The sequence below is a fragment of the Chelmon rostratus genome, chromosome 8, assembly GCF_017976325.1.
Source record: "Chelmon rostratus isolate fCheRos1 chromosome 8, fCheRos1.pri, whole genome shotgun sequence".
Lineage (NCBI taxonomy): Eukaryota > Metazoa > Chordata > Actinopteri > Chaetodontiformes > Chaetodontidae > Chelmon > Chelmon rostratus.
Genome location: NC_055665.1, coordinates 16,900,330 through 16,961,277, shown reverse-complemented (window position 1 = coordinate 16,961,277; position 60,948 = coordinate 16,900,330). Strand labels below are relative to the sequence as shown.

The window sequence follows — 60,948 nt, the reverse complement described above, 5'->3', positions numbered from 1 at the left end:
ACGGAGCAATCATCACTCTGAAAGTGCTTTTCATATGTGAGGTCAAATGTCAACGCAGCTGCTTAAAGACTTCTACAGGTCCTTCTGATTATAAAGCAGGAAGCTTCAGTGTCTCTTATTGTAACACTCGGTCTCAGCACTAATTGTTGCAATGCACGTAAGTATTTTCTGAAATTATAGTCCTCCAACCTACAAGGAAACATGTGCAGGTTGCAGGGAGGTAGTTAGCAGGGAGGGTACCAACATCACTGGTGGGGTTAGGGGGCTCAATGACTTGAAAAATACTTGCTAAATAATTTAAAACTTGGCTTTTTAGGCAAAACTAAAACTGAAATAGATTAAAGGGATGTAGTCTTCTCCACCTGAGATACATAACTGACAGTGTGGAGAGACCTGGAGCTCAGAATTGAAAAACTAAATGAGAAAATAAGCTTTTTTTTTTAAATTATTAATAAGGTCAATGCAAAGGTGCTTGTGGTGTGAAATTTGTTGTGAATACCTTTGTGTTCAGTCTAAAAGGTTAAGTTGTGTTGTGTTGGAGTGAGGTGGGTATGTATAGTAACCAACAGGAAAGGTTACCTGAGAGATAAAACATGAGCACGTCTGGAAAATAAAAAATAAAAATTAAGATATTTCATCATGAGTCAGTGTAAGACATTGACGTTAGACGTTGGCATTGAGCTCTAGAAAATGTTTTGTTTCTTTGCTTGTTTCATCACTTCTATACTTGTCAAATAAAGCATGTTCTGATGTGTTAGATCTCGCATAATGTGCTATTATTTTAAAATCACTGACATTATTTGATGTTATTCCAGAAGAAAGGACTTTCAACCAGCGAAAGTGCAAATGAAATGAAAAATGAAATGGTTAGTAAAGTTTTTAAGGGTCACGTTTGAGGAGATGCATTGGAACTTACAGTATCAGGAAAGGGCAGCACAGCAAGATGTATAACAGCACGCTGTACGAATCAGCTCTTCAGCACACGAAACTGATCTGAGGACCAACACTGACTGTACACACTGAATTAGCCTTTTACACCTGTTGTCATGAACACAATGTTCTGCTTTTCTCCCCACACAGATGAAATCATTTCCCTGGCAAACAAGCAACAGAGCGGATACTGTGACTGGGTTCAGCCTGTTTTTCCCATCTTTCTTCTTAACTTTCATTTGCGCATACCTCTCTCAGTCAAAAGACAAACCTCGATCCCGGGAATGAGAACCTCCCACAGCCATCAATAACATTTACTTTACATGTTGCAGCAAGCGCCAGCGACGACAGATGGCCGACTCATCTAGTCGTGGCTGTGTTCATTTAATGGGCCCATTGAACATGCCTGTAAATCATTTAGGGTCCTGGGATTAAAACCGAGAAACCACATCTATTACAACCACATGACACATCAGGTGCTGTAGCATTTGGTCGTGGATTTGTTGTCCCACAGAAATTCTTGAGCTCCAGTGCAGTGTTTTGGTGCGCCTCCATACTAGAAGACTAATGCGTGATTGCTCTTATCACGTTACACCAAGGACGAGTGATAAGTGGCAGCATTTGCTGCCTTCTCCTCTGCACAGCCACATAGCAGCACTTTCCTCGTCCGGTCATTTTCTACCAAGGATTTGGTGTGTGACGCAGGTGTCTGAGATACAATGTAAACTGTATTATCTCTTTTGTTGGTCTACTGCGATACAACCAGCGCATGCAGATAATTCACTTTCATTATCTGCACTCGCGCTGACATTCAGTGGTGCTCCCACACACTGATGGATACGCACGCCGTCCTTTCCCACAAAAACATGCACGCTAACAATGTCAGGTTGTGCAGTTTACATAGCCTTTAATTACCCCAAACTGAGTGTTGCTGCCATTATAATTCTTGACTATCAGTTGACTATGAAGTAGCAGCACCTATTGAACACGGTGCCTATATCTATGTTTAGTTACATTAGAAAATCACCCTGAGACTACATATAGGCTGGTTTTAACAGCAGTGCAAGAATCACCTTGTAGACTTAAAGACATTTCTTGGAATAAACCATGTAATTTCATACAAAATGTAGGAAAAAACAGTGTTCAGTTGGTACACTTGCAATGATCCATTTCAGATTAACTGCTGAATAACCTGTCTTTTAACCAGTATACAATGCTAATACAGCATACAATTGCAAAACAAATTGAAAAACGTTTCCTATGTAATAAATTCATATCTATTTAGGCTTAAATAGAGCAGGTCTTTCAATGAAATCCAGAGTTTCAGTGTAATTACTACCGAACTCCATCGTTCATTCCGGAAGGCATCTGAAGAAATTATTTTGAATAGTGTTACATGTAATAAAAATTTGATAATATGTATAGATTATACGTGATCAGTATATACATATAGAACTAAAACACGAGCAAATTCTTCCTGCTCATAAAACAGTCCAACAGCTATTCTCATCATATTTAGCTGAGATGAAATTTGCTTCTCAGTTATAAAGTGTAGCATACTGTCGTCTTATTCATCCAGATAATACAATGCAGTCCACTGCTGTGAAATTGAAGCTTTTTGTTTTGAACTTCACAAAAAACTAGATCATTTCATGTTATCCTGGCATGGGAGAGAATGTTTTTGCCAGAAACCTGTAGCCAGCTCCTCAAGGAGAAAACAACATGGTGCCAGTAGTGAAGCGACTGGCTGCGAGGGACGTATCTCATCACACAGATCCAGAGATTTTACAATCCTGATTCCAAAAAAGTTGTGATGCAGTGCAAAGCATAAATAAAACAGAATGTGATAACTTGCTAATCCTTTCTGACATATACTCAATTGAAAACAGAACAAACACAAAACAATGTAACAGCACAAAGACAATTTAATGTTTTACCTCATCAGCTATTTTTGTAAATATCTGCTTATTCTGAATGTGATGCAGCAACACGTTTCAAACAAGTGATGCACTGTTTGTATTTACATTTTACACACAGCATCTCACCTTTTTTTAGAATCAGGTTGTAGCTGTGTTCTTCATCAGTCCGTACTGACAACAAACAGGACAAATGTGAATGCGACTGACAAAGTAAGACACAAACACTTTATTGTGTTACAAACGGTAAAATGTGATAAAGATAAAATATGTACATTTATAAAGCCATAAAATTATTAGTGTTTGGAAACAAAAAGTGGGAAAGGATTTAAAATCTCATTTGAAAGTAGTTACAAAGAAAAGACGGCTGAAACCTGAAGCCAACATGAAGCCCTCGTGGCCTCTCAGTGACTGCAGCCAGAGCAGAGTGTACTCGCTGCAGGGCTCTGGAGCAGCGGGAGGGTATCAGAATAGACACAAAGTCCAAAAAATAAAAACATAATACATGTGAAAAAATGATGTTGTTTTGTGATCGCCTTAGTGAAAGAATTGGAAAAAATAAATAAAGGATTAAGTTCATTAAAACAGGCTTAATGTAACAGTTTAAAACTAATCAGGACGGCTTAAAAAGAAAAACAATTGTGTGGAAATGTGATGCAAGGCCTTGCTGTGTTTTTTTTAAGGTGGAACCCTCCCTATGAAACGAAATCACATATCATGGAGATGTTTTTTACGCTTATTCTTCAAGATCGTCTTTACTTCTTTGAGGTCTTCTCCAGCACCCAGTCAATGACCTACAACGACAGAAAATAACCTTTAGCAGGTTCAGGTTGAGGAGACTTAGAACCAAGTGGAGAACCACTGGCTTTACCTGTTTGACATTGCTGGTGGCCGCCTTCTTCATCTCATCATGGAGCCCCCGAGACGTCTTTAGATCCTGGGATCAAGCAGCAGAAGAGGAGGATCACAGCAAGATATAATAATGTGAGCTTTGCATCATATGAATTGAACATTTTAGGTCACAGCTGAACACAAAAAAAGTGGACAGTGTGTATGAAGCATTACCAGCGAACAGTGGTGAAAAGTAACTGTACTTGAGCACAATTTCGAGACACTTGACTTGAATTTCTGCTCATTTATCGTTCCTCCTCCTCTACATTTCAGCGGGAAATATTTCACTTTGTACTCCACTAAACTTGTTTGATGGTTGCTGCAGTTGACGAGTAAGCAAAAAGTATACAGAGAAATTATGGCTTGTTGTGCTCATGTCAAAAAACCTCGGACCCGCCCAGGTTCAGCTGGTCCTATATAAAGCTGAGGAGCCTGCAGTGCTGCTCATTTCTTATAAAACAAATAATTAGCTAAACGAAATAAAGAAAGCTTCAAAAGAAATTACATATTGCCGCTACACTACCCAACAGACCATAAAGTAGATACAATTATCCTCTCCTCAATCAGCTAAAACATCAAAATATAGACTAATGCATCAGTAATAGCCATTCTGCATAGTGAGTGCTTTAACTTTGGATATTTTGAGTTAATTTTGCTGATAACACTCATGCACTGTCACTTTAAAGCAAAACATCTGAACACTTCTGCTGGCAAACAGGCAGCTTTTCCTCATTGTTTATATTCTATCAAAAACACCTGATTACCATTTACAAGGCAGCACAGGAGAAAATAGATGAAACTGGGGGTATTGGCAGAGATAGCAAAACAGACAAAGGTGTTCCCATTCTTGTGCTAATTCATTGTGAGGCTCTATGACAAAACACAACATATGGTCAAACATTTGCAGTACAAGTCCTGGATGCACAGAAGCATACACAAATAAAGAAAGAGAGGACGGCGCTGAGTGTGTGTGGGCAGCAAAAAGACGAACCTTGAGATAGAATTTCGAGATATCAAACAGTCTTTTGCTGCAGGCCTCAAAGCACTCGTGCTCGGCAGTGATCCCGTGCTGTTTGAGTGTTTTAGCTACAACCTCCAGCAGCATCTGAGCACACAAGACAGACACATGCACGATTTCATATTAGCACAATCGTCAAAACATTAAATGGAGTTGTGTTTATTCCCTAACCACCAGACGTGGTGCAGGAAAGCTAATTTTAGCACAACTCCCTTTTTAAAGTAAGGGATGTCAAAATATCTTGACTTTGGGGGACGTCCTTGCACAGAATGGACAGCCTTTACATTCACAGCATCAGCAGGTAGAAGCATGCAAATATCTCGCTGGTAGCGCTGAAAGGGAAAACGACGTTCCTGAAATAAATAGATCTGCTTTTAATCTTGTCACATCGACTGCTCTGATGAAACACCATAAATTATTGTGAGGAATCATCTGTGCCACTCAGTCTCACCAGGAGGAGAAAGGCAGCTTTTAATCTCTGTCCCGAATAAACTGCTATCATTATTTCTGAAGAGGACCAACTGTTCTTTCCTATACTTGGGTTTGGATGATAAGGCTGTTTGCATAGTAATCACAAATCAGAACAAGTCAAGGTTGGGATGCAGATTGTGAGCCGTACGTGGGACAGAGGAAACGGTGTGCAGGTGTGTGTGTGTGTGTGTGTGTGTGTGCGCGCATGTATCCACGCATGTGTTTCTGTCATTGCACACACTGTACAAATACGTCAAAGACGAGAGTGAAAAGTGTGTTTGTCTGTGGAGGCTGGCAGCAGGTCATGTGATAATGGTATAGTTATAATAAAGTGGTTTTGTGGTGACATTATGATGCAGCCCACACATTCAAAGTGATCACATGCAAAACGCTGATCTTCGCTGGAGCTGTTCTGCAACTTGGTGTGTGTCTGCCAATGTGTCTGAGTGTATGAACTTTGTGGTGAGTGGGGGAATTAAACAAGTCCGTTTTCAGATTTTAGTTGGAAAAGTAAAAGATTTCTTTTTTAAATTCATTGCTGAACAGGTGAATATTAAAGGAAGGCCTCCAGCCATCACTTCTATCGATTATGACAACATTTCAGCCATTTCTGTTACTGTTATTACCATTGTTTTCAGATGGCAATGTGAACACAACACAGGGCTCCTGCTGTCATTAGCAGTTTTTGTAAGGGCCTCTTTTCCTATCAAACAGAGGCAGAGTGACTGTTTTTTAGGTTTGAAATTGAAGGCAAGCATGGTGTGAGGTACTTTCACTACATTTCAGCTCTAATATCGGTTTCTGAGGACATACTGATGAATATTGTTTTTATGCTGTGTACACTATTTTTTGGGCATGAAAATTTTATACCTGCACAATCCTAATCATAATAGATAGAACCAACAATCAGAGTTACAAAAATAATAAAACCTAAGGCATAATGAATGACAGTTTTCTTTTAAGAATACTTAGCTAACATGGTGAAAAATTATTGTACATTACACTGGAAATTTAAGGTAAATTGCCAACTACTTGATATGAGACGTGAAGTATTTTGTCCTCGTGGTCAATGTCTGCTGCCAAAATGCCGCTCTGTGTGAATGGCAGCCTGCTAGAAATGCTCAAAGAAGTGAGCTTGACATGCTATGATGATGGTGATGAGGACTTAGTAATGCAACAGTTATTTTACTCATTTGAGCATGAATGTGTTTATAAAAAGAAAATCAGTGAATGTTAGTTAATAACAATTGCAAAAAGTATCAATCACAATGATACACACTCGCATGCAAACACTCACTCTGTTGTGTTTCTGGGAGCGGGACTCTTTGGCAGTTTTGTCCTCTGTTTGTCCATGTTGTGTCTTCTGCTGCTGAGGTTTAGGTTTGTCTGCAGAGGGAAGAGTCACCAAACCTGCGCAGTAATGTCAGGAAAATGAACAATAAACATTACGATTAAGAAGAATAGGAAAATAACAAATAAAAATCATCATAATATCAATATGAATAAGTAAGTTTATATAATTTAAACAACTCAAACGTGGTCTCAGGATCTCCTGTTAAGAGTCACAGCAGTTTATTTATTTGTACAGTCTTAAGCCTTTTAAGTCATCAGAAGGGTGCAGTAAAATTGGAACAAGTGAAAAAAATATCCATAAACCCATTCTTTAAAAAAAAAAAAAAGGATCTATCTAAAGCATGCTGTTCCAAAATGATGTGGAATAAAGACTAAAATAAGGAGATCATTTGCAAATCCTCCCTGATATGAGAGGATTTGTAAGAGATAATTGGATAGCTTAGCTGGTAGCTTTCTGATGCTATAATCACATTTCAGAAGGAATTTTAGGCCTCTAACTTTATTAAATAAATATTCTATGAAAATATCCCACAAAATACAGTTTATTATTGTATATGATGACATACATTGGTTGTCTTGCTTCCACTCCATACATCCAAAGAAATTAAGGAGGAGGATTTACTGACCCTGACTATGTCGACACTGCTCTGTTGGTCATACAGGATAGGTTATTTCACACAGTGATTTTGCAGTTCCCTAAATTGAGTTTTGAAATTGCTGCTCTATATGTAATTTGGTATTGTCTTACCAGTGGCATGCCTGGGATGACACTGGCCCAAAACAATTAAGCTCATGATGTTATTTAACGTTGTAAGTAATGGTGGGTTGTTTTCATTTCATTACATTAGTGTCTGGAAAACGACCTACTTTAAAGCAGGATCACTGCATTGTTTTACCTGAGGATGTATGTCTTCCTGCTGAAGTGGAAGACGGACTATTGGTCGAGGAGGTGGACTGGGATCTGCTCGGCTGTTGTCGTAGAGACCTAAGGGCAGGGTGTGTCCCACTGCTGCCGCTGCTCTGAGAACAGAGGGAGTCACTGCTCTCTGACTTCACCAGCCTGGATCATTCAGACAAACACACAAACAAAGTAAACATTACCAACATTCCACAAGCACCACCTCAAGATCCAAACAGCCATCCATCCATCCATCTTCTTGCTGCTGACCAAAAGCAACATAGACCATCGCCGTACCTCTTGCGAGGATAACCTCCAATAATGTCTGTGTCCCACGACCTGCGCTTGAGTCGCGCCACATCAGCGTTCTGCAGAGTCTCTCCGTCAGGCACACTTCCTGGTTCTGACATCACGGCAGGGGAGGGGGCGGGGCTGAGGGCAAAAGGGAGGGCACAGGGCTCTTTGGAGCAGGTGGTTTGGGTCTCGTACCGAATCAGACGGGACTGGAGTTTTACAAAGGCCTGGTCCCGGTCCAAGGACCGCTGATTGTCCAGGCAGAACCTAGATGAACAAATTGAACTAATCAAAATTACTGTCTGTGCTGCTACTGATGATAAATTTTTCATAGCTGCCTGGAGCTTATAATACCAGTCCCTGCAGCTGAATAGTTGCTGAATAGTTGAAAGAAACTTACTCTATGCCATGGTAATGTGATGCTGAGGCTTTGTTGAAGGGCATCTGGCTGACTTTCCTGGGAGAGAGGTCTGGTGACAACTGAAACACATTATTACTGAACAGCAAGAGAGGAGGGTGGAGGGAAGGGGGAGAAACAAATAAACAGTTTGTCAAAGAAAATTCATCTGCTACTTCAATAAACAACAAACACAAATTTCACTGATTAAAACACACACGAACAGAATTATTAGCACTAATGGATGACTTCTCTGCTCCCGTATAATGTTTTGTTCAACCCAGCTCAATAGTTTTCCTGGAAAGTTCACTGTGGCCGGCTAATGTTCCTGATCAAATCCTCATTGTGGCCCAATCAACTGCTTGTCATTCAGACCCATACTACAACATCAGATACTGTATAAAGGACTACAGTATGTGCATGTAGTCACAGTACGTGTATACAAGCTTCAGTCAGTGCTCACTTTGGAAAACCAGACAAGTGAAAACTAAAGTTTCACATCAAGGTGCTACTCACGACTCATGACTGAACCTACCCTCTGTTGATAGCCAGTGGCTGTAGCTCCCCAGTGGGCAGGCCATCAGATGTGAAGTGTTTTAGAAATTCTCTGGCATCCAGTAAAGCAGACGAGCCCTTCTGACTGTCTTTAGGACCCAGCAGACCATCACTGGAGCCTGGACCTAAAAGACCAAATCTAAGACACACAAAATATACTGTAGATCATATAGAGTAGATGAAGAACACATAGTAGTCAGGTGTCGATTTAAAGGCGATTTACCTCCTCTTCTGTCGTCTCCTCTGCAGGTTCTCTATGTTGTGGAGGACACTCCTCTCAGGCCAGTCAGCCTGCAGCTGGGAAACCGTCTGAAAACCTACAAACCGACAAAACAACAAGCATCTCACAATGCAAGTCTCCCAGGAAACACATCTGTTTGACTGCATGGCAATGGTTGAAAATATGACCAGTCACTAAAAAAAACTGACTAATTGTTTCCCTTTTCTTCAAAGCAGACTGAAGAACAATCAGTTGATTTTCACTGAAAATGCAGTCAGACGGTGCTTCACATTAAACAGAGACAAAGGTACAGTGAGCCTTCAAGTCTGAATAGAAAAGACATTTTGCTGTGTATACAAGGCTTTAGTCGTCTGATATGGACATGTCCTGAAATACTAAGCAACTGCTCAGCTTTTATGCTGCTTGACACTGCTTCACCTGTACAACTGGAGCTTGCAGTAGTTTTAAAATGCTGATGGATGTGCATTTACAGCACCTTACAGGACATAGAGTTTAAACACTGTTGAGAAAAATCAGTATGATATTATATGGGTGGGATTAATTATATTTCAGAAAGTGGAGAAACTACCCAGTACTTAGGCACAGGCAACATGAGGACCATGTACTGTATAATGGATTACAGTGGTGGACTGTAGCTAAGTACATTCACTCAAGGACTGTACTGAAGTACAAATTTGAGGTACTTGTATATCATATCTAATAGTAAAACACTAACAGGGACCATTTCACTGCAGAATGAGTACTTTCAAGTTAGATACATTCAGTAAATTGATACTTGACTGATAATATTTAAATAGTTTTACTTAAGTAATGCTTGAGTGCAGGACTCTTACTTGTAGTGGACTATTTTCACAGTGTGGTATTGCTACTTTTACTTAAGGAAAGGATCTGAACACTTCTCCCACCACTGGTGGAGTTATCCCTACTTTCACTTGAGCCAGGACACTGAACTCTTGACAGACAGAAACCTGAACAGATAAAATCTCAGCATCCAAAATATCATCACTCTGCAGTCTGCACTTTTCCTGTGTTTGGACAGGAAGATTGCATGTTATCTCAAGGAGGACAGAAATGTGATGAAACTGTGTACAGCAGGTTCACTGCCTCAGTGGCCTGAGGTGGTATGTGTGTGATATGAAAAGACTGAAGCGCTCCCACACAAAGTCATTCACAGCTTAAGGCGATGCAGACACTGGATTTCAGGAGCTGTTTATTGCTGTCAACGACATTCCCATCTCCAGAGTAGAGGGTGGGCAAGGATTAAGGAAAAAATATTACTTGTACCGCAGAATGTATGTTTCTACATGTTTACACCCATCATCACTTCTAACTGACTCACCTCTTGCAAAACTCAAGCATATCCTCTGTGCGAGGTCCTGGAGAGCTAAATACATGTAATTGGCACAGAACATGAAATCGGGAGGATGCACACAAACACAAAGCCATTATGTGGCATGTGTTAGACAATTAGACAAGTGCTGCTTTTGCTGGTAAAGATGTTGGTCTGTTCCTGTCTATTCTAACACAATAACACGATAAACATTATGGCAACGTTGTGCAGAAATTCCAAAAATAATTGGCAAATAATGTCACAGCATTTATGACATGAAAACTGCTTGACATGCAGGTCTATTAGCTCCATAGCTACATTTTTAATAACAGCAGCACCCACACTGTGCACATTTAGCTCTGGCTGCAGGCTGGGACTCCTTTCATCGCTTCCAATTTTATTTGTGTATTAGCTGCCGTTGTTTCCTAAAACTCTCATCCTGTGAATTTATGTGCCATGAATACTGAAGCACTCCTGTGTGACAATTCATGTCAGAATATGCATTTTGATGAAAAGGTGAACAGACATCATTTTCCTTGGAAGCATATGTGGATTTTTGCACACAGTACTATGAGATTTCTATTGTACTGTTCATTCCATGTATATCTTTAGATAACATTTGTGAATCCTATAATTTGAGAACAATGTCAGCCTATTAGGCATGATTCCAAGATATCAGGACAACAATGACATTTCCCTTTTGAAATAAAGAACTACAGAAGTGTCAACAAAAATGTGGTGAAATGCCTTTAAAAGCCACAATCACTTGCAATTACATCAATGTAAATAATGTTGAAAGTTGTCCTCTTCAACTTGAAATCTGACACATACAACACAGCTCTTAATATCACAGGATGATGTAAGAAAAGGTGGTCTGTGGGTGGTCTATGTGAGACCACCAGCATATTGACAAATTTCCACTGTGTTTGTATCTACTATAGCTGTGGATGGACGTGAAAATACTGTTGGCTTGTTTTTGGTCTCTTTCTTACCAGAGTTCTTGGCAGCCGTGCTCTCCTGCCTGTCTGTCAGACAGGTGGCAGCAGAGGGCAGAGGGGAGTCAATCATTTTCAGATACTGCTCCCTGGCCACACTCAGAATGACCATCAAGTCATTTACAGGTATCGAGGTCGATGCTTCTTGTTTCCGTCCTGGACACACAAACAGAGGCTTGTTTTCATTTTGGCAACATCTCAGATTTAGTTTTTGGCTCACTGGTAAACTTGTTAAACCTGGTGGAGGACTTTGGCTTCTGTATGCTTGTTGCTTAATGAGTGGGTTGTTGATTCTCCTCCAAAACAGGAGTCTATTCCTTTAATTAGTTTTATTTCAAAGCAGCACTGGGTAATTATACATGCTGGTAGTCCCAAATAACAGCAATGCATATGGCTGGGCAATAAACCAACTAAACCACACATCCTAAACCTCTCTCTGATGGGGCAATTAAAAAAAGTTTCACATTACATTAGAAATGGTTGAGAGTTTGACATCCAGTGAAACTGAAAATGAGAAAAATAATTAATGAAAACATTGGCATACACATACATCAGCTTGAATACTTACCACAGAGTGGTAGCAGCCTATAAGACAGCGCACACACACGCAGGCACGGACGGACTCAGTCCACACACACATACGCACACACTTCATATAATCAAAAAAACTTCCAACAGTACTTCCAACTTTTGCAACTTATAAGGACATGCTTTTTCCCAATTTAATGCCAAGTAAGAATATATTGCAATGAATTTCATTAAGGCCTCTGGTCAGTCAGGGCTCTTCATTCTGCTCACAGCCCTTTCAAAGAACAGCCCTATTGCTTTTCCTCAAGTTTGAGGAATTTCACTCCACTTCCTTTAATCTGGCTCCATTCCACCGCTGTTACACTATCTTCGCCTGCCAAGGGGACAATGTGTGTGTCTGTAAAATAATGATATTTCAACAGTCTTTCAATGGAGCAGCCAGTGCTGAGGGCTGCTGAGGGCTGGAGAGAGCTGAGAGCTCGCACTGACGACAGTTCAGGAAGCTCAGTGGACCCGACAGCTGATGCGTCTTTTCTGTCCATTTGGCTTTGTCTCGGGTATGAATACATATATTACAGACTAACATTTAATCTCAATTGAATTTCGACCCTGGAGACTCGTCAAACTTCTTCTTCTTTTTTTTTTTAAACCAGTGGTGACTGAACAGAAGCTGACACATACAGTACAGCAGCACACTGTTGGTCTGGCTTTACTAGTTTCAAAGGAATTATTTAAAATTTCTATATCACTACGTACCAGCACTATATCACATTATAAATGTAAATGTACTTATTTTCATTGATTAATCTGCCAATTATTTAACAATTAATGAATTGTTTTGTCTACAAAAATGTGAGAAGATGTTGAAAAAGGCCAAGTGCAATTTCCACTTCCTGAATGATGCATTCAAATGTTTTGTTTTATCTGACCAACATAACAAAAAACAAATATTTTCAATTTATTATAACATATACACAGAAAAGCAGCATATATTTACATTTGAGAGGTATTTGGCATTTTCACTTCAAAAAAGGAATCAAAACAGGTTCTGGTTCGAATTCTGTAGACGGAACAGTTAATCGACTAATCCTCTCACCCCTAATTACTTTACATATGAGATTAATTCAAGCATTTTGTCATTTTTAGCACCAGTTTTTTAAAGAGATGTGCCAGGAAGCAACTTGTATGATGTATTTTTTCCATCCATGACATTGTAACTGATATATTATGTGATTTCAGACTGAGGTTGATAACATGAAGATGACGACATGCTGAAAAAGGACTAATTAATGAGGGGTGTGAGCCAGCAGCCGTCTTAAGGGTCAGGAAGGGCTAGCGGTATGAGGCCGACACACACCTCGCAAATAATCCCGCTCATACTGTGAAATGATTCTGAGCAGTGTGTAGGGTCAACCAGGTTTGTGTATGGGTGTCTGTCTTAAAGTCAGCATGAACTGAAAAATAACATTGGTGTTTTTTAATTACCAGTGTTCCTGATGAGAACACACAACAGTCATTAAATTATGTTATGTATTATGTTATTTGAGTGAAAAATCTGTTCCCATGAATCTGTTCTCTGCTCTACTGTTCTGCAAGAGGTCACTTGTCCATCCTGCTCGGGGGCACAACATTTTGATTGACATATTCTTAGAGAGCTCAAGGTGCCGTTCTGAGGGTTTGGCTTGGTTATTAACATACATTAGGATGCAAGCAATTAAAAAAAGCACAATGGTAGCACTACATTACAACAGAAATGGTGATGAAATCTATTTGACTACAACAGTGTCTGACCATGTTCTGCTGTCTACATGTTCAACAGCTACTTTTTTCCTTAGAAGTGTGTGTGTGTGTATATATATATATTATATATATATTGGCACATATATATATATATATATTTTTTTTTTTTTTTCTGAGATGTGGTTGCCACTACAGGAGCTCTGTAAGTGTAGTACTTACTGAGATATTCTTTGAGCACCAGCATCTGGACCTGGGTCACCTTCCTCTCTCTCTTCAGCAGGCTGTCTCCCTGGAGACAGGGCAGAGGGCAGATGATGCTGCTCACAGCTCCTTCTGCTCACACAAAGAAAGGTAGTGAATGGAAAAAAGAGAGAGAATGATTAGATAATTTGCAAACCTCAATTGGGTATTGTTTGGAGCAGAACCTGCAGAACATTTTGATATTTTTCTAGACGAGCAGGGGCACCTAGGAGTTTAAGGGGCACTCACTGCACAGCGAACTAACAGTGTCTTTCATTAGACCATCCGGAGGTCTGAAAGGTCCAGTGTTTTTGGAATTTGACCCATAATAGTGACTTAACATCAGGATTTCTCTACTGCTGTGATTTTAATCTACTCTAAATTTTGTGGAAATGTAACACATTGCTGTATCCATATGTAGGTCAAAACCTTTTCACCAGGGGTTTTGCTGTTGTGTTAGATGTCTTACATCCACAACATTGGTTGTCAGATGAACTCCTTCATACAACAGTGAAAAGTAAAATGGGTAAAAGTTTTAAATCTGTATTTGTGCTATTTTGAATTCATTGCTTTTACATGGCCGACAAAAAAGAGATTCTATGACCTTCTCAACTTTTCCTCCAACAAATATTCTTATCTGAAATTCGTTCTAAGCATTAGTATGGTGGTTCCCACTCCTGTGGGTCAGGGCACCTCTAAGGGGTCTAAAGATAAACCTCAGGGGTCACAACATGATTTACAGAAAAGGAGAGAAGACAAAACACAGTTCTGCTACACAAAGTAATTTATATTTGTCTGCCATTTCACTCAACTGGCTTACTTGTAAAAAAAATGGTACTTTTTACCTCTGTACCCTCAGGTGTGCATTTTAATACTTTCATTTTTTATAAAACCTGTGCTGTGTTCACGCTGTGTCATTGCAGCAGTTAGGGCACCTTTTATAGTCTTACTCTGCATTTAAAAGTATTTCAAAAATGTCTCCTGAAGGTTGCATAAAATGTTAACAACAGCAGGAACTCTCGGGAGGAAACACCACAGTAGGTCTCTTGAATATCATATAAAGCCCAAGAACAATGAAGGACTTTTATCAGGAAAGAAGCTTTAAGTTTAGGGAAGAAAACAAACAACTGTGTGAGCTTCACATATCTGTTCTTCTAGTCAGTCATAACCAGGAAAGGTTTTTGTTCAATCACCAATCCAGTTCATACCCAATCCATCTATACATTCACTGCATTCCTCCTCATCACCATTCCTCCTTCCTTCTCTCTCTGTGAATCCATTTGTCCCTTCAATACACTTCCTCACTCCTTTCTTTATTGTTCTTATTTTAGTGATAAAGATGAGGCAATCTTCGATAGAACAGCCACAGCTTTCCACTACTGCGAGAGAGGAGGGAAGAGAGGAGGCGAAACAATGAAGAAGGGCGAAGAGGTAGCAAAACAGACACATACAGGCTGATGCCTGATGAAAAATGACAACCCCTCAACTCATGTCAATGAAGCCAGAGGGGCTTCTACTCCAATTTAGCTGAAGAGCTGCTTTAAGAGAAACAGGACACTTGGAGGCATGTTTTTTAAAAAACTCGGGAAAACAAATTACTGCTAGATGTTTCCAAACTGTGAGGTGGAGAGAGACATGAGGCAAAGATACGGTGTAAGGTGAAAGGTACAAGGGTACCTGGTGTTCTAGAACGAGAAGTCAGCTACTGTTGTTTTGACTGCAGATGTGGTTCACTCACCAAGATGGTCAGCAGCGACCATTAGTACACCTACACCTTAGAACATTATACAAACATCTTTAGACTCTGTGTGACCAATACCTTCCAAGGATAAAATTATCTCCAAATTTCACCCGGCATAAATATCCATAAATCACTCGTAGAAAAAAAGAGGCTCCTTTTAAGTTCAGAAATTGCCTTCTTCATCTTAATGTTTTTAAGTTTTCTTCAGTATCAAAGTATTCCAGTGATAGTTGTACACAAGGTCCATAAAAAAAAAAAAAAAAAAAAAAACAGGGCTCAAGCCCACAGATAACTCAGACTGCATGTCAACATTTTATTTCCTGTTTACATCCCCCAAAGCATGAAGAAACTGGATTGGATTCTGGGTTTAGAAAACTAAATCATTATTATTATTACCAAGTAACACCAGAATAACAACAGGAGTGAAGTTTTGTCTGGGACGGGGCACATAGTGTTAGACTTTCAAAACCCCTGCAGTATAATTTGGGGGATAAAAATGAGCTAAAGTTAGTTAAAGGTTTTTCTCAATTGTTTTTTATTTTCTTCCCTTTCTAAGTCTCTCTCAGAGTATCGGGTACGAGATGCTGCGAGTCAAGTGGTTTGGCAAATTAAGTGACACCTAAACACTTAAGGTGACATTGGTACACACACAGACATACACACACATGTTGCTCTAAGAACTTGACAAAAGAACATACCTGGTAACGACAGAGACTTCTCTCTCAGCAAACCAGAGATGGTTGCCATGGCAGCCGCTCCATTGATTTGATTGTCTGAGTGCAACATCCTGACCTTGCAGGTACCACACCCAACATCCTCTGAGCCCTGGACCAACAGGAAGTAGTGAGCGCTCTCCCCTTTCACCTCTACATCAGGCACTGCAGGGTACAGACCGGAGAGAGGTCACATCCAGAGTTAATCCACAGCAGAGGAGGAATGTCAGTTTTTAATATCTTGGTTTTAATCCCACTTTTTTTCCCTTGCTTTGCTGCTGCAATGAAAAATTAATGTTTAATTCTGCATCTTATATTGTGGTGATTTCATCCATTCATACATTTCTACTTAATATAATCATACTTTGTTTGAAAATTGTTGGTTTTCAAGTATATGGAGTATCAGCTATGTCAACCAATTTTTGTCCCAACAGAAGGTGATACGGCTCCTCTCTGTAACAGCCATCATGAAAATACATTTTCTTACTGTCTTACCAGGTAAGGACTTTGGTCTCCTGGCTATAGACTCCCTCCAGCGCTGGGAGCTGAGCTGACTGGCTGCAAGCTGGGCGATAGGGGTTATTATACAGGAGAGGCTGAACAACGCTCCAACCTAGAGACAGAAACACAGTAGATAAACATAAACAAACATAGGGTCAGTATGTGTGTGTATGAATCTTATGTACATCATCGACTGCATATCCAATGTACATTTGACTGGGGACGAGAGTAAACGGCAGAAATCAAAGCTTGAATTCAATGAATTCAGTATTTTACTTAATTGGAAATTCCAAACTTCTATGGAAAACATTTTCCAGTTTTGTATGTATAAGAGAACAGCTGAGGGTCGATACCTTTCCATGCAGTGACTTCAGCTGGTCCAACAGAAGTTTAGCTTTCATTGACTTCCCAGACAGGCTGCTGTATGTTGGTGGTGAAGGAAAAATACAATACTGAGGAGAAGAGGTTACCAACCACCTTCTGAGACAGGAAAATTGCTCGCAGGCTGCAGTAAAAACAGTAGAAGTGCATTATCTATACTTTACTTTTATATATTTATTTCTAATCAAGTACTGTCAAGTGTACTGAAGTCTATAAGTCTATGCATCTTCACAACACTGCATGTTGTCAGTATATTGAGGTTTGAACACAAGGGGGTCAAGGGGGGATTTCAATGTGGACAGAGGAAGACCTGATGCTACAATGCTTCCCAAGACACACGCACACACGCTCTCATCAGAAATGAGGATACAGTTCAAACTGGGTTCCGGACCTCAGAAAGCCAGGTAGGTCTGAGACATTAACCAGCTGGACCAAATCTAAAACTGGTGTGTAGTAATGGAAGACCTGCAAACACAGAAGAGACAGACAGAGCGTGGTGGAGAAAACAAGACAGAATGAGATGAGAGAGAGAAAAAACACAGGACAGGATGAAGAAAAACAACAGGGTTATCACACAGAACAACATCTAAAAGGGAAAAAAAATTCAGCTGCTTCTGAGGCTTGAGGAATTGGACACCATCCATCAGTTTAAAGATGAAGATGCAACTAAGGTGTCTTTGAGCGAGTTACTGAACCCTAACCAGTTCAGAGGTGATGTTGTATAACTGAGCCTGAAATCTGATCTTCCTTGGTTCCAAATCTGGATCTGAACTTCCGGTGGCAAAGTCAGCAAAATAAACTGTTGGTACATCCAGACGTGTCCTTGTGTGTGTGAGGACAGGAAGAGGAGGGTTTGTCCGTGTGTGTGTGTGAGGACAGCAAGAGGAGGGTTTGTCCATGTGTGTGTGAGGACAGGAAGAGGAGGGTTTGACAGAGAGAGAGAAATATTTAGACACAGACACAAAACACTGACGCCCACTCTTCAACTATATAATTATCTAAGCACTTGAGCTGAAACTAACAATAACTTTCCATCTATTCTTTTTTTGACTAATTGTTTTTCTGATTAAATGTCAGAAAAAGAGACAAAAGTCAATCACAAGTTCCAGCAGCTTGAGGTGAGGCCCTCAAATGTCTTGTTTTGTTCAAACAAAAGCACAAAAACCAAAGATAATCAATTTGCAATTACATTAAACAAAGAAAAAATCTAAGAAAAGCAGCAAATCCTCACACTGGAGAAGCTACAACCGGGACATGTTTGGCAGATCGTCTTTGATGAATGACTTAATAGATTAGCACAATTGTAATAACAATAAACATTTTTTGTTGACGAACTAATCGTTTCATCATTACTAAACAACATTATACAAACCACCTAAACACACAGAATATCTTCGGTTTTCTGTCAGGAACCCACTTAACACTCTGCAGCTCACATTAAAAGAAGGCCTCCACTTCAACAGTCTGCAGCTGTCCTACTTATCTAATGAGCTCATTATGTTAAGAGGAAATCAATAATATATAAATCACTTGTCACATGGAAAAACAGGTCATCTGCATATATGGAAAATTACAAGAATACCACGGAAAGCCTGAAATCTCAATCTCATAATTTATTGATCTGGAACGAAGAATGAAGTGCCGACCTATTTCTGATAGACTCTTGTAGATTAAGAGTAGATGAAGATTTTAATGATCCTGGGTTGAACTCCCAGTTACACGAGCAAGCTGGGAGAGTTTACTACTCCCTCGTCCAAACGACTGAAGAGAAACTGGTTTAAAATTGCCTACGCTGATGTTTAAAATGATTTTGTATATTTAAATATGAGTGTGGATTATACGACGCAACTACATTCTCATTGCTGTGATGTTTTTATCTTGGCAGGATATACATATTATCCTTATTCATTTTTGTATACAGACTGCTGTAATCTTGTCCCACGTTCATGTGAATAGCTGAGTAGTGTTCAACACTGAGGGCAGTTCATTAGTCCATTGTTGTTACATCCCAACAGTCATCCAGATATAACAGGGTGCTGTAAAGGCACTTTACTGACCAACACTGCTCTATTTTCACAAATAGTACACAAATCTACATTAGCATCAGTAAACGTGTTACACTGTGATGTCAGCCATCAAGTCTTTGCAATCACATATCCCATGTTTATCTGTGAAAGGCAAATGTAAGAGTAAAACGTGTCTTTTGTGTAGCCTCAACAGATTAGGCATCAACAAGTAGTTGTTGTGATGTTGCAGAGAAAAAAAGGAGGAAGTTTCCAGCAGTGACAGGCTGACAAATGACTTTTACTTGAGGTTTATGTGCTCAGGAGAGAGGGAAGTGTTTGAATGCAGATTTTGGGGCCAGAAGACCCAAAAGAAAGTGCAATGTGAAGCTCTTTCCCTCCCTTGACAAACAGGGTTGAGGTGCTTTTAAAAAGGACAATCCAACAGACTAAATGTCAACATTTGAATATGCTGCAGAGCTGTTATATCTGTGTAGAACATTCACAATTAATAAGAAGTTTTTTCTCACATACAGCTTCCCGGAGAATAAAGTTAGAAGGATAAAAAAAAGGACAACTGTGACTTGATTCAAAGGAATTAACTGTTACTGTTTGAATCACTGCAGAATGAAGAGCTGCATCCCCTACCAGGAAGTACATTCTTTCAATAACTCTGGTTGTACAACTCTGATTCCAAAAGAGCTGTGACTCTGTGAAACATAAAAAAAGGTATAAAAAGGTGTTTTTTGATCATTCCACAAATTTCTCAGTCTTTTGTTGCCCCTCCTACAATTTCTTTGATACATGTTGCGGACGTCAAATTCAGGACAAGCATATATTTACAAAAGTGAATGAACTTAATAAGGTCAAACATTAAATATTTTGTCTTTGTTCTGTATTTAATTAAGTATATGCCAAAAAGGATAAGCAAATGATCACATTCTGTTTTATTTATGGTTTACACAGCGTTCCTCCTTTTTCAAAATCAGGGTTGTGTTAGACCATTGTGAGCAGTGCTGAAAATCAATGAACAGGACAATGTTTTGCATCAATGTGATGAAGTATTATCATATTTTATCTACACTATATGAGCTATAAACACAGATTGTCAGCTCAATATTTTTCCTATTAGCAATGTCTTTCTTGAATTTCCCCCAAAAAATTACTACATCCTCATATAAATTGATATAAAGTCATAAAATTAAACCGTGGTTAACATTTTATCCATTTAGAAGACAACTATACTACTAGTACGTGATGTAAGCGTGCCTATACGTAATACTTTTCTGCAGCTTATTCCTAATGTGCAGTAGATTTCATAAGTGTGTATATGTATGTGTATGTGTGTGTGTGTGTGTGTGTGTGTGTGTGTTTTAGCAATTATCACGTCAGTTACTCCTGACAGTGCGGAGGCCTAACAGATTTCATCTGAACATAGTTTAGATTGCGTATGTGTGTGAGAGTAAGTCATTTTACAGTCAGTTATCCCAGCAGTCTGGAGATGTGATAGTTTTGTTGTCCTCAGAGTTTTTTTTAATTGTGTGCCAAAACAATCACCACCATCTGCTTCTCTGTACAGGGATCTGATGAGATCACACACCCACACACACACTCCACAGTCATGTAAATCGGTAGCATGCGCACACACACACAGACACACACCTCAACTATGATGCTCTGCTGTATAATGTCCACACACAACTGTGTACGATCTGATGCCAGACACAAGCACACAAAGCAGGCAATGGTTAGGGTAAACACAACAACAATATTAAACAATACAAAAGTCACTCTGAAACACTACCCTCTCCTGAAGAGATTATTTTCAGTATCTATTTAAAGTGTGCAACATCCTGTCAAAGTGTCTTTAATGCTAATCCCTGTATGCTATTAAGACCACTTGTGTGTATGTGCATGTGTGATATAGACCCCACATTGGGTCATAATGTCCTGGGCACAGCTCCTGTGTGGGTTTATTGTTACGGATTAATCTACATAAGGAAACTCATTACAGAACTATACCAACTGTTATAAAAGACCTAGAGTCTCACACAGAGTACACTCTTTATACTAATACACAGCTTTTACACTGCACACAACCACCACCAACACACAAACATACAAATAGTGCAAAGAGTGCTAACACTTATTTATCACGATTAGCATCATTATATCAACATTTAGCAATTTAACAGCAGAAGTAAAACAGCCAACAGTCTGCAGCCATGCTAGTGGCTTTGTAAGGCTCTATTTGGCACAGCAGTGTTTTGAGGTCAGCATGCTAATATGCTCACAATGACAATGTTAACATGCTGATGTTTTGCAGGTAATGTTCACCAGTAATTTCCAGTGAAGATGGTCACTTAGTTTTGCTTGTAAGCATGCTAACACTTGCTAATTACCACAAAACACAAAGTGCTGCTCAAATTTTTACTTGATGCTGCCCCCAGATGAAACGTTTTTGAGATAGCTAAGCCTGGAGCAAAATGGTGGACGGACCGACCAACATTGCCATCCCTAGAGCTGTGCTACTAAATGGCTAAAAAATGTCATGTTTGTTTGTTGCAGCTTCTTCAATGTGGTGATTTGCTGCTTTTCTCTGTTTCATGACTGTAAACTGAATATCTTTGGGATTTAGACAGCTGATTGGACAAAGCAAGGCATGTGAAGATGTCAACAAGGACTCTTTCACTATATTCTGATGGATTAGTTGTGATAACAACTGGCAGAATAATCAATTATAATAGTTTAATTTAATAAGAGCTTAAAGCAGTAGTTTTGACATAAGGTCATATGAGTCACTGGGACTCAATATTGTTGATACGTTGACATTAACTGAGGCTTCACACTCTGTGGATGAAGATATCACAGCGTGCTGACAGCTCACTCGAATTTCTCAGTAGCAGCCAGCGACTCATATCACCTCAAGACAAATAACTCCATTAAAAAATGTCAGATATGAAATCTGTCAAAAAAGGAAAAGCTGATGATTGAATAGTGAAAGACGCAACTTGGCAAAAAGAGTTGACGCCAAATGAAAGTGAGGTTTGCCCTAAAAAGTATATAAACTCTGGTGAAGGATGAGTGCAAAATCTAAGAAGTAGCATATGACTTATATCAGTTAAAGCACTCCATGATGAGATGATGAATCTATATTCGAATACTGTTTTCTGGCTTTGAGGTGATCCCAGGTACAAAAGGTTAGCACTCATTTGGCAAAATAAAATACTGTACATTGGATTTATCTGACTGATCTAAAGGTCCTTCTGTCAGAGGCTCCTCAGTGTGATTAAAGGGCAACCAGGAAGTGACCCTTTTGAACCCCTCTCCTTCTAGCCACCATGAATCATTAGATGATGGGACTCTATGCAGCTCACTGAACTCTTTATCTAGGAGGTAAGATGTGGGTTGAACTAGGGTTAAAGGAGCAGTTCTCCCCTAAATGATGATTCACTCATTATCTACTCAACCAGCTGTCAATCAAACCCTCTCCTAAAGTTTATTGGCAACGTGGACATACAGACATAATTTAATCATAGTCCTCTGTCAAGCTGCGGAAATGAACAACCTCAAACATATTACATTTCTCCAAACAAGGTTTCCTCACTGAGAACTTTTGGATCAAGTGCAGGGCCTACGGCACTCTGGCAGAAGAATCTGCTCACTATTGTGGGGCAACTGCAGGCATGTTGGAGAAGAAAAAATAAGAACAGGAAATAAGGAGGCAAACAGCTTTTGAAAACACAATGCAATTGTCTGGCTATAAAACCCATAACTGTAGATGCCTGAGGTGTTTGGAAAAGTTAAATGAGATGTAGCTATGACACTGCCTGGCTCAAGACCTCTGAATCAACGCTCACATCTCTGATTTGTTCAGTGACTTAAACAGATCTGTTGTTGTGCCCACTGACTTGTTTCCCCAGTTGGAGAAACATTACTCCAATCAGATGTTTGTATGAGGGAGAGTGGGGAAATATTCTTCCTACCATCAATAATGGCAATGAAAAATGGTGCGGATGAGATACTTACTTATAGATACGTAACTTCTTTCTTTTTCCTTCTTCATAAAACTAAAAAGCCCATTTTTTTTAAATATTTCAAATTGTCCATTATTTACATCCATGTTTACTTGCCAGCAGTCTAATTCCTCTCTGCCTTTGTTTGCATGTTGATGTGTTTCTTTGCACATTAGCACCACCAACTGTTGATCAGTGGAATAGCATGAAAGGCAGGGTCAGAATCACACTCATGCACAATACAAACAAAACATGGACCCACTCATAGAATCATTGTTCTACAGAGCTACTAGTGGTCAAACACTCCACAGGGTATCTTTAAGCTATGTTCACCTAGCATGCAGCAACCTCCAGAGCTGAAAAAATTAAGCCAATACAGAAGTGCCAACAACTGCAGTTCCGCAAATGCCCACTTGAGGGTGGCTCCAAAAGCGAGTCAATTCCCATAGACCTGCCCAACATCACAGCAAAAATAGAAATGATTACAGTCTGGTACAAATAATTACTTTGGTCTCCGTAGCTAATTTCTCTGTTCATGACAACTGTATGACAGTTGAATTTTTATGTAGCTCACTCATTTAAATAATATCTAGTCTTAAATATATGCATAATTACGGCACTGGCTACTTGGTGTGACAGCCAGCTTCTAGTTTTCAGCAACCAAGCTTCATTCAACCTGCCTGAACTCCACCCACGGTCCACCTCTTTGCCCATTTTTGGATTAGCCGGGATGTTGGAGGAGCCAGGCACTGTCAAGATAGCGACAGCCGGAGCCACTGTGACTGAGCTTCACAGTGGTTCATTAACAACCTATGGGTAATGTTACAGAGACAGCGTGCATGTTTTAATGCAATGTTGGTGGGGACGGATATGTCACTCTCTACCGATTGGCTCAGGCAAAACAAAACACACCCACTCTCAGAGAGAACACACACTGAACCCCATGTCAGGCTCAATGACTTAAAAACATTTTTTAAAAGACATTTCATTCACTTGAGCATCAGACTGATGACCACAATCTCATTTCTGTTTAAAGGTTTAAATTCGACAAGAAGACAGATTAAGGTTGGAAAGTGAAAACGTGAGTGGCGGTGAAGAGCTCAGGACTCACCTCAGATTGTAGTTTGTGGTCTGTAGTGGTGTAGGGAGCTTGCAAGAGACTGGACCCCGATATCTGATGCACTAGAGAGCGCAGAGAAAAGCCATCGAAACGGAGCTCTGACACATTCTGTGGCGAACACACAGACAGGAGAGAAGCGGCAATTATGTTACTCTTTTGATTACAATGCGCACACAATCTGTCACAGTCAGTACAACTTTAGCTGGAAATAAGTTGTACAGCATAGAGCAGATATACGCAAACTCAATGGCATCACACTGCTATGATGTTACAGTATATCGTGCAACAATAAAGTGTTTGTTCTCAAATGGAGTCTTTGTCACATGGCTGTATAGGTAATGGTACACGTGCACATACACATACATATTAGTTGTTATGCTATGTATAACACAGCTGTAAAGGAGTGGTGGTTGTTCTCAGACATTTATTCCTCTGAGAATCCTCCTTTGTTCCACCACTCTCCAACAGTGAAGCTTTTACTGACTGACTGCTGGAGCCCACTTGCTTCTGAAGGCGGCAACTTAGAAAAGGTCACTTTATTGAAGGAGAAGCTGCATGCTTGCCTCAGCATACTCAGAGCTCAGTAGACGGAGCAGAGATGACTCGAGAAAACGTCTGTCAAGCATGCAATAGTGTCGCTAGTTGACTAGGATAATAATTCAACACTTCAGATTATAGTGTGACGGATACTTGATGCAGCCAATATCAAGAGAGATACACGAGAGTTTTGAAAATCTGATATGTTGATGTTATTGAACATTTTTGATAAGGATCCGTTAAGTTTGCTCATATTTGTTTGAAATCTTTGACGTGTCAAAACTTTTCAAAAAGACATTCTGGACATAAAACCAATTTTGTGTCCATCAACTTTACTTAAAATGTGGTGTTTAGAGTTAGCTCTGCTCCTTCTAAATGGACAAAGAAATCAGTTAATGCCGCTTTAAACTTATTTAAGGGTAGAAGACAAACAAATATATTAAAAACAAACAAAAAGGGTCCCTGTGACATCACTACTCCGAATGGAAGCCTAAAATAACAGCTCCTACAAAAAACATTTATTTCTCCCTGTTAAACTGTGAAATTCAACAAACCTTTTTTAAGTGGGCAAGAATGGGACAAAAAGAATGGAAATTAAAAAAAAGCACCACTGAAATGGTTGCAAATTAAGAAAAAGAAGCAAACAGCTCTTCTACACAGATGCAAGATGCCGATGCTAATGCTAACCCTCATCCAAACAAAGTTGAAAGTTTAACAAAAGCTTTGGAGGAGATACAGGACTTTCTCAAAGACACAAACAGCTAAATGATATTGAATCAGCGCTCGCCAACGTTAACTACAGAATATAGGAGGCAGAGACAAAAATTGAAATGGTGGAATATCACTTTCAAAAAGTTGAAAAGGTGCTAAGCAAGATTATAAAAGTGATGGAAGAGCAAGAAGAAACTACTCGACCAGAGGGGAGATCCCAACGGGACAATTTAAGGATCTATAATGTTCCTAAAGGAACAGAGGGGTCGTCTATTGTGGAGTTTATTTTGAGGGAATCTTTTGACTTGTTTTCACCTCAAGAGAAGGATTTAAGAATCTAATCTGTCAGGCCTTAAACTCTTTAAAAAACTAGTGGGTTACATTAAACATGTATTGACATCAAGCAAAACGGCAAGGACATGTAGTTCTGATATTTAAGAAATACTAGACTTTGACCTAACTGCGACATCACGTGCTCATTTGACTTTGCAAAACCCATTATTTTACATAAAGATGTAACTTTTGAGCTGTTTCATGATACCCCAGTTGTGTGTTTTCAGATACAAACTGTAAATGGCAAGTGAAAATCTCAGCTAGATTAAAAAACATCAACAATATGAGACATAAAGGGAAACTTCACAGTGAAACCGATTGTTGCCTCTCCCCAGAGAAACGTGGAAGAATGGCACAAAATTGGCCAATTCTGTCCAGAAACAGAAAAGTACTGCACCTGCCAGAGTTTCTGCTTAATGAGAAAGAAGTACAAGTCGCATGAAGTCGTCTCCAGAGTAGCAACAAAAAATGCCGTCAACTCAACTCATCCCATTCACTTTGACACCAAAAGGAAATGTGTGAAGCTATTTGGAAATAAAGTATACTACACGGCCAAAGGGAGTGGACATTACAAGAATATCTTATTGTTTAGCATCTCGTTCCAAAACGATGGGTGTTAATATCCTGCAACAGCAGCCTCCAGACAGAGCAGAGCATTACTGAGGCATTCCAGTTCATCCAAAAAGGGTTGGACGGAGTTCGGGTCAGGGCTTGGTGCAGGGCAGTCAAGTTCTTCCACAACAAACTTGTGGACCTGGCTGTGCATGTTGAAACAGGATCTGTCTCTCTCTCTCTCTGATGTTTGAGCATGAGTGTGCAGAATGATGTTTTCCAACTTTTATCATCTTAAATTTTCACATACACTGAGAAAAGATTTTTCAGTAAACTAGGAGATATCTTGTGTCCAACATATTAGCATTTTGATAGATTTAATGTGGAAAACCCATTCTTAAGACAAGAAATGTTATTCAATGCAGATCATTTTATATGTCTGATAAGGATCTTATAGAGCAGCAGCCCTAAATCTCCATGAGGCCACTCTTTGCCAGCTTGCCAGGTTTCACTCAAAAATGTTGAGAACCCCAGGTTCTAAAACATCTGTATTCCATAGGTTAACGATTTCCCTTAATTGGATGTCCAGCGTCTTGTCAAAATAACATCAAACATGCAGAGAAGTAAGTGGACACAGATAGACACAGACAACATCATAGGGACTTCCTTCCTCCTTCTAAGGAAGACAATAAGGTAAAGTGTTGTTGTTAAAGCTTTTTCATCTAAATTTACTTTTACACCTTAAATTCCTAAAAAGGTAAACAACACCTTATAGCACTATACCTGTATCTCAATAACACCAGTGCAGCGCTGTACTTTAAATACAGACAGAAACTGCTGGGAGGCGTTCTTTTTGTCCTTTGCTGAAGCCTGGCCAATAATCAATTGCAGCAGACTCCTCAGGGAGCGAGGTCAAGTCAGAGCGGGGCCGTGTCGAACTGGGCTGTGCTGGGCCAGGCTGGGTCAGCTCTGCTAGGGCAATGCCAGCAAGGCAGAGCCATTTCCCATAACCCCTCAGTGACCTCTAGTAATACCACTAGATTCATTCAGCAGCAGAAAAAGACTTATCACCCACTGAGTCAAAAATTCACTCAATTTCAAAGAAAATCTGTGAAATTTTCCCCTATGGCCTTGTGTGCACTGCATGAGTAATTCCTTATGAAGAAGATAAAGGAACAAACACGGAGGCATGAATCAGGTCTCCGAACCATGATTAGACCCAGTAGAGAAGGGTCTTAAGGAAACACTGTTTTCTGTGCCATCTCTCACTGGGGTCAGCTAGCTGAGTGCTCCAGCCTACAGAGAGCACTGTTCATCATAGAAAGCTCTGGGCAAGCAAGCAGGTAAGTTCAACAGGACACATTTTTCTCATGCTCTCTACAGTAATTGTCCAGAATACACACACATAAACGTACAAACACAGAAACTGTGTTTCACTTGATAAGACAAAAGCTCTTTTTCTCAACAGCCAGTACCTCTCACACACACCTTTTTCCATCATTGCTACAATCAATCATGTCTACAGTCCTTCAAAAGTGTACATAGATTTATACAAGTATAAACAAAGATTTACAGATAAATCATTACTTTCTCCTCTCTGGCACGCAAAACAGCCTTCATCCGTATACACATTTTTCTAAATCAACAATCTCTAAACCTTTTTGTTAATGGCAGATTTGTCATACTGCAGAGGCATGCACATACTGTACACAGACACACAGCCTTCTTCAGAATCCTTGTTCTTCCTCTTTCTAATAAGCCAGTTTCTTTGCCCCCCCCAGACTCCTGTGTCACCAACACCCTCTATTCTGTGTTTGTAACCATTAAATTGTGCTTTCAACAAAAAACTAACAGTGCTGAGCCGCTCTCCTGCTGTATACTGTATAGCTTCAAGTGAGTTCATGCTTTCTCCACCTCCTCCATCTTTCTACAGTAAAGAAGATAAAAGTCGAATAAATTATGCAAAAAGAACTGCATCCTGAATGTTCGGTTTCTGAGGCGCTTACCTTCTTCTCTCTGATAGCCAGGCCACCTCTCCACACTTCTCTATGGTCAATACAGCTGTCTTTGTCAGCAGGCTCCACCAGACTGGCGCTCAGGTAGGACGCTGCTTTCTGCCACCTGGACAAGAAAAGAAACAGAATCTATCAACAATCAGGACGAGGGAACTTTTCTTCCTGCTTCCTATAAATTATTGAAAAAAGTTTGATTCATATCAAATCTCATATTTAGGCAAGTACAGCAGCAATATACTGCAAAGGATTTAATGCAGCAAATTTGCTATTAACTAAAATGACTTCCTCTTTACAAATGTTGCTCAGACTATTCATCCACTACTTTACTTCACACTTGCACATATTTACTATTCTAACTCCCCCTAGTGGTAAACTGAGGTTAATTTCACACATAATAACATATAGAAACGTTACACTACTGCATTTCCTGCATTTCACACCCTATTTGTAATTTCTCATCAGCCTCTTGTGTTTGGCATACCACAGTGAACTAATAATAGTGTTGTGTGTATTGGGATATGTACACTTTGACTCCAAACCCAGTGAATGTACAGGTATCCTGCTAATACAATGACCTTTCTTCTTGTCTTGTTGTGATTGCACATTAGATTTGATTACCCTGTGATGTGCTGTGTGACTACAGTGGTCTTTGCAGCATGCCAGCAGGACATGTGTTTGAGGGCTCCCAGCAGAGGCAGCAGGTCTTTGATAGGAGGGGACTGCTCTGCACAGCCCAACACCAGCACATCCAGCAAGGCTTTACCTGAGGGGGAAAAATGGGACAACCCACAGAGGAATTCATTAGACATTTGCTCTCTTTTTCCCTTTTTCTTTTTAAACACATGTCTCCAGTGTTGCTCCACTGACACTATCTTTTAACAGGTAGGTAGAATTGCCTGTTGGCAGTTCTAAATATCAAGATCTGCTGAAACCACTGGTGACTCCAGCTCCTCAGGGCAGCTAACAATGGAGGGGGACTGTTCCTGAAGTCATGTGGAGGTGGTGTGCTACGAAATGCTCTTTAAGATAGTGAAATATCACTTTAGGAGGCAGACTTGTTGCCTTGAGAAGCAGTCAGAGCAGAAGTATTCCCATCATCCCAGTGGTGAGTGCATATTCATGAAGTACAGTAGACCACCATTTCTAAGGCTGCTGCAGGCAGATTGCTTGAAAACCTAATTGCCTGAAATTGGACAGGATCCTTGTCATACAGCTGAGTTTGGCTTCACTAAAGAGGTTTTAACTCCTCGTTACTGGAAGTTTTTGGCAAAGACAAAACTCTCACTTGAGACATAGTTTTGTGAAGTCAACCAACTTCTTAAGCAAACTAGACTATTGCTGTTCTCCTTGTTAAAGCAAGAAGTGTGAAAGTGATGAACTGACAATCATAACACTCAAAAAACATTTCAAAAGTAGTGTGAGGAGAAGCAGTTTGGATTAAACACCATATAGTAATTGTGCCTTTTAATTCATTTGAATAAATTTCATGTTATGTAGTTCTAATTTATCTGAACCAGATATTTTGAAACATTTACGCCCCTACTGAGCAAACAGTTAACATCTTCACAAATGACAACTACAAAATGATAAGAAGACTCAGTTTATAGTGTATAAAGAAAGTGAGCACTATGTATTGGTCAACCTACCTGGAGGTGGCAGCTTGTCTGACAGCAGATGCAGTCCTTCCGCAGCCTCCTCTAACACCCTGGTCAATAGAGATATTCAGATGAGATCAAGACACAAATCATATTTCAAATAATATATTTTTTACCTGCACTTTAGCAAATTATCTCAAAATCAGTCCCTTGATTCAACTACAATAAAGAAAATCAGCTATAAATTTGCTTCCATCCATTAACTCATCTAAAGGGCAAATCCAGTACTATTAACAATGAGGTTTAATATGTTCAGATAATATCAACTTATTATGAGCTCGTATTGACGTATTACTGCAATACCGCACAGGAAAAACAAGCATATATATTTCTGTAAAGAAAAGAAAATATCATCTCACTCTGACAGTGCTGGCTGGTCAGCCTTTTGGTCAGGCACCTCCTGGTTACTCAGTGAACTGAGACATGACTCCACAGCAGAAGACTTCTCCTCCTCACTGTCAGTTTTCTGATGGCTTGTCCCCAACTCTTGCCAGTCTGAGCTGCAAAACTACAAAGCATCCAACATAGATTTACAACCTTCATTTCAAAAGTTTTAATGCTGTGTAAAAATATAAATGAAGAGCTCTGTTTACCAACAACAGCTTTACTAAGTGTTCTCAAGCCTATGTGGTAATATCCCTTATACAATCATGAGTTTCACAAAGCCTTTTCAGGAGGCTCCTTTTATACCCAATGATGATACTATCACCTGCTACCAATCAACCTGTTTACGTGTGGAATGTTCCAAACAGGTGTTTTTGGAGCATTCCACAACTTTCCCAGCGTTTTGTTGCTCCTGTCCGAACTTGTCTGAAATGTGTTGCTAGGCTCAAATTCAGAATAAGCAGATATTTACAAAAATCAATTAAGTTTATGAGGTCAAACATTAAATACATTGTCTTTGTACAATGTTAAATTGAGTGTATTGTCAAAAGGTTTACGCAAATTATCACATTAAGTTTTTTGGAAGTAGGGTTTCTATGGACAGAGGCATGTCACATTTTAAAAATGGCTGTAGGCACATTAGAAGTAGTTGCTCCCATAAGCAACATAAGTCATGACTATGGTCAAAACTGTCCAAATATCTCACCTGTGTTGCACCGTGGCATGCCTGAACAGCAAAGTACCACCTCTGAAACGATGGGCTGCCACTGAGAGAACAAGCTGGGAAAACATGCAGAAGGAAACAGGTAAGGAGAGTTGTGGGAGAATAAGAACAGCTTCAGGGTCAAAGTTGCCCATACCGTGCACAAGTTACTGTACCTGGAAACACAGAGATCCCTCTCACTGATTCCTGAGTCGAGATGTCCACAAGTCTGTTATATATCTGCTTTACTGGCTCCAGACCTGTGAACAATGACAACTGAGCTGTCAGGCTTTGTCACAACCAGGCTAACGTTACTGGTATATTTCCGATTAAGCAAAATAAATAGCACCTCCTGTATTAGCATGGGTTAGCCCATTATCAGTTTAGATACTGAAATCACGGGAATGACAAGCACTGTATGCTGTTAGCGTCTTAACATTATACTCTGACAATCTTTTCGATTACCAGCTTTCATCAACGTTAATTACACCCTTTGTTTTACTGTGTAGTGTTTTTTAACTTAAGTGTTTACAAGCCAAATGTATGTGACTCAACTCTGCTGAAACAAACGTATCGTAAGAAACAAAGTAGCTAACCTAAATAACAGCTGCTCCACCAGACAACCTATGTGTTGTTCCCTATCTACAGACTTTTAAAACTAATGTCCACTTCGCGTTAGCGGAGTAGCTAGGTTATATTGTGTAACGCTAGCACAGCAACGTTAGAGGGATAGCGTAAAGTATGTTCCAAACGGGGAATCAAAACTTACATTTACAGTCCTCCGCCAGGCCGTCATCAGTTGGGCATAATGATATAACCAACACGTATCGGTCCATAACGTGTAAACATTCGCAAATTCACGGTTAATGTTTTCTTGGAGTTAAGTATCGGTCAAACGTGAACAACAATCTTTTCGCGCACTGTCAAATTTCCCACCGGTTCCTCTTCTTCTGATATCTATACGTGTCGCCAGTAGGAAACACGCTCCAAAGCGCGCCGCCGCCACCTGATGGACTGACACTGAACTACCAGATACAGCCGCTACTGCTACTGAGAAATCCCAATTCTCTGATCGGACGGTGATACGAACATCAAAATCTTTGCATAACTTGCAATCATCTCATTTCATTCACTCTATGACAGCAAACGTGCTCTTCCCCTCCTATACAATACACAGTGCATTAATATTAATAATTAATTAATATGCTTTCTTGGCATCAATCCCATTCATTGATTCAATGAATAGTTATATGAAAATCTACTGATGGTTAGATCACATAGATATCTAACTTTTCTTTATTTATCAGTTTTCTAAAAGATTTTTTTAAGGACCCACCCTCCTAAATATGCTTATCAGAAACACTTCTAATGACCTTACAGTATGGTAAGGTTGACTAATACTTTAACAGTGTTATTGTCAATGTGGTATAAGTATTTATACATACATTTATTTACCAGCAATGTGTAAATATACTGTATTCATAACAAAAACTGTGCATGAAAGTGTATACATATTCAATTTTTTTGTAAACTTCAAAAGCATGGTTTGTCTCCAATATGTGCTGAGAAGAATTGTCATGGTGGCAGTTGCCCTCTTTATCCGACTTTTTACAGTGTCTCTAGTGTGTAGAGCATATAGAAACCATTATATTGAGATCATAATGCAAGGTGTTGCACCTCAAAGAGCCATGTCCTATTCCTCGTTAATCTTACTCAAAATGCTCAGTATTTTCTGCTCTAATATTCCTCATTTACTTCCAGATAATCAAAAAAGCTATTGTATTGTAAATAGTCAGTTATTTTATCCCATATTAGTTTCATGACAAAACATTTTGGTCAACTGAACTCCAATCAACAACACTGACATTTGTTTTGTTTTTTTTAATGAAGCCACAATGCGTCAAAGAGTGCATGACAGGGATTTTATGTAAATATACTTTGTAAGTACAAAACACATCACATAATCACACAATCAAGTATTGCACTTATTTTTTACATAATTACCATGTGACTAAAAAATAAATCTGATGAAGGAAATTCTTCATGATGATGGGGAAACATTCACTAAATCCTGATTTTCTTGTTTATTGGTACATTTTATGTTGTTTCACTTTTGTAAACGTATCTACTGACACTCACTGATCAGCAGTCTTGTGTTGAAATGCTAGCATTGCTAGTTGATTTCTACAGTGTGTTCCTGAACGTAGACAATATAGTGGTGAGCATTTTCTCCCTGAGTGAGGACTGTCAGAGCCTCCAGGCCATGCGCGTCCTCCACCACCATCACCTGGTCACCAGTTAGACCCCCCTCTGCGTTCACCACCATCAGCTGGTTGCTGCAGTTACCGACTTCCTGCTCATCAGCTACCTGCAACTTCAGCCACAACTCAAAATCAGCATTTTGCTGTGACCCCCCGCGACTCCCTGAGTAAGTGATGTGATACTGTTTACCTGTTGGACGACTGCAACAGTGCCTGGAGCCATGGCAATCATGGAGGTGACAGCCTCGTGAGTCTCTGAACTGAATTCAGTGATCTGCTGGATATTAACTGAACACAAAAGAAACACATTTATTGTAAAGTGTCAAGTACATATGCCAAACCACATTAATAGCAAACATAAACAGGAATAGCCATGATGAACGTGGAAGTGTCTGTTGGCTCGTCTCAATCAGTCATCCACTGTATGTAATGCAGTTGTTACCGTTTTCCTGCAGGGCTGCTACAGGTGCTTCTGTCAGCTGCTCTTCATCCTCCACAGGAACATACTGGGCTTCTACTGCCTCTCCCACCTAGATATTCATACATATGGCATGAGATTGAATTATACTAAAAATACTGAGATAGACAGATAAAAATGATAAATGTTCACAGCAGATATTTTGGCAGAAGCTCCTTTCTGAGAAATAGAATTCTTATTGAAAAGCAATTGGGACAGAAACGTGACTTAGAGTATATAGCCATGCTAGCAGATCTGTGTAGCTGTAATTGAGAGAGCTGTGCTTTGAGCTTACTGCTAATGTTAGCATGCTGACATACTCACAATGACAATGCTATCATGTTGATCTTTAGCAAGTATAAGGCTTACCATGTTTCCAATCTTAGTTTAGCATGGTTGCATGCTAGCTTTGCTAATTAGTGCTAAACACAAACTTCAGCTAAGGCGGATGATAGTGTCCTCCGTTTGGTCATATATAAATAAATAAATACAAAGTCTTGGACAAAATGAAATTTCAGGGTGTCACAAAAAGTGATTCCTCCTCTGGGGACCATGAATCTCTGCACACAATTTCATAGCAATCCATCAGACAGTCGTCGAGACATGTCAGTCTGGACCAAAGTGGTGGACTGACTGACAGACAGACATTGCCATTCCTAGAGCGAGCATAGCTAAAAGTAACCCACTGCCTTTGTTCACTGTATCTGTGTGTACTGTTTACCTCCCAGGTGCCTTCCACCACTTTCAGGCTGTGTTTGCTCTTCAGGTGGCGGTTCAGCTCCCACTTGGTGCCATACACAAAGTCACATTCAGGACACTTTATACCACCTAAACAGAGGCAGACACAAAAGCCACATTAGGATGTGCTAAACACCACACCTGGCTAATTCTTCCTGAAAGGGACTACACTTGACTACATGTGATTAATTTATTACTTCATACTGCTATTACAGCCTTAAAAGAAAATAGAAGGTCTAGACATGGCAGCATGAGAGCAAAGATCAGACCTTGCTGTTTCAGAGCATCGGGGTTAGGCAGTCCAGGTCCGGCATTGTGATATTTCTGATCTGGGTGTTTGATGTTGTAGTGTCGCTTTAGGGGACCAGCAATGTTACAGGAGTAGTGGCAGTGGGCACAGCGAAATGGCTACAGAGGTAGATGAAAACAAACAAAAGTTAATGCAAATTAAATATCTGTGAGACAAGACTGCATTTGAAATATGAATAGATTTTTAGTAAACGACTGATCCTGGATGGAGTTTAGGTTAGATTTATGACCCGTTTGTATTGTTTAATTTCGGTAGAGAAAGCAGCAATACAATAGCAAATGAAAGGTACTGAGGCAGTAAGCCTTGTGTGTATTCTGACCTTAAACTCGGCGTGCTGCTCCATGTGTCTGAGCAAGGAAGGTTTAGAGACTGAGGTGAAGTCGCACTCCGAACACTGAAAAGGTTTCCCTGAACAAACACAAAATAATTGCTCATATATTTATCATCGCTCTGCACTTTTGCAAATTTTAGCAAATTTCTGTACTGTGACACAGTACATAATCAGTGATAACATAGATAGTAATAAATAGACATATAAATAAATACCATATTTCATCAAATAACAATAAACATCATCGGTGACAGAGCAGAGTGGACGTACCTTCGTCAGTGTGGCTCAGTCTGTGGCTTTTCAGCGTCACTTTAGATTTGAACTTTTTACCACACAGATCACAGAGGTGACGCCTCTCTGTGTTGTGTCGGTTCATATGAGTCTTCAAGTTACTCTTGCTGCGGCCTGCATAGTCACACATGCTGCAGACGTATGGCTTCAAACCTGCAAACACGAAACATGCAGCAACATACTAAAAAAATGCGCTTTTTTTGTAATTAATTAATATAAAAGCATATAGATACAAGACAGCTTTTGATATTAAAACTTTTAGTTTAGAATTGCAATTATTACAGCAAGCAAAACAACTATATAAAGAAGGTTGTTTTTTCCACCAGGAAGCAGCAAGAAAACAAAGCGCTATAAAACTGAAAAACACAATGAGCATATGTATTGCAGGTCTTTTTTTTTGGCTGTATTCGCGGAGACCTTCATCAACACCTGTTCTGGATTCATGTCTGCCAGCTACCTCAGCCTCAGGACAGATGTAACTTCAAGGTAGACAGTTCATCAAAGTAAGCAAGTGCTAAAACAGGGACTGGCGGGAAGAGGAGTAGGACAAACAATCCACTTCTCAAGACAACACGTTGTACAATGTACATGTAGATGCGGTTTATTTATTAAGCAGCTTCAGCTGGGCAACCATGTATTCATCTGCTGTGCATTGTTTTTTCAGTCTGGTCCTTCCTCCTGGAGGACAGCCAGGAGGAGAGACAGATGGAAAATCAGATCACATAATAATCAAGTAGTGAAATATCATCATCATGGACTTTAATGGGCCCAGATGTGTCACCACACACTCCAGTGTTGTGTGTATGTGTTTGCCTGTGTTAAAAATATGGAGGAATATCACACCTTGGTGGGCCCAGATGTGCCGCTGAAAGTCACTGCTGTTCTTTAGGAAGTAGGAGTCACAGTAAGGGCACTTCTCTGCACGCTGCACCATCAGTCCTTTGCCCTGAATGGGTAGTGTGTCTGTCCAACACATACATGCAAACACAAACAAACAAAATGAAATCGCAACCTTGGAAATTCATAACAAAAAAACAAATATTTATATGATATATAATATAAAACATAGTGGTCTACACTACATTATCACAATGAGACACCTAAAATCATAAATAGGAGATGTCATACTGTAAAATTAAAAAAGCAAGAAAAACTGTTTAAGCTGTTTAAGTTTTGATGATTTGATTTAAAGGACAGGTTTAAGTTGTTTTTAAATAACAAACACGAAGAGGTAGTATCTGTGTGTATTTTGTCGATGTCTGTAGATACATTTGTGTGTTCATTACCAGGATGGGATGTTTTGATGTGGTGTTTTAGCCTGTGTTCAGGATAGCTGTGCTGGCAGACAGGACAAGTCACACTCTTCCCCTGTAAACAACAGCAAGACAAAGACAAAAAGACATCTGATAAGCGTCCCAGAGAGAAACCAGGAGTCTGGGATTTCAAGGAGTTATTTTTCCAGTAGTTCTAGGCTGGTTACTTGTTCCTGGTGCGTCCTCAAATGGGCTTGAAGCTTGTATTTGTCAGGTGTGGTGTATTTACAGCCAGGATTCGAACAAGGCAGCAGCAACCCGCTGTGCTTCTGGATCTGGTGCCGCTTTAAAGAGCTCTTGGTGATGGAAGAGTAGCTACACTTTGAACAGTAATGCGAGTGCTCCTTGGTGTGTGTGCGTACATGGACATTATAGTGGACTTTGTACCAGAACAGTTTACCTATGCAGCAGAAAAAAAAAAAAGGCTGAATGACTTAACAGCGGCGAGGAAAGCAAAAGCAGTAAAAATATTTATGTGCAATTTAAAGTTTCATCATCTCACCACAGTATTGACATTCCAGGTCTCCGTAAATTTTCCTGAGTCGCTGGAAAGACTCTATATTAAGCCGAGTCTTCTGAAGAGATGAGAAAACCTGCTGGAACGCACTCTGGTGGAAAACCTCAAACACCTTCCAGCACAAAACAGAGAAAAGGTCAGGGGAGATGAAAAGATGATTAGAAGTGGAATTCCTCTAACATTATTCATGTATTTCAGAGACATAAATCAATTAATAAGTGTGTGAAAGTATATAATATAGAGAGTATAGAGTAAAAAAGGGTCTCTATTATAAACTATTTTGATAATCGATTCATCATTAATCCATTTTTAAGTCAAATCCTGAAATTCTCTTGTTTGAGCTTTGTCAAATAAGAAAATTTGAATTCGAAAATTATTTGCAGACATCATTGTCCTTCTCTTAATTTACCCTTCCTGATTGTGGATTCTGTCCATCATCCCCTGGAGGCGCTGATGACAAATGCGTGTGTACACCTAAATCACACAAGCTTGCAGACAAAGGTGTGTTTGTGTTTTTGGCTGCACGTGTGCTCTCATCAGTTGGGTGTGTGTTTTCTTTAGTCCTGTCCTCCATGAGCGCAGTGTGAATGCTCTCTGGTGATAAAAATGTCTGTTCAGCTGCAGGGGTGCAGGGGTCTGTGTTGTCCTGTGACTCCTCCTCAGCTGCTGCTTCAGCCCGTCTCTCAGAGGAAGATGTAGGCTCTGTGGAAATAGCTTGATGAAGCACTTCTTGGGAACCTTGCTGTGCACCTCTGTTTTCTAATTCTGCTTCGTTCCCTGTCACTCCTTCTATCACCTGCACTTCTTCTGCACTATCTGCAGATTTAGCTCGATCTCCCTCCGTCATCTCCTCCCCATCTACACTCGCTGCTACTTCCAGCTGCTCCCCTTCCCCGTTTCGCCACTCTCCCCCTCCTACACCATTTCTTCTACCCTCTTCTCTCATGCTTTCATCTTCACCCTCACGCTCTATCCTGCCCTCTTCCTTCATCTCCCCCTCTGCATCTATCCTTATATCTTCATCCCCCCACACGCCTCCCCCAGGCTGCATCAGATAGTAGCTGTTGTTGATGCAGTCGGTGAAGGCTTGCTCCTGGTCCAGCTCAGCGTGAGACTCTTTCAGGTGAGCCTTCAGCCTCTGAGAGCTGACAAACTTTCCATCACACACGCAGCACAAGTATAGGAAAAGGTGCTTCCTGACGTGAACAGCTAGGGCGGCCATCTTGGTTGCAGCATGGTCACAGAGGAGGCAGGCGAAGGGACGCTGGGGCCCGTGGACCAACAGGTGGCGTTCCCGCTCGAGCTGGTTCTTAAAGCGTCGGTTACAGGTAGGACAGTGGTACAGGAGCTGCCTGAGGCCCTGGCGAGTCTTTAACCTGGACAAGATAAGTAGATTAGAAGGGCAAATGTGTCGAATGGTTGTTGGGGTTAAACAGGTAGATAAAATAATGTAGTTCCAACCTGAGCTGTTGGTAACTCTGGTGAACAGCAGGGTCTTTCAAGTTATGTCGTTTCTCCATGTGCTTCAGCAAGTTCTTCACGTCTGAGTACTTTTTCTCACAGAAGCGACAGTATTGCTTCACCTTCAAATGGACTCGCTCGATGTGCACCTGCGTCAGCAGAAACACAAAATTACTGTTGGAACCTGAAAAAGAACAAACGGTGCAGCTACACACTGACGATTGAGTCAATCTATCTGGATATGGAATCTGCTTCTCAAAGTGGATAAAAATGAACAAAAAACAAAAACACATGCAGAAAAATAAATCTGCTGACAGTCAAAATGAGATTTACTCTGAAAGTTAGCAGACTGCAGTATTGCAGTATGAAGATAAGTGATAACAACCTAACCCTTATGAAAAGGAGTTCACGTTGTACCTTGAAGTTTGCATGGTAATACTTTTTATACTAAGGTTTCAACAATATTACTAATAATATAGATCAACAGTAATGAAGGTGTTGTTAGCACCTTGAGGTGTCCTGGGCTGAGGCAGTTGAAAGGACAGTGCTGACAGCAAAACTTCTCTCCTGTGTGCTTCCTCAGGTGAACATTCAGGTTGGCTTTGAAGGGAAAATCATGGAATAAAGCAGATAGATAGATAGAAACTTTAAGTTTGTAGCTGCACATTTTAGAAATTAGTAATTTAAAGGTTACAGAAGTCACCCTGCTGTATGTTTTACTACTACTGATAATAAAACTTAGTCATGGGGAGCAGTAATGGTCATCAGCAGTGATTGAAAAGGTACTTCATTATATATTTAATAGAGCAGTTAAGACAAATAAAAAACTGACAACACTCATTGTTTGGCATTGCTTCATCAACAAAAACTTGTGCCGTCAGAATAATTTGAAATGTGCACATTAAACACTTCAATAAGGGGCACGTGGTGGTTAAGATTCATTCCATATAACCTGGAACAATCATACACGCCCTTCTGCCCACATGTTTCCTGTCAGCACCTCCACAAATAGTAACTTTAACTGTTTTAATCTCTGCGAGTGCTCGAGAACAGTTTCCCCTGTGAGCCTGGATTTACCTTTGATGGCTGATGCGTAGTCACAGTGTGGACACTGGAATGGTTTCTCCTGGGTGTGTGTCCTGAGGTGGGCGACCAGTGAGTGTCTGAATTTAAAGATCTTGTTACAGAACTCACAGGCAAAGATCTTCAGCTGGCTCTGAAGTAAACTGGGAGACAGAAAGTGACAACATTACATTTACCAGTGAACCAGTATCACTGTAGCTGCTACTGTGGCAGTGGAGGTTGCTGTTGATGTTGCTAATAAAATAGATGAGCTAGAAGACCAACTCCTTAAAAAATAGGAAAAACAAGCATTCAGCTACACTTTACCTCCAACAAAGCTAAAACTTCTATAAAGTAAAATATATCTTGACACATTTAACAAAAAATATTCACACAGTACTTGGCAGCGTCTTGCTTGATAGAATATTCCTGGAAGCCTCTGCTGGCTGCTGCTGTTGTTGTTGTGGAGGTCCAGTCAGAACTAGGATAGAAAACAAAGGGATCAGACTGCTGACAGAGTATAACATTGATTGGTCTCTACAACATTACTTATGCATGCAGTTGATAACTTGACCGTCATTGTCATATTTTCTATATCAGGCTTACTGACAATTCGTTGTTATGACCATTAATTATGTTTTACATACATTTTCCATTATATTACCTTGGCTCCTGATCTGTTTTAGGGTTAACTTCGCTGGCAGTGGCATCTCTTACAAGGTCTTTAGACTGACTCTGGAAGACTGCAGATGGCTGGCGGCCCAGAAAAATTAAATGAATAAACCCATATAATAATAATAGATTCAAGTCAAGTAAATATTAGATAAGACAAGAAAAAACACATACTGCAACATTTTACCACAGAATATCACATTTGGAATTTGGTTGAAATACTAAAATCCTAAAACAATGTATATTTTAGAAAGGAAATGTTTTTTTTTTGGCTTTGAGCCGACATGCTTGTGTCATTAATACATTAGTCAGTGGGACCACTACACAACATGCTGTCAACAGTTTTTATTGAGATAATGTCTTTGATAATAAGAAGTTTTCTGAAAAAAAGAGATTCTGCTGTTTAATTTTCTAAATGTAACTTTTCACTGTTATGTGCACCACAAATGAAGCTCTGTACACTGTTGTTATATTCACATGGGGGTAAAATTCTCAGAGATATCTCACTGGTCGCCCAGGCAAGACACTACTAGAGGTAAGTGAGAAAACATATTCAACAAATTGGATAAACTGACCTTTTAGTGTCCCTTTGTATTCCTGCACTTACCTGAGGTTGACCTTGGACAGCTGCAGACTCTCTTTCTGCTGAAGTGTCCTCTACTGGTATCATTTTAGATACACCTGTTGAAAAGGTTTTCCACACACGCTGAGTGTATTGTTAGCCAAAGTGTAAACACTACCACAAAAGCAGGCAATTTAAGACTGACCTGGAAGTGATTTATCTTCTGTCAGAACAACACTGATGACTGACTTTTTGTTTCCTGTTGCTTGGCCTCCTTCTTTGGAGGTGCGGCTTCGGCTGGTTCTCTGGGGTCTTAAGCTGCCGACTTCTATAAGCAGAGAACAAGGAAAGCTTATATAACCAAACCTGAACGCTACTTAAACAAGTCCAGGAGTGCGCTGGGGTTGAGTGAGGGTAGCACTGAAAATAATTAACTTAAAGAAACCACGTCCTCTTATTTAGATGTACCTTTTTCTCTCATGAGTCCTGGTCTTGCTGAGTTTTGCTGCATCTGGTTTGGATCGACACCCCCAGTATCCGAACTCCCAGAACCCTCGACTCCTGCTCCACCACAGATGCTCCCTGAAAATGATTATGTTTATTAATCAGAATCAGCTAAAACGCCAAGTGAAATAAATGTAAATAAACTGTATTCTTCTGTAACTAGTTAACACAGAGGTCATTAATATTCTATCATTATAGTGAGGATAACCCCCAGCATGCTCCCTCAGGCCACCCCAACTTAAAGCCTCTTTGGCAGACATGAACTTTTCGATTGCTGGTGCATTTCACCCCTCACCATTCTCATCTTCATCGTCCTCCTCTTCCTCCTCTCTCAGGCAGATGTGTTTGAGGATCTGTCGTCTGTTGCTGAACGAGCGATGACAGACTCTGCATTCCAGCCCCAACATCCCATCACGGCTTTCTGCTATAAGAGGAAATCAAAATGCTGTCAGTCAGAATGCAGAGCGCAGAAAACACGGTTTGTGTAGTATCTTTAGAAAAAATCACTGAGAAACCTAAATTTACTCGAACAAAAACTAGAATTACCAACTACCACACTTGTATGCTAGCCAATTAAGTCACCAGTTGAGATCACGGTGACCTTGACCTTTGACCCACCAATATCTAATCGGGACATTTGTACCAAATTTGAAGAAATTCCCTCAAGTCATTCCTGAGATCACGAGAATGGGATGGATGGACAACCCGAAAACACAATGTCTCCAGCAACAAATATCTAAGCGTAAAGATTCCCTCCACACATGTATTAAGGCAGACATAAAAAATGTCTAATGTGTCCCTGACATGGTTTCTGCAGAAAAAAAGAATAATCATCACATTACAATCCTTAAAATTGCACCTACTCCTAATCCTCCTCCCTCATTAAAAATTCCAGAATATATAAATATACAAATACTTTCACATTTTTTTTCTTTATTCAAGTCTAACTGCTGGACACAAGATGTCTCCTACTTCAAGTCAATTGTCTGTGCAGTGCAGGCTTAAGGTTTCTACCTCCACACTTGTGTAAACTGATTATTGGACCAGGGTTGGCTTCCAATCTAGTTGTGATGCCACAAATCATGGCCATAAGCCCGCCTCTCAAGATCAGATTTTCAATTACATATTACATGTCTACACAACAATTTAGGTGACTATTCAGAGAAGTTAGGCTACCAATCAGGCAACAGACAGCTTCCCAAAACACTGGCAGTACTTCTCATGAGCAAATAAAACTGTATGATATCGTTTTTTTATGCCAGTTGGACTATGTGTCCACTCAACCAGCATACTGACATGAATCAAATAGAGGGTATTCATCATGTCTTCTGTGTGAATGAGAAAGAATTATGGGGCACATCTCAATGGCAACAGCGCTACCTTGTATCGAGCTACATTGTCTGTCTCCCTCCTCCTTATTCCTTTCTTCTTCTCTTTGAACATTATCCTCTGCAGGATGGGTGGAGTCAGCCTTGCCCTCTGTCAAATCTGTGCGTGTCTTCTTCGTAGAGCCTTTCGGTCGTCCCCGTTTTCGCTTCACTGGGCTCTCTGTGGGTCAGAAACACAGCAGAACAGATAAGAAGATAACACTGGGTTTTTTCCATCTTTCATTTCAAAGGAACAAATCCTCATAAAAGACAAAAATCAACAATGAGTTTATCATTCAAATAATTATTTTCTGTGTAGCCAAAGCCTGATATGCTGTATCATATGCTGTGTTGCAGAACTCCATGAAAACCAAGTGACATATTGTTATGTAGTATAGTGTATATTTTTCGTCATTCTTTATCAATTGTTCACACTTGCATTTGCCTTGCATTCTAAATATCTTGAAAATAAATTTGTATTTGGAGCGCTATATCAATATTCTTAGTCAATATAATATTCAAAGTCAAAGCCCAAATGATCCCCAAATTAGTAAATGAAGTGATAATTATTAGGATTTTATCACTGCTAATAATCTTGGCAATGACACACTAATATGACCTGCCGGTGTCTCCGCAGGCCCTCCTACAAGGGGCTGCAGTGCAATGATGATCTCATCAGGAGGCTCCTTCTCGGGGTGCAGCGTGGAGCAATGGGCCAGCAGCTGATGGCGGCTGGGAGAGAAGAGGTTGCACAGCCGACACATGAACACACACCCAGCTGGAGAGACAGGCAGAGAGAGGGAAATAGAGTCATTTAAAGGAGAGAGTGAGAGAACGTCATTTGCCTGTCTCAAACCAGTGGAGTTAATTTTGTTATTTGGAGTCATATTACCCAATTTCCTCATCCTGATGTTTCATACACCACCCTTCAACCTCATGAGAACTGGTCTTTTTTGGTATTACAGAATGGATTTAATCTAAGGGGTCAAGCAGACAAATAAATGAAAACTGCCTCATTTAATGCCACTACAGTACAACAGCTATCTTTAAAACTACTTAACATTAAAACAAACAAAGTGCAAACAAAGGAAGACATGGGAAATCCTGTTTGAGTGGTACATTTTCTAAATGTTGTCTTTGTTTGTTTGCTTTTGTTTCTGTAGAAGTCAGTGTTGAAATTGTTCACATTTTTCCATTTCCTCCTTGTGAAATTAAATTTCTGTATTGTACATGCAACGCGAGTTAAAAATAAGGACTAAAGAAGGGAAATGGAAGGAAAGAAGCTTGCTGCATTTTGCTGTTTACATGCTATATAAGTGATGGTGGAGGACATGAATATTTGCTGGAAAAAAAAATATTTTAAATTGCTTAGTTTCAACCAGTAATTTAGTTCTAGCTCTAACAGAACAGACTGTTTGTAATAATATTATTCAACACTGCTCCCATCATCCAACATTCATATTCACATATATTCCTCAGTCCATCTATAAATATCTTGTGCTTGCTGGTTTTTTTTAAAGCAAAGTGATATGTTGCTTTTCACTTTTGTGAAATTGGCCATAATCGTGATTATGTAAAGAACCAATGAATATCTGAAGGCTCGATGCCGTATTTTCTTCTGAAATAAGGCCGATAGTCTGTCTCTGGCTAGACAATTTGATCATGTCTCAAATCTTCCATCATTTATAGTGTAGGGGTCAAGGCCACTTCTGTGAGCTTGAGGGCTACCGTTAGCCAACTGACACTTGAATGCCTTCAGTCACTACCACGTCCACTATGACAGACACTCTCTATGGACTAATTTGCTCGTACCTTCATTGGGAAACATTAAGTCTGTAAATAATGTCTACGGAAGAATAAAAAACAAAACACATCGAAAATCAGTACATGCACAGACCTCGGACTAAACACGTTTGTTTATTTTGATTTGACTTGGCCCAAACTAACATGAAGACCCGACAAACATATTCGAGTTTAAAATAGCTAAAATTCTTACCTGCTTTTTGTCCATCCATTTCTCCAGCGTCTAAACAACAAAAGAATACTAATTCATTGATGGATTTGAGCCATCACGCGACAAAACATAATCCCTGAATTTGGATTTAGAGGCTAATTTCACATTACGTACGTAGAAATTTCTGTCGAATCTGCCACACAAGTCCTTCCAACCAGCGGAAGCGGAGAGGACCCTGTGATACTGTAGCCGGCAGAGCAGCGCCCTCTCTGGCGGGAGGACTGTCCTGCGGCTGAGAGCGGAACTGCATTCTCATGAGCTCAATTTTGAGCTTTTTCTGAAAAAAAAAACGCATTTTGGAAAAGGATTTCTTTTACTAAAATCTTCAATTTGGTATCCATTGTGTCAACAGGCCTCAGCACTGTTGATGTAGACTTTTTGTAAAAGTTGTGAGTGTTGCATGTTTGTCATCAAGCTCATAGGCCGACTTTAACTTCAACCTATAAATCCATTTGTAGTGACAATAGGTATTTTATTACAGAGCTGGAAAAGAGGTACACTGATCATTCAATTCGCTGTTGTCCACTGGCACATTTTCTTCTAATGGCATTTTTATCTTTAATAACACAGTTTAACCAATTCCTTGGTCTTGCTGGCAGTTTACAGTAAGTTTGTGATTTTATGCTTTATAATTTCCAGGACAGTAGAGCATAATAAGGCTGCAAAACAGGGATCCATGAAGGCAGGCAAAGGAATCAATGAACAGCTAGGGACAATGGCAAAATCTTTATTAAACAATGCAAGAATTTACAGGCATACAGACATTTACAGCATTAGATTATTTTTTACATTAAAAAAGTGTCAGCTCAAGCCAGTGCCAATGATAAATAGCTAAAGACTACCAAACACACACACTTAGACCTCATGTGAACCATATCCAATTTGTTAACATTGTTAACAATGGTGGGTCGTCTTCTCTGCATCTCTACTGCCTCTTTACTTTACACCCGCTGCTCTCATCTTTCTCGCAAATTGTTGTCCAGGACATCATGTTTTTTTATAGCACAGATGATCAGAAGACTATCAATAACAACATTCTACTTCATAAAAAGTGCATGCTCTATCATCAGCAAAAGAATTTGTATCATTTTTTAATGAAAAATAAAGCAAGAGTCAGAAGCAGTTACATGCATCATTCAGGAAGAATACAAATGAATAAGTAAACTTCACCCCACGAGAAAATATGTAGAACATACTGTGCAAGCTTGTCTGAAGATGTGTTGATGCAGAGCAATATTTATGATGGGAATAGATCAATTTTTGTAATACCTGCAATGATTAGATTTCCTTTGCACATTTTTTGTCGTCAATGAATGGGAGGAGTGGCTCACTCTGGCCTCCAGGAGAATGAAAGTGATAAACAGAGATACCTCATTTAATATTATTTACAACTAGTTTACATCTCCCAGTCATTTTAAATTGTGTGTATCATTACTGTAGAACAATCAACATTTCGTTTTTTATAATATACATATGTACCTTAAACCTGGCTTGAGATCAGCTGCTGCCAACAAAGACGTTTCCTTCTGTGGGTGTCAGTAAACAGAGCAAAATATGCTGTAATGCACACACTCATATGTAAACACAAGCGCAATGTAGTAATATCAAAACAGTGACTGTGACAAACTCAAATGAAGGCATTATGTTTACCAAAATGTTTCATTTGGCATTTTGGAAGATGATTTTGGTGTTGATTGCAAATGGCAGAAAATGCTGGGATGAAAATGCGCCCTTACATCTACAGTTACACTGAGAACAGACGACAGGAATAATGCAAGAGAGAGGGTCAACTTAGAATATTGACACCAAGTTTTAGTAAAAACATTGAGCAGCTAACATGCTTTTATTCCTATGCTTCAGTGTGTTAAGTTTTGTTTTTCCAAAATGGTTTAAAAAGTGTCTCTATGGGCTTTTCATGCCATATAATCTCAAAAAACACTCACAGAAATACTGTAGGTAATTGTATACCAAGATTATGGTGAAATTTAAACATATCAAACATCTGTACAAAATAATGAAAATTCAGTGGTATATTTGACAAAATACCTGATATGATTTGAGGTTTTAAAGGCCAGTAGCCCAGGTTTATATCATAACAAATCAATCCCACACCAAACCTGTCCAGGTGTCCCCATATGCACATGCTACTGTATGGATTTGTCTTGTTGAAAATTTCAATGTGATTCACACACCTCAACACATTATCCCTGACCCAACTGTGTGTCTTTTCCAGAACTATCTAATAAAACAGATATGCCTCAACAAATAGCTACAAACCATAACATATGTGATTTTCTCTCCCTCATCCATCTTTGCCAGGTTCTTCACCATAAACTTTGTTATGAAGCAAACATACCAATGAAAGAATCACAACAAATAAGGGAACAACGGTGGGTTCTGATACAATTACTGTAAAAACATTCAAAAATTCCCAGGGTACACTTGGGCCAATGAAGCCCGTGTATTTTAGTGTTGGTGACACAAGGCTCGTATGGTTGGATTCCTGAGAGCAGTTGTTGAGGGGTACAAGATGTCTGGGTCGGTGTGTGTGTGTTCACATGGTGCAACATTTGTTCTTGTGTGCGTGAGATTCTTTGAAGCGGAGCCTCTGCTTGGATCGATATTTCTCCAGGTAGGTGAGCTGTTTGCTGTTGATGGCTCCGCGACGCTTCCTGAAACACACAAACACATATGGTGGAAGCCGACGGTATTAGATTTTAAAATGTTCTTTTCAGTACTTCTATATACATTGACTGCAAAAAATATTACAGATATCCTCTTGTTGTGGATAATGTGGATTCACTGGACTCGTTAGGGGGCTTAAGGAAATGCATAATGTGTTTTCTCTTGTCATGGTTCATTTCTTGCATATAATCAAAAGCATCCCTGAGAATTTGTTCATTCAGTGCTCAGAGTATAAGTGTGTGTTTGTCTGCCACATTGTCACATGTTCTTTGATACCACCACCAGATGGCACCAAAGAGAGAAGTTCTCAATTTCTACACAGTGTGTGTGTTAGCGATAACCTGAGAGCTAGTTAGCCATCCTCCATGTGCTCTAAAGTATTTTTTATTCCTGTGTTTTTAAACTGCTTTGGCAGCTTTTATCCACGATTGAAGAGAATGACACAGAGAAGAGGCAAGGAGGAAGCGAGGATGAAAATGGAGAATATATATACTACATTCTCTCTATAAAAAAGACAAAGGCTCTAAAATACTGCACTGCATTAGCGCTCTACCCCATTAAATTTCTGCATGATGAAGCTGCAGTATATAAATGTACTTACTGTCTGATGAGTTGAATGGCATCTTCATACTTCATCCCGCTCTCTATCAGAGCCAGAGCAACCAGCACAGGAGCCCTGGTGCAGGAAAACACACACACACACACACACACACACACACACACACACACACACACACACACACACACAAACACACACACCTGTTGGGTCTGATGGTCGAGTATAAATAACAACAGTTTGTCTGCATCTTTAAAAAGGTTTCAGAAATGCCGCTTAGAAATAGAGCCATCGTGTTGCAGTTAGCGTTTCTGTCTTGTGTTTAGTGACGCCAACAGAGTAAAATCTGGAGATGTGGAAATGCCAGAGCCATAAAAACAACAACAGACATCTGTGGTATCAGTTTTATACCAGAAACATGAAGCCAGTGTATCTGATTTCATTTTCTTTTCATCATTTTTCAGCTTCTTCTACAAGTTAATCCCTGCTGTATGTATGTACTGTACTGTATGTGTATGTGTCTCCCCCTCTGGATTCACTCAGTAAGGTGTATGCATTTTCCCTTCTTTCATGTAGTGTCCCTCACCTCCCCAGTCCAGCCACACAGTGAACTGCCACACAGCATCCTGGATCCTCCTGAAACTTCTTCTTCAGCAGACTCAACCAATCATCAACCAGCTTACTGGGAGGCGGGGCTCCATCATCAAACGGCCAATCCTGATGGAAAAGCAGAACAGTTACAATAATAGATATAAACATATAAACTTAGACGCCTCATCAAGTGGGTTGGACCGTTGCTGGAAACACCAGCATGTCCACCATATTGGTTGAGGCCCGTAAACTAATGAAAGGAAATGGACTAGACCTTATAAAGTGCCTTTCTACAAAGTGATTACAAAGTTAATACATATTATCTGCATCATTATGCATCAAAAACAATGTTTATAGCTTTTAATGTGATGATTCTAAATGTTTACTCCTTATATGTTTAGGATATAGGTAAGCACCAAACCAACGTATGTATTTTCCAATGATTTTATGAGATGCTGCTACCAGTGTAGGTAACACTGTTATTGTGATGATAAATATTGAAATATTTCTATTAAACATCTGTGTTTATAATAACCACATCCTGAAACATAGATCTGTACAGGGGAGCAATGATGAACATCACTCCCCTGAAAAACATACGTTGCTTTGGTGCTTACCTATGTCCTAAACATATAAGGAGTAAACATTTAGAATCATCACATTAAAAGCTACATACATTGTTTTTGATGCATATTTGTCTTCCAGATATATTAGTGCGTGTGAATGGGTAGATAAAATGTATTAACTTAAATCACTTTGTCAAAAGGCACTTTATAAAGTTCAGACCATTTCCTTGCATTAGTTTACAGGGCAGATCTGCCTCATCCAATATGGCAGACACGGCTGATGCATCACAGCAACGGGCCCACACGCTTTATCTTTTCTAGAGGCACAAATCAGAGGCATGAGACGTCTACATTCAAATGTCTATGGTTACAACACTCCTGAGGGTAAATGCTGTGTGTGTGTGTGTGTGTGTGTGTGTGCTCACCACTACATTAATGCCGTCTTTCTCCAGAGGTGTTTTATCATAGGTGATATCACACACTCGAACAACTGTGGTGGCACCGTAGCGCTTCAGGTCCTGAAAGAAGCGGCAGGAGATGATTTTCACAGCTATGCCTACTATTAGCCTACCTACTACCTACTATTCGGTTTACATGTCACCAGCATGGGACACAATGCATTGAGTTTATAGATGAGGAATCTGTCAACACACACATTTCTTACCTCTATGAAGGAGCTGAGTGTGCTGTCTGTGGGGTTGTGTGTGATTAGAAATCTCATGTTCTTGTGGCACAGTTCCACTGGAGCAGGACGGTTCATGGTGGCCAGTGTGACCTTTGACATCCCAGGATGACCTCTGACCTTTATGTGCAAGCAGTTAGTTGTTAGTCAGTCGTTTATCGGTACAAACTGAACATGATTTCAAATTTTTGAGCCACATTTGATGCATCTTTTTGAGATACTTAGACATTTCATTGTGAGACAAAAAAGCTTGAACTAGTTACCTTATTTGCTGTTCTCACGCAATTTTCCAGACTTGTCTGAAAAATCTACTGTATCTTTGATACCTACAGGCCTTTTTCATGGCAGACAAGCACAGGTGAAAATAATAAAATTAATGATGTCTAAATTCCATTTAGCCACTTCAGTTTCAGGGCCCTGCAGCTATGCATGCAGGCTCAATGTCACACTGGCATGGCTCACTGGGACACTGGAGTAGATCAGAGCCATCATTAATGTTATTAGTAACACCTGAGCTTTTCCTGCTCTGACTTTGAGCTGTGAAAAAAAGGGCCTGCTCAGCACAACCTGGCCTCACAAGCTTGACTGCTCTGGCCTGCATTACTGCACATTTCTAGTATGTTTTCAAATGCAACCAAACCTGTTACAGTCTTAGGACATCTCAGGACTCATCACAAGGTCACATACTTAAGTGTCATAAGTGTCACACAATACAGAGTAAAAACAAGCAAATCTAGTGTTGGGACAATAGTGTTCAAAGTGGAGTGTGATACTGAGGATGTTTTCACTTATTAGCCTGATTAGACCTCATCTCAAAACTGTGTGGGTGGGTACAGACTGTACTTGATTGACATGTCCCTCACATAAGGCGGGACAACTCACACCTCTGTCTGCTGGTACATTGGGTTTTGTCATCACATAGCACTGCCCAACTTCAACCTCGTCTAATCAGTCAGAATAAGTGAAAACACCTGCGTGGGTCCGCAAAGGGAATTTAAATGACATAAAACAAAAGTTCAGCTCTGATATCTATCACCAGTTTTTCACTGATGAGGGTGCATTTTATAGTTGCGTGTTACTGCTGCATGTGAAACAAAAGCAAACGAGCAGTTCTTCAGTGTATCTTGTTCATTGGCATTGCTCTTCCATTTCAAATAAGATAAGAGGGCTGTGAGTGTATTTTGGGAAGGAATTTTAATTTCAATAATCTTAATTCAGGGATGCCTCACATTCCCCAATGCATACACAGCCACTTTTTAGTTAGAGTACTGATAAGAACTATTATTAGTATATGAAGAACTATTTGGGTGCCATCAGAGTCTTTGCATGCTAGTAAACAAATGAGGAAGGCAACAAAGAAAATGTGAATAAACTAAGCTAGTGGGTTGGCTGGTGACTTTGGCCAAAACCATCTGACTGAAGGAACCTGCTATAGCCATTATATATCTTATACATGTGAAAGTATAGCATGTAGTGCAGACGTTCTGCAGTGACATGTTGACACTTCCAAAGAAGACAGGAGAGGCATATCTGGCTGCTCGATCTGGTCCTGGAGCAACACTAATTATGATGCTGTATGAACAACACTAACATGGCAATATCAGATAAACCATCAGGCCACTCCTCTTCCCAGTGGCATTGGCCCTGGCTGTATTACAAACACTGTTTTGTCGGTGTGAGCGGTGTGTAAGAAAGACCTTGCCCTGGAAATGTGGAAGATGAGTTATATTTCGATGCTAAAACCTGGGACATAAAAAAGGTTGCGTAAATAAATCTTACACTCCTGGAAAGGTGACCCAGAAGCTGATTTTAGCTCACACTAGCTTAACAAAAAAAATCAAGTCAGTTGGTGAAAAAGTGTGGGTGGACCACTATATTTACCTTTAGCTCCAGCTGCAGCAGTTAGCTGCTGTGTCTTCAACTTAGGCCTCCAGGTGACTCTGGACTTCCTGTCTCGTGTGGAACTTCCTGTTTGCTGTTTATAAACGTCACAGGTATTTTGCCAATTCTGAGATCCTGGTGTCTTCTATTAACCCATCAGTTGACTGTATCCTATAGTCCAGGAGGGTACAGAGTGTCAGCTCTGTCTTTGTTTGTCTCTTTCTATTTATCTCTCTGATTGTCCAGACCTTTTTTTTCTCTTTGTCTCTCAGTAGCGTTCTCTTTCCTTCTCTCTCCAGTTAGCTTTCAGTATCGAGGCTCCACTTGTTACCCCATGGGCTGGCTGGTTCAGAAGGCAAAGGCCAGCAGTCTTTCAGGTTTCAGCGCTGCAGGACTGCATGGTACAGCTTCATCCCAGGGTCTAAATGTGTTGGGCGTGGCAGTAGTCACCACTCTGCCGCACAAACTCCATCAACCAGTGATTCTAAAGTGCAAAACATACCAAAATAATCAACTTCCAGAAAAAAAATGTCAAAAAATGGTGCCCCAAACACAATATCTGCAAAATCAGCCCATAGCGCAAAAGATACTAATGATGGCCTACATTGGTAATGTGGAGGCCAGCTGATTGCAGCTGATGTACATAGATAAACGCACATGCGCACACATTAACATTAAATCTTATATTAAAATGAAATGTTTTTCCATTGAACCCATTAAACGAAATTACGGCATTAGTTTTAAATATTGAATTAAAACCTACAAACACTGTAATAATTCAATATCGAATTTTGACATGCTTACATGTATCTTCAAAGCTGATATTTGATTCTGACGTGTCTGAGAAGTGAGTTGTGCGCACACACACACAGACACACACAGATACATGTACACACAAAGATTATTTTCTCACACACCATAAACATTAACATGAAATCTGTCACAAATGTAAAGTGCCTAAATTGTTAACATTCACTTTATTTGCTGATGACAGTCATTTATGTTAGAGAGAGCCAAATATTTGTGGTGAAGGGGTTGCCTATTTGAATATGTCATGTAAAAATGGTAGCTATAATAAGCTAAAGCTTTAGCCTACACCTTTCATCTTAATATTTTTGTTTCCTTTAAATTTAATGCTGTGCTGTTATTTATTTATGGCCATTCATTTTCGAAAACTGTTAATATGGACTGAAACAAATTACAGCTCCTACTATGACTAATACTACTACTATCTTAAACTATCATCTGATGCAACTACTGAATGATGCACAGAAGTGTTCCTACTTGAATAGAGAGGAGAAGAAAATTGGGAAACAGATGACAGATGCAGCATGAGCGAGAAAATCTAATCCATGATGTGGCTCATAAAATATGGAAAATTTTATTAGATCAGCCTGCACAATATCAACAAAATTCAATTTAGTCTGAGGAGAAAAAGACACAGAAAGCTGGTGGCCTATTCAATATGCTCTAGGGGGATTGTACAGAGTAGGGAGCTGAGGGAAGTTCCTCAGGCTTTGGGACAAAAGACCACACACTGAAGTGCAATGTATAAAACAAGTTAGCAGCTAAGTTAGCTCACAGGCTACTTCAAGTAGAGCAGGTCCTTCTGGGCTAGGGCTGGAAAAATGTTCCCATTTGCCAATTTAATTGACACATATTGGCAAAAAGGGGTTGCTGGCCAGTGTTGCCCAGGTCAAGTATAAATGTGGAGCTCTTCAACCGTGCCTTTAATGTATGTCAGATCCCGACTTGGTGAAAAATACAACAGCAGCTACTGACTTTGGCATATTTTGTCATGCAAACAGTTGTTCTTGATCAGATACATATCTGCAGTATATGTCTATGAGATGTTTCAGTGATATTTAATCTGAGCTTCGCAAAGACATTCTTAAAATGATGGCCTATTTAGCAAAGATAATGTTGTCCTGAAAGTGCGTTTCAACAGCTCACTTGCATTTATGCTCTGATGGGAAAGACACTGGGCTAAACTCTGATCAATTGAACTCTGATTGGACAGTATGCTTTACTGGCTCAGTCTATCTATAGACAATTCATGTCTGGCTTTCTGTCCAGGTAAATATTAAGGACTTAGGCGGACACTTGTCTGATAAACTGATTAAAATCTCACAGTCACATAAAAGGCTGGCACTAAAAGTAATGTGGTTTTACCAAGGGCAGGAATTGTTCATTATCTCTGTGGCTGGTGAGCTGCTCCACTATACAGCAACCACATTGGCAGCTAACCAAGGCTTGTTATCATGGGAGGTTCTAATGGCCTGTCTGAAAATGCAAATTAACAATGTAACTGTACTTTGCTTTGGACAGCAGAGTTTGTGAGGGAAATATGAGGGAAGGCGGTCAAAGATGTAATCCTCCTCTCACTCACATGCCCAAACATTCAGACAAACAAGCAGGGAAAGTCCAGAGGTACTCTGGGTAATCTCTGGTCACCTCTTCACCTCAGCTCTGACAACACACACACACACACACATAATCACATGCCGACTTACTCACTAACTCTTCCAGAGGAGTGCAGTCTATTCCAGGTTGTTGACTATCTATAATTAGGAATTTATCCTGTGTTACCGCTAATCAGGATAGAGGTCGATTATTTTCCATCTATTCAAAGTGTTCAAAGAACATTAATCTGCTTTTCCGACAGACGTCATTGTTGATTTTAATGCCTTGTATAACACAAGCACAATACAATTTAAACTACGTCAAACAGGATAAAAACTCATTTATATTACACAGAGCAACAGGGCAGAAGTCACTGTCACAGACAAGAGACAAACTCAGAGACAGACTAGGTGTTAAAAAAAGCTCTGAAGCATCTAAACATAAAACAAACTTTGATAGTTAAAATACTGCAGCGACTTCATATTATAATGACATGTGGAAGCATAAAGGAGCATGAGGGAAATGGCTAGACGGTAGCAGTAAGTCCAATTAAAACTGTAAAGCCGATCTTCCCTGTTACCTTAGAGCACGGTTAGGTTTGTAAAAACAGGTGCGTCCCCAGCTGGCCCTCTCACTGCCTGGCTGTTCCCCTCTCACAGGCTGGGTCAGGACCCAAAGAGGTTAAAAATGGATCTCAGTATTATTTTAGAGCCACGTTATGTTGCAAAACTTTCCTACAGAACCTGTAATGTGAGGCTGAATGAAACACAAGTAAGTTTGTAGGTTAGTAGTAGCCTCAAATAGGACAAATCCTGTTACACCACAGTCACCTCTACTGCCTTCCAGCTATAGAGGAAGCTTCCTGCAGCAGCTCCAGTCGCAAGTCACTCTGAAGGGAAACCGGAGTTGTTTCTGAAAACCTTCAGTATACAACTTCCCTCTTACCTCAGTGGACAGCCTGGCTGCTGAACTGGGAAATCCACAAGCCCCTCACTGGCAGTTACACCAGTCCTGCAGAAGCAGCAGCGACAGCAGCCCTGCAGCAGTGTGAGTGTTGCTGACAGACCACCAGCTGACTGCCTGTTATAGCAAACCTCTGTAGACACTGAATACCCTGCAGCTGTATTTATAGATGTATCTATACTAGCAGCTGATTGTATGACACATCACATTTTTGTGGAAACAAACAGTCTCCGATGCACGTCCGCCCTCGTCTCCCTGCTCTCAGCCTGTTCCCGTGAAGAGCTGTGATTAGCTTGACGGGCAATAGTAACACTATTGTGAAAATGAGTTTCTATGGAAATTCTCCAGAACGGCATCTCCGTGTTGTCAAAAGTTGCAAAACTTCTTCCTGCTGGGCGCCACACTTCTGTGTGTCTGGAATTAAGCAACAAAACAAATGCACTATCCATTGAGTGTTTGTCCTTACCTGCTCTTAAATGTCATCTCCAACCACAAACTAAACTTCAGTTCCTCTTGCCTCAGCAAAGTCCACCTGCTTTTAGTCTTTTCCTGCTACTAGACGCTGAAATGCGTTGGCAGTCAAGCAGCGGAAAATGAAGTCCTTCTGCAGCAACCTGTAGCTCTGCCCCACTATAACACTGAACTATCCACCTCTCCCTGTGCCTCTTGGCCTCAGGGTAACCACTGCGGTGTCGTGCACATGCCAGACTGTAGCTCTACCTTGCCTGTAGCAGTGCAGTGTGCTGGGCTGAGGATCTGCTGTGAGCTGGTCTAATCAGGCTGAGCAGCCATCTGACCCTGACAGCCCTGTCACCACCAGAACACTCTACAGTTAATGCTCTTAGAGAGAGAGAGAGAGAGAGAGAGAGAGAGAGAGAGAGAGAGAGAGAGAGAGAGGAGAAGAGCCTCACTCCCTCCTCCTCCTCTTCCTCTTTTTCTTCCTCCTCTTCATCCACTTGACTCCCTTCCCTCCCCTCTTGCAGGGTGAAGAAGAGGTGCTGTCCCCCCCTTCTCCCCTCTCCTTGGCCTTCCCATAGGCTGATGATTACAAGGTCAGTCAAAGAAGCGTGTGGTCTCACATATAGTCCAATGCGCAGCAACGATGTAAAAGCAGATCAGTGTTTTCAGTTCATGTGTATCTCAAATATTACCGAAGGAATTTGTTAAATTGTGCATCTAATGATTTTTTTTCCTGCCGTGACACGTCTGTCTGGACCTTCGCTTGTTTTCCTGTCCTCCCTCTCTTCCCCCTTCCCCTCCCTGAACCAACTAAAAATAGTCAGTCCTTTGAGCCACCAGACAGATTGGACAAGTCAAACCTTTGAGTCTCAGTTCATGGAACTAACTTTCTCCTTTACTGACAATAGTCCCAACTTTGCTGTTATCATTGTTCTTTTCCTACAGTTAAAATACTGTGTGAAGCCTCTGTTTTATTGCCACAGAGCATAAGCCAATGCCTTCATCCAAAAATCAAATAAAAAGGTAGAAAATTGCGGGATACATTCTCTAAAACCAACCACCTTGGCTTTCTTCCAAAATATTCATGCAGCTTTGGATTTGAAATTTTTTAGGATTCATTTTTACATTGCCTGCTTTATGCAATTTGTTTGCAAGGTTATGGTAAGGATACGTGAGTCCCCAGAGTCACAAGGCAGTCATAGGCTGCAGACTTTTTAAAGCAGAACGAGCTGGGGCCTCACCTCACTATCAATCACTTTGAGTAGAGGTTAACATGACTGTTCACCCACGAACAGAGCTTTAAAAAGCACCTTCCTACCGGCTGAAACCAGCTGAAGCACTACTTGAACGCTTTCTGGTTTATTGCATTAAAATGTGCTCTTGATCCGGACTGCTGCAAGTGATTTCCAGTGTGTATGTGTGTTCTCAAAACCGGAGCTGTGTTTTATGTATTATGGTGAGGGATTATCTGCTACTGTATCATGGGCCTGTGTCATGCCTTGATTTTCATTATAGTGACCTGACACCTACTATATTCTTGATAATGTGCAAATATAATGTGTTGCAAACACTAAGTCACAGTTAAAAATAAACACCTCCAGAAAAAAGAAGAAAAAGATGCATTGTCCTTTAATGAAGACTTTGACTGCAAGCAACATCTGAACAACGAATTGCGTGAATGTGGCTCATTCACATTCTGTGGATCACATGTTTTTTGCAAGTTTTAAAGCAAAGGTGTGATCAGTATGTGTGGAAATGCAGTCAAGAGAGACTGGTAGCTGGGGGGAGAGATAAGGGCATGGCATGCAGAAATGGTTTGAGTGGGACATTTCAGTACGTGACTGAACACAGCCAGTGTCTTTATTCTCAATTTTCATTCTCAACAGTTTAGACTATAAACATTACATAACTGTAGAGACAACCATGATTATTGAGGCTGACTGACTGCAGTGCTGTTATAATCAACTATAAAACAAATGATTACATTAACTATCAAACAGATGATCTATAATATATAATTATGGAGATAGCTGAACTGGGTGTCTGTTTTCACTGGATGAAAGTTTATGAGAATTTTTGTAATGTGGTGGAAAGCTTTAAAATTCAATATTCACAGAATTATGATATCTTTCTTACCTCAATTTTTTCACACATTTCAAATCTTTTTACACAATTGTGTAAAGAGTCTGTGAATGAATTTCAGTTGCATTTTGAACATATCCTTTAAAGGTTACTGGAGTTAATTGATATGATGCACTGGGTTGCTGAACATACTGTTTGTTACAGCATATGTTACAGTTGACTGGTGTGGATGAATCACCTGCACATCAACACCAGCAAGACCAAGGAGATGGTGATAGACTTACGCAGGAAGCGGCCCAGATCACACCAGTCAGCATGCAGGGTTTGGACATTGAGATCGTGGGGGAGCACAAATAATGCAATCTTCTACACAGTGGCCTGCTGAGGCTGTGGAAGCTCTGAGAGGGACAGAAAGAGACTGAACAGACTAGTTAGGAGAGCTGGTTCTGTCCTGGACTGCCCTCTGGACTCCACTGAGGATGTAGGTGAGAGGAGGATGTTAGCCAAGCTGACATCTATCACTGACAACCCCTGCCACCCTCTGCATGACACAGTGGGGGCCCTCAACAGCTCCTTCAGCAACAGACTGCTGCATCCACTCTGCAAGAAGGAACGCTACCGCAGGTCCTTCAGGCCAACAGCCGTCAGGATATTCAACTCCAGCATCACCAGTGCTCACATACATACTGTTTCTTTCTTTGCACTACTGTAAAACATCCTTCTACCTCATACACACTATTTTTTCCTTAAATACCACACTATGCATATATATTCTTATTTCCCCTGTGACATTAGAGCAAATACTGTACTTAACTTATCCATAACCACCTGCAATTTTTGTTTCAATCCCTGTGCAATTCTTTTTTCAGTATTTCTCAAGTACTTTCCATTGGCCACATATTTTCTATAGTCTTTTGTATAAAATGTACATATACATGGTCTACTCCAATTTTGTATTTTTTATTTTTTATTTTGTATTGTCTTTGCTATTTGCTATTTTTTATTGCTGCAACACCAATTTTCCCCAGCTGGGGATTAATAAAGTTGATCTCATCTTATCTAATCGTATCTTATCTTATCTTGAAGTAAAGTGTTGCAAAAAGAATTCTCCAGGACAAACTGGTGAGTTCTGTGTTAGATGAAGTGAGCTGCATCGACTTTGAAAATGCATTGCAAACAGAACCACATATCAAAATTGGAGTTGAAATCATGGTCCAAATGTTTTGCATTAAAATGCATTTCATTCAGTTACTTTTGAACTTTGGAATGATAAATACACAAACATACACCTGGGACTTCCTCCCATTGTCTACTTGTTGTGATTGTTCCTCATATTCATGCACTCTTCCTCTCAAGGCCTCCTCCATCTGATCCTCCTCAGGAACACTCTGCTCCAGTGTGACCATCTGTTTTGATGCCACAAACAGCAGTGCACTGGGCTAAACATGGTTGCAGCAATGGTTTCTGGAAACATGAGCTGGCACCTTGTAGGTCAACCCTCAGCTGGCAGTCTTGTGCTTTTAGAGAAGCCTAAAGGACGCCGGTTGCAGCCAGATGAAAGCAACAGGCTGACCTGCAAAGACTTCAGCACTGCATGCTTTCACCAACAGCTACAAGGAAATGCCAAGGAGGTGCTCGAGCCTTATTTTGATAAACCAAACACTGCAGATGGTGACGATCACGGTAATTATGAATCATGATGCTCAGGCTCACCTATCTGAGCTGGAATAAGGCAGCAACTATGAATAGAGATAATTTATTGGCTTGTTTTCTCATATCGAACCTTTCAGTCAAACACCTCCACGTATTCTTGAGGTCAAGCAAACTTATTCTTCATATCTTGTCAAAGTGTGTGCATGTGTTTGTGAGTCTTTTAATATTAAAGATAAAATATTGTGTTAATTGCTCATCAAATGAACACTTTTCCACTCGTAAGAGCGCTGACAGGAAGCAGCCCATCATACTGACCTTCAGGTTATGGATTAATATCATTGACACAAAACGTTAACAATACATGTGCATACATAAATAGATTTAACACTGTAAATTATTCTTCATATGTTTGACTAAAGCTTTGTTTCCCTGTTGATGTTTAACTAGATTTTTCTTGGTAAGCTATTTTTGGCATTATGCAATGATTGGTGCTATTTAAACCTCCTTACACCTTTATAGAGGAGCACTAATCTGGCTCGGTAGCTTCTTGTCTCACTCTGTTGTATTAGTGTCTGGCGAATACAAACTTAGACTCCAGTAAAAAAAAAAAAAAGTCTGACCTACAGTGATATAACCAGAATATGTAACTGACCAGTCATATTAACACTGCTACAACTTCTTCTTCTGCATTCGTCCACAACAGCCACAATACTGAGTACACAGCTACTAACACTTCTAACAGTGAGCCTTTTATACCAATAAAAAATTACAGCTGTCTACTCCCATGTTTATCTGCAGTTAATCTTTCATAAGTCCACCTCCTGGCTACACTGACATCTATAAGTTTGCTTCATGTCATTCCCTCCTGATGAATGACACAAGTGGGAGCAGAGGAAACGTTAACACTGATTTACCATGTTGATATATATACGATTACACAGTGCGTCCCCTCCCCTGTACTAGTTTGTAATTCTGCCCCTCAGGCACACTACTCATGCAGCAGTGTGAAATACTATGTAATTCCCGGGGCGATAGGAAGAAACTGGATATGAAAAGGAAGCGTAGTTACTCTCAGCAGTTATCTTTTATACTGTAAGCGGCCATTTTCTGTTGAGAATGAGGGAGAGGTTAATTAGCGTACAATCACACGTCTGATTTTAGCTTTATACCTGTGTTTATGGGATGTGATGCAGCAGCAAGTGCATCACTGTGCTGGAAAACGCAGCCCCTCTTTTTCCAGGACTAAGGGAGTAGCCGCAGTATGCTCTGTGTTGGATCAAATGATATTTCAGGGGCTTCCTGCTCTGAGCCTTGCTAATATTTTTAAATTCAGCCAGATTACTCGAGGAAACGAGTGATTAAGTGTGTCAGGGTTACGTACTGCAAATCAGTTTACAGCTCACTG

The 60,948-nt window shown here is 40.1% G+C and overlaps 3 protein-coding genes across 5 annotated transcripts; all 3 read right to left on the bottom strand.

The window, feature by feature from the left end:
• Window positions 1–3,089: 3,089 nt before the first annotated feature.
• Window positions 3,090–32,084, bottom strand: LOC121610606 (MDM2 binding protein). 2 transcript variants are annotated; one of them, XM_041942801.1, is made up of 23 exons: window positions 31,932–32,084; window positions 31,339–31,422; window positions 31,166–31,239; window positions 30,435–30,583; window positions 30,067–30,125; window positions 29,039–29,183; window positions 28,412–28,526; window positions 24,264–24,380; window positions 17,504–17,598; window positions 17,106–17,172; window positions 16,747–16,864; window positions 16,237–16,416; window positions 13,777–13,890; window positions 11,287–11,445; window positions 8,947–9,040; window positions 8,704–8,862; window positions 8,172–8,267; window positions 7,775–8,056; window positions 7,476–7,639; window positions 6,524–6,636; window positions 4,729–4,842; window positions 3,718–3,783; window positions 3,090–3,640 (listed from the first exon to the last, which is right to left on the bottom strand). In XM_041942801.1, exons 1-23 carry the CDS (start codon window positions 31,996–31,998, stop codon window positions 3,602–3,604), a joined length of 2,670 nt encoding a protein of 889 aa, XP_041798735.1. In that variant the 5' UTR covers window positions 31,999–32,084; the 3' UTR covers window positions 3,090–3,601. The 2 variants fall into 2 exon arrangements, with proteins under 2 accessions (XP_041798735.1, XP_041798736.1); XM_041942802.1 differs by having other exon boundaries at window positions 7,775–8,038.
• A 970-nt stretch (window positions 32,085–33,054) lies between these two features.
• LOC121610398 (zinc finger protein ZFAT-like) lies at window positions 33,055–45,161 on the bottom strand. 2 transcript variants are annotated; one of them, XM_041942474.1, is made up of 25 exons: window positions 45,137–45,161; window positions 45,005–45,034; window positions 43,628–43,786; window positions 43,022–43,189; window positions 41,937–42,065; window positions 41,606–41,719; window positions 41,343–41,465; window positions 41,183–41,256; window positions 40,568–40,656; window positions 40,304–40,384; window positions 39,919–40,067; window positions 39,350–39,441; window positions 38,842–38,990; window positions 37,790–38,756; window positions 37,366–37,492; window positions 37,031–37,263; window positions 36,837–36,918; window positions 36,394–36,513; window positions 35,530–35,703; window positions 35,248–35,336; window positions 34,888–35,026; window positions 34,602–34,708; window positions 33,866–33,953; window positions 33,614–33,711; window positions 33,055–33,536 (listed from the first exon to the last, which is right to left on the bottom strand). In XM_041942474.1, the coding sequence occupies exons 2-25, from the start codon at window positions 45,021–45,023 to the stop codon at window positions 33,336–33,338; spliced, it is 3,771 nt and encodes a 1,256-aa protein (XP_041798408.1). In that variant the 5' UTR covers window positions 45,024–45,034; window positions 45,137–45,161; the 3' UTR covers window positions 33,055–33,335. The 2 variants fall into 2 exon arrangements, with proteins under 2 accessions (XP_041798408.1, XP_041798409.1); XM_041942475.1 differs by having other exon boundaries at window positions 33,055–33,530; window positions 45,005–45,153.
• Window positions 45,162–45,777: 616 nt separating this feature from the next.
• Window positions 45,778–56,107, bottom strand: LOC121610286 (protein tyrosine phosphatase type IVA 3). The gene is made up of 8 exons (XM_041942320.1): window positions 55,816–56,107; window positions 52,232–52,467; window positions 51,984–52,154; window positions 50,085–50,222; window positions 49,846–49,938; window positions 48,850–48,980; window positions 48,309–48,383; window positions 45,778–47,694 (listed from the first exon to the last, which is right to left on the bottom strand). Exons 4-8 carry the CDS (start codon window positions 50,202–50,204, stop codon window positions 47,577–47,579), a joined length of 537 nt encoding a protein of 178 aa, XP_041798254.1. The 5' UTR covers window positions 50,205–50,222; window positions 51,984–52,154; window positions 52,232–52,467; window positions 55,816–56,107; the 3' UTR covers window positions 45,778–47,576.
• Between the last annotated feature and the right edge of the window lie 4,841 nt (window positions 56,108–60,948).

Excerpts from the sequence above, each read along its gene's own strand:
- LOC121610606 (XM_041942801.1), bottom strand. The coding sequence starts at position 31,998 with ATGGACCGATACGTGTTGGTTATATCATTATGCCCAACTGATGACGGC. Across the intron at positions 9,041-11,286 it reads CACGGCTGCCAAGAACTCTG|GTTTTCAGACGGTTTCCCAG; the intron begins GTAAGAAAGAGA and ends GTCGGTTTGTAG. Across the intron at positions 3,641-3,717 it reads CCACCAGCAATGTCAAACAG|GTCATTGACTGGGTGCTGGA; the intron begins GTAAAGCCAGTG and ends CTGTCGTTGTAG.
- LOC121610398 (XM_041942474.1), bottom strand. Across the intron at positions 39,442-39,918 it reads CTACGCATCAGCCATCAAAG|CCAACCTGAATGTTCACCTG; the intron begins GTAAATCCAGGC and ends TTCCCTTCAAAG. Across the intron at positions 38,991-39,349 it reads TCAGCCCAGGACACCTCAAG|GTGCACATCGAGCGAGTCCA; the intron begins GTGCTAACAACA and ends CTGCTGACGCAG.
- LOC121610286 (XM_041942320.1), bottom strand. The coding sequence starts at position 50,204 with ATGTCAAAGGTCACACTGGCCACCATGAACCGTCCTGCTCCAGTGGAA. Across the intron at positions 48,384-48,849 it reads TGTGTGGCTGGACTGGGGAG|GGCTCCTGTGCTGGTTGCTC; the intron begins GTGAGGGACACT and ends TTCCTGCACCAG. Across the intron at positions 47,695-48,308 it reads GCCATTCAACTCATCAGACA|GAAGCGTCGCGGAGCCATCA; the intron begins GTAAGTACATTT and ends TGTGTGTTTCAG.